This window comes from Pecten maximus, chromosome 16 (assembly GCF_902652985.1).
Source record: "Pecten maximus chromosome 16, xPecMax1.1, whole genome shotgun sequence".
Classification (NCBI taxonomy): domain Eukaryota; kingdom Metazoa; phylum Mollusca; class Bivalvia; order Pectinida; family Pectinidae; genus Pecten; species Pecten maximus.
In genome coordinates this window covers 5,885,786-5,949,834 of record NC_047030.1, presented here as the reverse complement: position 1 = coordinate 5,949,834, position 64,049 = coordinate 5,885,786, and the positions used below count along the sequence as shown (strand labels likewise).

At 33.8% G+C, this 64,049-nt stretch overlaps 3 protein-coding genes across 5 annotated transcripts; 1 reads left to right on the top strand and 2 right to left on the bottom strand.

Moving 5' to 3' along the window:
* Nucleotides 1-4,634: 4,634 nt before the first annotated feature.
* LOC117344540 (acanthoscurrin-2-like) lies at nucleotides 4,635-8,185 on the bottom strand. The gene is made up of 2 exons (XM_033907313.1): nucleotides 6,753-8,185; nucleotides 4,635-5,306 (listed from the first exon to the last, which is right to left on the bottom strand). The coding sequence occupies exons 1-2, from the start codon at nucleotides 6,823-6,825 to the stop codon at nucleotides 4,699-4,701; spliced, it is 681 nt and encodes a 226-aa protein (XP_033763204.1). The 5' UTR covers nucleotides 6,826-8,185; the 3' UTR covers nucleotides 4,635-4,698.
* A 641-nt stretch (nucleotides 8,186-8,826) lies between these two features.
* On the bottom strand, nucleotides 8,827-23,512 carry LOC117344539. Of its 3 annotated transcripts, none has more exons than XM_033907311.1 (6): nucleotides 23,386-23,512; nucleotides 13,597-13,867; nucleotides 12,109-12,178; nucleotides 11,324-11,511; nucleotides 10,393-10,506; nucleotides 8,827-10,001 (listed from the first exon to the last, which is right to left on the bottom strand). In XM_033907311.1, the coding sequence occupies exons 3-6, from the start codon at nucleotides 12,170-12,172 to the stop codon at nucleotides 9,444-9,446; spliced, it is 924 nt and encodes a 307-aa protein (XP_033763202.1). In that variant the 5' UTR covers nucleotides 12,173-12,178; nucleotides 13,597-13,867; nucleotides 23,386-23,512; the 3' UTR covers nucleotides 8,827-9,443. The 3 variants fall into 3 exon arrangements, with proteins under 3 accessions (XP_033763202.1, XP_033763201.1, XP_033763203.1); XM_033907310.1 differs by having other exon boundaries at nucleotides 13,597-13,634; nucleotides 23,386-23,501; XM_033907312.1 differs by lacking the exons at nucleotides 12,109-12,178; nucleotides 13,597-13,867; nucleotides 23,386-23,512 and adding an exon at nucleotides 12,026-12,100.
* Nucleotides 23,513-51,325: 27,813 nt separating this feature from the next.
* On the top strand, nucleotides 51,326-63,367 carry LOC117344538 (polyenoic fatty acid isomerase-like). The gene is made up of 5 exons (XM_033907309.1): nucleotides 51,326-51,449; nucleotides 51,617-51,668; nucleotides 55,430-55,557; nucleotides 56,515-56,728; nucleotides 60,695-63,367. Exons 1-5 carry the CDS (start codon nucleotides 51,384-51,386, stop codon nucleotides 61,843-61,845), a joined length of 1,611 nt encoding a protein of 536 aa, XP_033763200.1. The 5' UTR covers nucleotides 51,326-51,383; the 3' UTR covers nucleotides 61,846-63,367.
* Nucleotides 63,368-64,049: the final 682 nt, after the last annotated feature.

The following is a 64,049-nucleotide window of genomic DNA, read 5'->3' as shown; positions in this document are numbered from 1 at the left end:
GTATAATGTTACCTGTCAGAAGGTATATAACTACAAACAAAAATATGTGATTATGCATAAAAGACATAACGAGTAATGATTATCATGGCCACTTTTATAAAAGGCTTCATGATGTTGTTAATTACATGTCGGCTATTATAACGTCAGTAGCTATCACGTGAACGCCGCTTCCTAGAAATAATATGTTACATAATGACACGAGCCTCTCTGAGGTGATAATAACAGGCTAATCGACCTAAATGTATGGAATAAATTTGCATATATTAACTGTACTCTTATTTTCTGTTTTCTACTCCGTATTACTTTATTTATATATAAAATGTAAATGTAATGTTAATGTACATGACACCAATACACCGTCAGTTCTTCAATCACCGGTATCAAACAAGTTGTCTTTGCCTCATTCTAACGGTATAGTCTTTATCATTTAAACAGAAAGTTTAACCTTGCTCTCCCTACAAACAATCACAAAATATCCGTATAAAGACGGATTTGAATCCTAAAACGGGAAATATCTTGACAAAAACACAATTACAGAAATACAATTTCATAAGTTCAGGGAAAATATGACCAGACATTCTGATTCGCAAAAAACCGCTGTCATGTTGTAAGGTAATAATGGACATAATCAACAGATACACCATAATTGCAACTCTAAATCGGTAACACAAGGGCGAAATACGAATAAGACAGTACAGAAGGAACAATGAAAAACTACAACGACAATGGCGGCGACGTCGAAACAATAAGTATGTTAAAAATTAACAACAACAACGACGACGGCGAAACAATGAGTAATTTACAACAAAAGTGTACATTCTGTACATTAGCTGAACTTAACATTTATCTTCGATGTCAGACATGCATGCTACCTTTCAGTAATAGGTCTAATAAAGTGTATTCAGTACACAGGTGAACTGGACTATACATTTCCCCTGTTTCCTGGTTGTAAGCAAACACTTATAATTAGATATATAGTGATGTCATGTTGGCTTATTCTGCCTAAAAAGCCAAACAAGGTCAGACGGGACTAGCTGCCCACAGCGATCGTGATGCTAGCAGTCCGCCTTTCACCCTAATACATATAAAACAACTCGGTTAGAACTTATACAAAACTATTACCAGCTGTTTTATTGTAAACAAAATAAAACTTCCTTAGTCCCTAGAATGACAAAACAGGTGCGCGATAAAGTTTAATCCACTTTTGACTCTATTGTATATGACTCTCATTTGGTGACGAAAGGCGAGGAAAGACACTGAAAATACTCATTACATAGGCTATTCACAGTTACGAGCATATGCTATACTATAAGCTAGACATATTTATGTGTGCTGGAAAAGTTTGTAGTTTTCCGGAACATTTTAACCAAAGTTTCGAATCGATTTCGTCAGTCTAATCGGTCCGATTTGAAACTTTGGTTAGAATGTCAGAAAACTACTACTGTTCCAGCACACATGAGATATAGGTATGTTTATATTAAGGTATAGAATATTAGACTATGGTCGCAACTATGAAAAGCTTATGTGATGAGTATTTTCAGTTTCTTTCACTTGGAGTGGTCAACAGCACCAAATCTGTTATAGGAAGGAGTAATGACATGCCCGTAAAAGGCTTCAAACTAGACTGAGCTTGTAAGGTGTACTGTACTCTCCTCTTTTACAATTACAACACACGAAAGTATTCCTTCCAGTTTATAACTACTCGTTCCCTGTCATCGTACCGACAAAAGGTATTCTTTACCTACGGAGGTTTTAACGCTATTCTGTCTTAAAATATGACTTTCTTTGTACTAATACACATCCGGACGCAAGCTAAGCGGTATAGTTACCTTGACACACTAACGTTACATCAGTACATTATATATATATATATATCATACCACCTGATATACCACCTTAAATATTTCATATTTTTATACGTTGAAATTGTTTCAACAAAATAATTAGCTTTTTCATCCCTGGGTGATGGCGAGGTTTTCAGATTGGATTTTACTCCGACAGTTGAACTATGAACAATATCAGCGTATCATTGTTTCCTTTACTTCTCAAATCTAGTTCCCAAGAATTCGGTATACATCAAATATATATACACATGTGCATATACAAATTGATAACCCGAAAGCAAAAATGTATCTTATTGTATCTTCTATAAAGATAAAAAAAATAAATAAATAAATAAACACAGTATTTTTGTAACAGTAAAAAGAACGATTTATATACATTTGTAAACTATAAGTAGTTAAACAATCACGGGAATTATGTTCAATACTTATTTGCTTTCGTGTAATGATATCAGTTGACGACAGTGTGTTGTTGGCTTCCGACTTCCATTATATTTCTATCAATATAAGTTCTAGGTACTTTGCAAAAAGACTCTGAATTGTAAAGTACTTTATGTACTTGGTGTATACGTACTAGTTATATAACATATCGTACAGCTGTTTCCTCCTTCTGGGACACATGATTGATGTTTATAATTGACAGATAAACACAAACCTGTTTATGTCTGTAATGACGGTGTCGTCGATGAGGGAAAAGACGCTTACACTTTGAGAGCACCTGGTCTTATTACCCTTACAATTTTACATGGAAATCTATATCTTTATATTTACCTTCGATTTATCGACCTTGAGATGGAATTACGGTTCTGTCACTAAGTCAGTATTGTCTGTTTTGTTTTGTATATCAAAACCGAAATGGAAAGCCCTAGTGAACTTGACCTTTGTGTTTTTTATGTTTTATTGCAGTGAGAGAAGACACATCTTTATACGTTAACGTTACACGGTGTTGAATGGTGTTGTTTGTGGCGAAGTCGGTAATATATATCGCTGAATTGTAATGCTCTAACAAGACACAGACAAATTAGCATGTGATAATTACGTGCCAACGGATTAAATTTACAGGACAATTATGCCTTCAAACATTTTAATTATTCTCCTTATCCCTAAATTGTTTGAAGCATAGTAAGCTTATGCTAAGAATTTGGGCACTTTTACATTGATGACGATTGAACACAATTGGAATTATATTCGAAAATGGTTTTGATGGATTAAAAGAGACACCATCAAATAACAATACAATTATATAATGATGGATGCTTAAATAGTGAAGACCAACTAGCATTAGCCGTTATTCATTTCACCTCAAACTGTTTAAGAGGAAGACAACTTTACACATTTATACATTTATACACAGAACTAACATATCTTCAGTAAATCGGACAAGGCATTATGCATAAACGTCAGCTGCATACAGGAATGATGTAACTAAAGCATTACAATGTTCGATATATGAAAAGACCTATTTACTAATTGATGATGAATTGATTAATGCTGAAGAAAACATGATAATTTTAACAACTATTTGCGGTTAATTATGTCTGGTAGTTTGCATGGCCTGATTACATTTTATATCTATAACTGTTCCTACTGAATATAAATCCTAGTACATATATATGTTGATTATGTACTAGAAACCCAAGGAGTCTATTGATAATAATGTCGTTTATCGTTAGTAAATCTTACCATTAAATTATAGTGGGAAACTGTGATTCCCATTTAGCGGACGCAAAAAACATAGATTTGACTTATATTTATTGATGTGACTGGTGTCGTCGATAACGCTTCCCTACGGACAATTTGGCCCCATTCGTTTTGTAATTTTCTAATCCAGCTAAGTTAATAATATGTGTATATTTTGCAATTATTTTGATTTAATTACAAGAAAACATACTATTTCGCTTTTCTTTTAGTGCTCTCATCTCTATTTCTTTAAAAAGAAAACTTAAATAATACTAATGCAGGAAATTTAAAATACAAAAAGTGCAAATTCAGATATTCATGAAATACAGCTGAATATTTCATATTGTTACTTTTGAATCTAACGTCTAGAATGGTTTTGTTACCTATTGACCTATCAGTGCCAAAAGTTTAACGGCGTTTAACGTTAAGATTTACTATAGCGTCACAACATCATAAAATAAACTATGATACACTTCCAAATATCCGGGAATCTTACGCTCTTAAAAGGACACTCCTAATTCTTGTTGCAAATATTTGTACATGATACGCTCATTATCTAATTATAACATGTTACGTATTATAGCCTGTAAAGAGGAACAATGACCCTTTGTATTTGCTATTCCATTGTATCATATTGTATAATCTATAATAAAACGATATTCTATAAGTATTATGATTATATTTAGACATATAATGTACTTTTGTTGCCTTGTTGTAGATAAATCGTGTACCATAGATAACATATGCGTCATCACAAACCGAGTCAGGTCACTTAATCAATGAACAACACACTAATCAAACCGATGTATCAATTCAAAATGAGGTACCAATGGAACTATTTAACATTTAGCTATTGATCCTTTTTATTCTCAGTCAGTTTATTCAGCTTGATAAGTATATCGTATCGGTCAATTATGATGCCATTAAGCGCACTGTTTTCACTTTAATGTGCATGTTTAAAGTATAACGACCTGCGCTATTATGCCTCAGATTGTTTTATTTTTTTTTATCTTTATTGATCATTTGTCATGTTTAGGATCAGCATTTAAGAATCAAAACATACGAAGCATGTCTTGCTTGAACTCAATTGCAATAAATAATTACAATATGAAGCAGTATTCCATTAGAATTTATTGAAATGACTTTTATGACAAATTAGGTCACCGAAGAAAATATTCTAAAATTCAAATCCGACGCATGCGTAATGCACCGTTTCCGGACAGCACATGGTAGGCAAAAAGGAATTTTCCTTAAAATCTTCACAATTTCCGTAACTCACATGCCCTTGAGGACACAGGAAGTTACATTTACAGTACTTCAGCCAGAAAGGGGACATGCATTTTTTAGTGACTGGTGCTCTTTGTCCCTGGCCGAATTGACCAAACATGTTGTTCATCCCACCACCTCCCATAGCAGTGGCCATTTCACCTCCAAGTAAACCATGCACTCCGGTAGCAGCACCCATTTCTGTTCCCATAATTCCTCCAAAAAGAGATTCCATTGCACCGATACCATTGCCTGTTCCTCCCACTCCGCCTCCCATTAATCCTGCCATTCCCCCAGTCGTGCCTGCGGCTCCTCCCGTTGCAACTCCATAAAAACTTTCCGTTCCACCCATAGCACCTCCTGTTGTTCCCATTCCGCCTCCGAATACACCATCCATTCCACCCATAGCAATTCCAGTTCCCGTCCCGTCCATTCCTCCACCCATTAAACCTTCCATTCCACCCATGGCACTTATCCCAACCATCGCAGCCATGCTGCCACCGCCAAACATGTCACCGTCTGTAATTTACAAACATGATGAGTAATAATCCAAAAAAGTTACTGTTCAAGCACTAAACGTTATATATTGTTGATCTAAATTCATTTTATGGTTCTTATATAAATTATCATGATATCTACCTACCCTGGTGATATACATCTGTGGCAATTGGTCTTGTAAAGGATGATAAATCAATCTTCTATTTTTTTTTAGAAATTCTCCAACATATGCATCCATCGAATGATGAATGCAATATATGTGAAGTTAATAATAAGCGTAATAAAATTTAATAAAATAATAAAAATGACATGACTTTTTATACTATATAAATGATCTTAAACTCATTGCTATGGGATTTATTAATAATGCAATAATTCGAAATGTCATGGGTCTATACCGAGTGGCATATATACATAGTTAACGTGTATTTGTGACTTCAGAATAGTGTTAGATAACACGGGATCTTACGATGTACATGGCCGTATGATATAGTAGAACAGGCTTGATATGTGATAATGATAATATCGTATTCATTACAGCTTAAATAAATGTATTCTTTATTGTTAAATGTCTCAGTTCGTTGCTCATTTAACCGGGTTATCCCCCTTTGAACCCATTTTCTACAGGCCTTCTTACTAGCATGTGCCATGCTTACTGCAATGAGATAAATTGTGTGCGTTGCTGTGACATATGTTTCAGATCAAATTCATGTTTAGGTGGGCTATCCCGATAAGCTGACACAATTGATTAATAATCAATTAATTTTCGTAGTGGGATGATGGCGGAAGGGATACTATCGCTAATAGACACAATTAGTTAACATGCGGGATGGGGAAATGAGGGAAGGCACACTATTGCTATGTGAGAAAAATAAATTTGTATGAAACGAAAACGTTGAATAAATAGCCAAAGGTTGTTTCTAACGCTAGTTCACGCATATCTAGAGAAGAATAAAAAATGATGATGTCTGATATTTTTCGCGAAGGCAACCTAAACCGAAAAATTGATATAACGGATAATCATGGATGACATGTTATTGATATACAAACCGAGGCATATAATTTGTAATGTTATATGTATTACAGTATTCTTTCCACATTCTAGAGACACAGGGCTCTAGGATTACACAGATCATCGCCCGAAGACACAAGAACAAGATTTTAACGTCACGATTTGAAATATTCAAACCTATTTTGACGTTACAATTTGTATATATTAGTTTTCCTATGAAACTGTGGTTTTAAGTGAACATAACAAAATGTTTCAATAAAAACTGATTACAAAAACTAGCATTTTGAATTACCTGCTTAAACAAAATCTTAAACATTTATATAACAGGAGACTATGATCAAATGTACCGTTATAAATCATTCAAGATATATGATGTTATATATATATAAAGATTTAGCTCTAATTAGGAATATTAGTTTATGCGTGATAGAAACATGTCGATAAATTTTACGTACCAAATATGAATCCTAAGGTTGTATGGAGGACACCAAAGCCCACAATGTAGAATCCAAACCCGGAATGCTTCATCCTGATGATAGTCAGTAATCTGTCTGCAGAAATTATGCTTCCAGTGTAGCATTTATGAGCAGAAAACTCGTATTTGAGGCGCCCACAGGTAGTCAGATGTAGTAAGATGTGTAAATCAGCATCGTACACGGTTTATTTGTTTTCATTTCGTATATTTTTACCATTTTCTTACAATGTTTTAAACAAACAACAAATAAAATATTTGCTAAAATACAATAATTTTACGATTGAAACGATAACTTTCCCCTTTTTATATTCCCTCTACGTGTTAGTTAATATGGGACCTTTTTTAGAACAACATTCAACAATCACAAATGAAGACAGTCGTTTATGGCATAAGGTAAACATGAAACTAATAATAATGATAAATAATTAGCAACTTGGGGTGTTATGAGACTACTGTCGAGTCGGTGTGACACGGTATAAGATTGTGTGAGGTAACTCAAGCGCACTAACATTGACCTGTCGTGTCGCGAATGTCTGTAGGTGACAGCTTTAATTTGAGGCGGTGAGCAAAAAGTTCCTCTGATATATGCATATTTACAGGAGAAAACAGGGTATAAGTATGACTATTACATGGTGATTTGTGTACGTAATCTTTCTTCTAAACATGATGTTACTGTTTTAATCAAAATTAAGCTTTTTTTTGTTGCCACCATGGGAGATGCATCTCAAAAAACACAAAATATCTCAAAATCACAACTCTGAAAATGTACATTGGTATTTCTGTCAACAATTTTAAAATGAACTTTATTCTTTTAAAATATATAAAAATGACATTGTCAAATTCAACAGGCCAATACTATTGTTATATACATGTGACAAAATGCCCAAACCATGTTGACAGTAAACTTATAAACTATAATTACCGTTCCTAAACGTTCAACTTATAATTATGCCAATCGAAAATCTCTTATCTGTGTTGGCCAACAACGTGTATTGTTTTAAACTAGACCACTAGACCACCCACGGGACTAATTTTTGGCGAACACCTGACATTTATGTATGGGATTGTGTATTAAAACATTTACAACATAAAAAGCAAGAACTTTTAGTCCTTTCATACCGCACTGACGGTCGCTTCAAGGAGACCAAAGGATTTGAAAACAATGCAACATTCGTTTTGTGTGAAAATGATTTAAGTTTAGGTTTAATACATTTCATCTGATAACAATTGGTTTACTCGACGTCTTAACAGCCATTGACATTGAGAAACGTAAATTAATAATTATCAGATCTTCATGCTATTTACCATATAATTTAAATTTACGACTAGATAAGTAAATGTTACCTAAATATGTGTGTGAGGGGGTGTGTACGAGTGTGTGTGGGTGAGAGAGAGAGAGAGAGAGAGAGAGAGAGAGAGAGAGAGAGAGAGAGAGAGAGTTAACAAAACTTAGAAAGTGATTAAGATTACATAAAAATGATGCAACTGAATAAAAACGTATGTTTCGACAGATAAAGATCCACGATGGGAAAGTTTAGTGATCTTATTGATCTCTCATTTATTTATTTTAAACGTATTCGGTGCTCGTTGATACGACTAATCTTTCTGTTGTCACCACCCCAATTATTACTTTAAGCATGCATGCTATATAACCCATATTTAATCATGTGAGGTGTCATCAATAAACCTAAAGACGCTTACCCCTACGAAACGCTTGGTCTTATTTTACTATATGTACTATTTCATGTTATACCTCGTTTTATCGATTCTAAGTTAGAATCACGATCTCGGTTTCACCTCAGCATTCAACGTATGTGTAGTCAGACTTCCTAGGCAGTGGTTTCGTTGTAAATTTTGTCCTTTTTATTCAGCAAACTGTTTCTATCGGATAGGGCATTTTATTAACATGCATTTACTGAAATAAACCCTGACGGCCTGCGATATAAACCATATTTAACTTTCTGTGTCGTTTTTGTTAACATGTGTATAAACCCTTACAACACCATGTATGTTTCTGTAAATATGTTTATTTAGATAATAAACAACACGGTGTATATATGTATAAGTTTATGTAGATTATAACGAAGCAATGTCATACAATTGTATCTCACCCGTGATATGTTAGAAAAGTGACAAGGGCGCAGCAAGACAATATTATCATAAAAGAAATTATCGAGATATTCGGTAAATATGATTTATTTTAGTATATTCCAATGGAACAAACTCAATCATTATCAGGATTAACATAAAAAAAGATCACATAGTATTTTGGAGTTACATTAAATGATCGATATGCTAAATGTTAAATACATATCATGTATCTATTAAATTGATATGTGTGTTTCTTTTTTGGTGTATGATGCATTTGATGATGTATTTATCAATATGATGGGTATTTCATGAAATGTTCTAAAGAAATTGTGAAAGTTGATAACATATTTACAGACTCAAGATACATAAAATGTGTGAAGATAGATTGTTTTCTACAAACAATTTATATTTTGTTTTATAATTACATATATACATATATATTAAAACTTCTTAACTAAAAACTAAAAAAATCACAGAATACTTATATACATACAAATATATATAAAATATGTTCATTTCGGCGCAGTAAGTAACTGTTATATTCCGACGACAGCCTTCAGTTTATGTACTCTGACAATTGTCATAGTTTGGACTCCTCTCTCTCGATAGTAGCCGTGGTTATCTTATGTTGATTTCCATTCTTCAAAATGCCTTTAACATCACCTTTACCCGATTTGTATTCAGTCTGAGCAGATTTTTTATCCTCCTTTGACTTTTTGTTCAACTGAAATGAATCCACTTTGTCTTTATCATCAATAGCTTTAATATCATGCGTGAATTCGGATTTCTCCTTCCTTACCTCATCCCCATAGTCAAAAACTGTATTTTGATACCAATTTGGTTCACGAGATTCCAATCGTGGCAGGCCAGTCACCTCTTCCTCTTTTAGATTTGTCATGGATGGATGACTTCCGAGTTTAAAGGGATGTTTTCCTTCCTGTATACGCCGTTTAGCACGAATGACCAATGGGATGAATAACGCCATGAAGACAATAAATAGAACTAGTACTCCAGCAAAGATGGCGGCGCCAGGTGAATATTCCTCCTCGTTCTTGTCTTCCACACGCTTGTCCCTATGAACGGCTAAAGGAAGGGCATTGGATAGAATTCTTCGGCCGTCTTCCTTAACCAACACGATCTGAAAATTCAGAAGTAGAAGACGCTTACCCTCTGAAATGCATGATCCTGTTCTGGTATTTTAAAAGGTAAGGTGTCTATGCCCATCTATATTTTTGTTCATACTTTGACATTGTTTTATTGATATCATGGTTTCTTAATTATGCTGGTATCCCTGTTCATTGTGAAGCCAAAATTATCGTATGGTATTACATTCTTAAAATTATCTTCGTTATTTGATTTTTTTTTTGAAAACTTGTACTTTCATCTACTGTATGTGAGCGGCTTTATAAATCTAAAAGAGAAATAAGAGGGAATTGTTCGGCTAAAATACGGAAAATAACAAAACTGCGATGCAAGACATTCTTGAAATTAGTAAAATGTTAATAAACGTACTTGTACATCAAACTTACATTAAAGATAACTTCCGTTGAAACCGCTAAATCCTCAGAATTATTCACCACCAGGAAATTGTCCTCATCAAGCATGAATGCATCAGTACCGATAACGTGAAAACTCGTATTAACCTTTAAGATAGTAAGATAACAAAATTAAACATAGAACACAAAACAATCGCTAACATATACATTTTAGTTTAGGAATTGTCAATCCGCGGAGCTTGACCAATCGAAAAGAAGTAGTCATTTTTTACATGTTTAATGGAGGAGAACAAATCCTCAGTATCTCTCATTTTCTCATTTTAACCTAAATGAAACAAATTAATATAACAAGGATTATACTGTATAGGTGATGGCATAATTTCAAAATAGATAACAATGGCCGAGAAGCTGCTTCTTTAATGCTTTATATTTTAATTTTTAGTTTTCAGCATGCAGAAAGGCAGTCATACCACATTGTTGGTATAGTGCACCACATATAATTAGACCCATTCTACAAATGTAGTCTTCAACAATGTAAAGAGATAAGCCCAAACACTGCTGCATTGCCTTGACAAAACAGAAAGAAAAAAAAGTTTTATTTTTGGATAGAGTTCCTGAATTGTTTGGGGGAACACATGTATATACAATGTTCGTATGGTCCAGGAATCAATGCTAATTGTCTTTGCGTCTTTGGACCGCCGGCGTGGCGATATCAGAAGAATTAACAACATCTTAATTGATCCCATTGAGTTGATTATCCTTTATATACCAAAAACGGAACTAACATGGTGATACTCATATTCATGGTAAGGCTAGAACATTTCCATAAAAGTCAAACGAACTTATATCATTTTTTTTAAACGTTGAGTGCTAAGTACAGTATACTCAAGACTGATCAATAGTTACTTATCATTACCTAACATCTGTACTTATGATTAAAAAGATTAAAAACGTATGTACATACCCCAACGGTATCCCCTCTGGTGACAGTTAACCGGATGTACTCTTTAACTTCACCTTTCCAGATGTCGTCCTCGATAGAGTGTAGTCGAACAATGGACCCGTACACGGAATCCGGAAGTACATAGCCCTCTTTAATGCCTGGCGGTTTCGTATCAATCTCATACTCATAATTGGTATAGGGAATCTCTCCTGTAGAAAAAAAATGAAAGCATATTTCCTGCAGCTGATATTAATGATATTCCGTTAACATATAATCAAGTACATTGACAAATATCAGACACTTTGGTTAAATTAATTACCTATTGACATCCCAGTGATCGGCATGTTTACACCAATTGTATAATTCATGTCACTGAATTACACACTGAAAATGATTGACGGTAAGGTCCCTTTATTTCAATTAGGGTGCCATGGCCACTTAACTTTATGACTTCACGATTTTTGCAAAACAGTCGTTGTTATAAAGTAGAAAGAATGATACATTTTGATAATCTTTTATTTATGAAGCTGTCACGAATTTTTCATTTCCATTCGCAATAAAGTCGATAATCAGAAACTATTGTTTCACAAATGTCATAAAGATATTTTAATATTATTGGTACATAACTTATTTCAACACAAACATATGGAGCTCATTCGAAATGATGGAGTCACGACCTTTTACTTAAAGGACAATACTAACGAGACAAGAGTTGCTACTCACCCGACACAAACAGGCCTAAACACAAAATTACGACCGCCAGGTACATACACTCTGATACTAACGAGACAAGAGCTGCTACTCACCCGACACAAACAGGCCTAAACACAAAATTACGACCGCCAGGTACATACACGCTGAGGATGTCATTTTCAACTGAAAAAAATAGAACCGGTCTGAGCGCTGATCTACCTGTATTTATGTTGTTTTTATTTTTGTTTTTGCTTTTATTTGTAATAATTAAATTTTGCAGACATAGTCTTTAATCTCTTGCAATCGATTTGTATTGTTGGTTTTTGGTATGGTGAATTGCTTTATTGAATACTTCGATTTGCTTCAGGGAAATACACAAACTAATTCAAGAAATTTCTACTTTGGATAACAGAAACTTTATATTTGTCCATACACGTGTATATACTTAAATCACTTAATTTTCGCGAATACTTTATTCAAACCTACCTCTTTAGGTATATTTGCGAATACATGATTTCGCGAACACAGATCTAGAAATGACTTTAACTTCGTGTATGTCTAGCTATTAGATACACGGACACTGCATGACTCCTATATCGGTAAACCATAGCTTCATATTAGTAGATTGGCAGCCATTTAGTTAGGAGAGTCATGTGACTACACCTGCAGAATCACATGATTCAGTCATGTGATACATGATTTGTCCATACTGCATTGTGTTTACCTTGTACATGCTAGCTCACACATAAAGTACCAAGACAAAACCTATGAATGTGGTTTTACGTTTGGAGAGTGCTTGGGGGTGTAAATAAGAGTTGATGCTCTTTTATGTGTAATTAGTCTTGGTCATTTCATGAACACGACGACATCGCAAATACATAATTTCTTCAAAACGATTTCCAAAGTCTTCCGACCTGTATCTGTACATATGAATGACGCCATTTTGTGAAGATCGTCTTTCAAATGAGATGTAAATTAAAATACTACCATCCGACCCCGTGGGTTTTCGCCGGTTTATCCGGTTTCTCCCTACACTAAGAGCCTTCATGTGCTTCCATTCGTTGCAAAAAGCGTTATTAAGCTAGTATAGCCTGGTTCAAAATTGTTATAAAATAAATAAAGTTTACATTTTTTCAAAATTGTTTGAATTTAAAAGCAATATGTGTCTAGTAGATTTGCTTGTGGTTGTATGATATAGCATATATCAAGTCAATGGAAACTCTATAAAACAAGTTGTGATAACGACGGAATCGAGATATATTATATCGTAACAAATAATCACGAGATATCTGAATTCACCGTTGCCTCTCCTCGCCTTTTGAACGTGAAAACAAGTCCCAAGCGAAAAACACACACACCAAATAATTTTCAGCAGTGTGACAGATGACTTGGCGTTAGAAAAAGTCAAGTTCCTAGGAAGTCTTTTGCCTGAACGTATTGGTGATTTTTCGACTCAATAACAACAAAAGAAGCTATCAAGTTATGTTGATCGTGAATTTAAATAAAATATTGGTGTTTTCATTTGAAAAAGTGAAATGAGAGGATTTGTGTTATATATGAATTAATACAATTCAACTATAGCATCAAAAATGTGTACTTACGCCAGAGTAGTATCCGTGAGGTCGCTACCAGACGATCCCTGTCAAATATGGATAACACATATACCTAAGTGTAGAAATCACAGCAGTATTCCGGGAATCTAACGCTATTGGTCAGATGTGTAACGTATTGCGCGCCCCACTAACAGTTTTATCATCAATTAATGTGCATCTGTATTATATAGTCTGGGGATCACGTGTTTAGTTACAACTGTCAGGCTGTCTATACAGGGTACATGGGTGGCGGAAATCCTGGTTTAAAGGATCATTCGTTCTGAAACAAATTTACATAAGTTACAACATATACCTTAAGAACAACAATATCCTAAACTTGAGTACTGCTGGGGGTTTGCATTTAATCATTTAACTGCCTTGCTATGGTATTTATGGTATTATGACAGTATCTCCTCTATTCACCTCTACGTCAGCATGTTTTAACCAATGACAATTTAGGAAAATATTTCCATAAAAATCTTATAAGGATATGAAATATAACTAATTCTTAAATGTGAAAGAACATTTAATATTCGTGTTATATTTCCATGTTATCATAATGAAATCAGTGGATCAAGAATCTACCATAATTACACAGGTATTTATCACGAGAACTTTATATCTATCCTAGTCAGATGAATAAACAATTATTTTATATTTAAGTTTATTCTGTAAATGTTAACTTCATAATCGTGATAGTTGTTGTATATAACTGGTACAAATACGAACAAGCAATATAACTGTCTTATCTAATATTTTTAGGTATTTAATTATTGTATTTAAGGAATTTGTAGCTGAATAGACCATTCTTCACCGTTTACATTAGGAGCAGGGAAGGCAATTCTACCTTGCTATGCGACCTATTTGTTTGTCTATTTATTGACATTAAGACTGAATCCTATCTTATCTGGTAATTGAATTCTTTAAGACCCTTAACCATCATGTAAGGCAGAGTCAGGGGGCTGAGGAGACAAGATACGATTGTACTATCGTAAACATTAGGTCGTAGCTGAACTTCTAACGTACTGGTGATGTGTTGTATCTGCGATTTCGCTTTTGAACAGCACGAATAAAGGACAGATTTTTTTTCTACCGCAGCTCGACTTCAACTCACCTTAAATACAATACGAGTTGAAAGTTGTGTTTCGGGTTGTTTTGTGTGCTCAGCACAATAGTTACCCTCACTATAATAACCCTCACAATATAATAACTCTCACAGTTTCCCTTACAATAGAGTAACCCTCACAACACAGTTACCCTCACAACAGAGTTACCCTCACAATACGGTTACCCTCACAGTGGAGTTACCATCACAGTGGAGTTACCCTCACAACACAGTTACCCTCACAATAGGGTTACCCCCACAATAGAGTTACCCTCACAACAGAGTTACCCTCACAACAGAGTTACCCTCACAATAGGGTTACCCTCACAATAGGGTTACCCCCACAATAGAGTTACCCTCACAGTGGAGTTACCCTCACAACAGAGTTACCATCACAGTGGAGTTACCCTCACATTAGGGTTACCCTCACAATAGAGTTACCCTCACAATAGTTTTACCCCCACAATAGAGTTACCCTCACAGTGGAGTTAACTTCACAATAGAGTTATCCTCAGAATAGGGTTACCCTCACAATAGAGTTACCCTCACAATAGAGTTACCCCCAAAATAGGGTTAACCCCACAATAGAGTTACCCTCACAATAGTTTTACCCCCACAATAGAGTTACCCTCACAGTGGAGTTAACTTCACAATAGAGTTATCCTCAGAATAGGGTTACCCTCACAATAGAGTTACCCTCACAATAGAGTTACCCCCACAATAGGGTTAACCCCACAATAGAGTTACCCTCACAATAGGGTTACCCTCACACTAAGGTTACACCTTCACAGTGGAGTTACCCTCACAATAGAGTTATCCTCACAACAGAGTTACCCTCACAGTGGAGTTACCCTCACAGTGGAGTTACCCTCACAATAGGGTTACCCCCACAATAGAGTTACCCTCAAAATAGAGTTACCCTCACAATAAGGTTACCCCCACAATAGGGTTACCCTCACAATAGGGTTAATCCCACAATAGGATTACCCTCACAATAGGGTTACCCTCACAATAGAGTTACCCTCACAGTGGAGTTACCCTCACAACAGAGTTACCATCACAGTGGAGTTACCCTCACAATAGGGTTACCCTCACAATAGAGTTACCCTCACAATAGGGTTACCCTCACAATAGGGTTACCCTCACAGTGGAGTTACCCTCACAATAAAGTTATCCTCACAATAGGGTTACCCTCACAATGAGGTTACACCTTCACAATAAAGTTAACCTCATAAATATGCTAGCATACATGGTAACCTCGTAATCTCTTCCTATGTCATTTGATTTTACAAAACCACATCATATCCTGAAATAACCCAAGGTCTACTAAATTTTCCATTAAATCCTAACCGCAGAATTATGTACCGCAAAGCCATGTGCAGTCTCTAATCACACAAAGGTATTTGTCGAAAAGAATGACGGCGTCTCCTACCACAAACTTTTACCGCAAATCCCCGGACCGTTGATTGCAAACTCCCAACACGAAATCTTCCACAAGTTAATTAATTATAATAATACCAGTATACTGATATATCACGATATCTTAAAGTATAATGACGGATCAAAAGTATATAAAATACCCTGGCGCACCCACAACACTTGTAGAAAACTACATACAAATCAATGTTGACCTAACTGTTGTATCATATGACAAACAGATCACTAGTCGACAGTTTATATTTTGATTACAGTTGCTATTGTTGCATGTTATATCTACTTAATACTGCTGGGTTACCTTTAATGGCTGGGTAGAAGGAAGATACCTGCTTTTAACCGGTATATGTATTCAAATGTCAAATGTATGGATATTTCATTCACTATTGTGTTTAAGTTATTCTGTGCTAAGGAAATGAATTACGAATGTATGACTGTTACGGGAACAGTTTTGTGTTGATGCTTTTATAAAAGGAATAATTGCATAATGTGTTGTATCAATATTACGTTTATATTTTCACTATATCGTCTGGTTTTTATTTATTTGTCCCGTCCTTGACCCTTGTCGGTATACCACTTCACCTGTGCTATTACTGACCGGCAATTGGCTACCTAGCTTTCTGTTGTGTGACCTGATATATCCACACTAGTCAGCGACACAGGAAAGTCACGCCATTTACAAATAAACATACTTCTAATCGATACCCTAACATTTAAATCAACAATAATTAAATTCATCCGCTCACCATTTTTGACGTCAAAGCAAAATAATGTGTTGGAACAATATGTCGTTGGTTTAAGAAATTTCGTCATAGTTTCTTATATTTATTCTGCATTTGCAATATTATAATATCCCAGATAACTCTCCTCATATATGATGAAAAAATATAATCAATATTTTCATTTCGTTGTATGAATCCCAGAATTGCTTATAAACCGCGATTGGGCAAGTTCAGCTGACATTGCAAAGTGCATCAGTACGAATTAATGTATTTTTTATCCATAAAAAGTCTCTGTTATTTTTTTACTGACTAGCGGCCATTCTTTTAACACTAGCCCCTAAGGAACTGCTGCTGCAATACAATAATATTTTACTTTTAGGTTGTGTATACAGAAATGAATATTTCAGGTGCATGTGGTGACGGACTTCTAGTGATTTTACTCCATTCTCCAAATATGGGAATAATGATCTACCATATCCCCACCCATATTCGTTTCGACATACCTAGCTTTGTGTTGTCTCCATGTTCTTCTCTTACAACCAATTTTCTCTAAGTTATACGTAAATGCTATGATTTCCTCTCTGACAAACTGCTTTCTCTGAAGTTGTTACTAATCTGAGATAAAGTATCATTAAGATTTGTTAATTGTATTACTTCTGGCGTGATCATGGATGTTCGTCGACATATTTATACTGTATATATATGACAAGATCTTTTCACTAAGACTGTTGATATAGCGGTCGTGTGATAAAAACAAAATACTGCTTCATATGTCAGCGTTACATTATAGACACGTGTTTCTAACTGACACCAATATAGCTCATGTTTGTCGTTTGTTTTTGTAAACTAGAATCCCATGGCCTGTTATCTGTTTAAACAGTTGTCCCTTTTGTAGCAGCGTGGCTTTAATACTGCTGTTGACTTCTCTTTACATTCAGATTAAACGTTACATTTAAGTATTACTCTAACACTTGACGTCCCCATGGAATATTCTTGTAGTTAAGATGGCGTCCGGTTCATTATACAATAAACCTTCTACATGATCATTACTCAGCAATAGCTAACCCCTTTTTATAGCCAGCATATCAATATTTTAATATTTCTGAGTCATGACATTCAGTTGCGTAATAAATGACTTTGTTTTATTAAAACATTTCGTAACATGATTTCAAAATATTGGTTAAAGGTTCAACCAAATCTACAATATGGTGTTTAAACGTTTAGCGTTAAACGTATGTCATGGTAAATTTTACTGTTTCACTGACGACATCCGTCATGGTAAGCTCTTTATTTCACTGACGACATCCGTCATGGTAAGCTTTACTGTTTCACTGACGACATCCGTCGTGGTAAGCTTTACTGTTTCACTGACGACATCCGTCATGGTAAGCTTTACTGTTTCACTGACGACATCCGTCATGGTAATTTTTACTGTTACACTGACGACATCCGTCATGGTAAGTATTACTGTTTCACTGACGACATCCGTCATGGTAAGCTCTCTGTTTCACTGACGACATCCGTCATGGTAAGCTCTCTGTTTCACTGACGACATCCGTCATGGTAAGCTCTCTATTTCACTGACGACATCCGTCATGGTAAGCTGTACTGTTTCATTGACGACATCCGTCACGGTAAGCTCTTTATTTCACTGACGACATCCGTCATGGTAAGTTTTACTGTTTCACTGACGACATCCGTCATGGTAAGCTCTTTATTTCACTGATGACACCCGTCGTGGTAAGTTTCTATGTTTCATTGACGACAACCGTCGTGGTAAGCTCCACTGCTTCATCGGCGACTGTCAATCTACGTTCAGTCTTGGTTATTTCACGTCATCAAAATGAGACAGACTGGTGTCAAGGGCGACTGCACTCAATGAACAAATATACCTAATCCTCAACACAATTACCCCAACCATCTGGAATAAAACATACCTCGGTATCTGTCTCATTGAATTCAATTCCTCGAAGTCAACATTATAGCAACAAAATTTGTAACTTAACGTCATCAAAAAAGGACAAATCACACAACAGTATCACCACTAGCATAATAAAGTATACATAAGTGTCACAAAGGGAAAATCATTCCTCGTCAAACGAGGAGAGAGGGTCAAATCTTCATGGCCGATTTAGAACAGAAATATAGATATGAAATAAAATAAATGGTTATCGGACGAATTTTCAGACGGGACGTTTGATCTACGGGGTAGAGAGTCCACTTCAGTTCAGCAGTTTGACCTATGGTCAGTATGAAAACATGCGGGTCAGTGGTTGGACACATAACTGTGTTGTGCAGGATTACTTCTACACATTTAGACAATCAGTGTATTTACGGTGTGATTTGTGTCGTATAATGTATATTCTGTTTTCAAATATTTATTAGAGTATAAGTAAAACTTTCACTGCACTGACAATAAAAACCCAACCACACAATATTGACAGTCCATCGGACTATTTGTCCAATATAGAAGCCCATTGATTATTGGAGTCAATCGAGAGTTAGACACAGAAGAACAGAATATGAATTTAAGTTCATCAAAAAGAGACAGGCTTATTAAATTCTGTCAAAACAGGGGCTTATCGATTTCACCTTACCTTAGCATTGTTCAGTCAATATTTATGTATTGTAAGTGTAATATGCTATAACCACATGCATTACATTAAAATAGCATACATTACTTTACAGTACAATAGCATACATTACTTAACATTACAATAGCATACATTACTTAACATTACAATAGCATACATTACTTAACATTACAATAGCATACATTACTTTACAATAGCATACATTACCTTACAGTACAATAGCATACATTACCTTACATTACAATAGCATACATTACTTAACATTACAATAGCATACATTACTTTACAATAGCATACATTACCTTACATTACAATAGCATACATTACCTTACAGTACAATAGCATACATTACTTTACAATACAATAGCATACATTACATTACAATACAATAGCATGCATTACTTTACAATAGCATACATTACCTTACAGTACAATAGCATACATTACATTACTTTACAATAGCATACATTACCTTACATTACAATAGCATACATTACATTACTTTACAATATCATACATTACCTTACATTACAATAGCATACATTACTTTACAATACAATACCATACATTACCTTACAGTACAATAGCATACATTACCTTACAGTACAATAGCATACATTACATTACATTATAATAGCATACATTACTTAACATTACAATAGCATACATTACTTAACATTACAATAGCATACATTACCTTACATTACAATAGCATACATTACCTTACAGTACAATAGCATACATTACCTTACTTTACAATAGCATACATTACCTTACAGTACAATAGCATACATTACCTTACAGTACAATAGCATACATTACATTACATTACAATAACATGCATTACAATACAATACAATACCATGCATTACTTTCCATACTGGGTAACATTGTCTATAGGCCGACCTGTTCTCATGCGACATTTATTACATTAAAATGCTTATAATATAACAGGAGAACACAAACCTTGATAAGTCTTTCAATATTTCCTAGATCTATAGACGATATATTATCTTTAAATAACAAAAACGTCATCGACCATATCGGACGCATATACCATGTAGAATTTGAGATCAATGACCTCTCTGACACTTGAATATCAACTGCTTTCCTCGCTCTCCACTTACAACGTAATTAGAAGGGCAGCTTATAGCTAAGCTGTATGATAAGCGTGGTGATTTCAATTTCCTAATTATTAACATTCCATTTCTAGATAGGAACGCCCGTGTTTCTCATATCTACGGTGTTTACATGTCGCAGTCGTTTCGATATCCAATTAATTCGCGTTTTGGGACAGATATTGACTACTAAAAAAAATGAACAAAAAACGACCAAAAAACGGAGAAGTTTAATAGTCAACATCATAGTCTCATTCGGAAATATTCATTTCTTTGTACGGTATGACGTCAGACGTCTACGATTCCTGTTGATATGACGTCAGACGTCTACGATTCCTGTTGATATGACGTCAGACGTCTACGAATCCTGTTGATATGAAGTCAGACGTCTACGATTCCTGTTGATATGAAGTCAGACGTCTACGATTCCTGTTGACATGATGTCAGACGTCTACGATTCCTGTTGACATGACGTCAGACGTCTACGATTCCTGTTGATATGACGTCAGACGTCTACGATTCCTGTTGATATGACGTCAGACGTCTACGATTCCTGTTGATATGAAGTCAGACGTCTACGATTCCTGTTGATATGACGTCAGACGTCTACGATTCCTGTTGATACGACGTCAGACGTCTACGATTCCTGTTGATACGACGTCAGACGTCTACGACTCCTGTTGATACGACGTCAGACGTCTACGATTCCTGTTGATATGACGTCAGACGTCTACGATTCCTGTTGATATGACGTCAGACGTCTACGATTCCTGTTGATATGAAGTCAGACGTCTACGATTCCTGTTGATATGAAGTCAGACGTCTACGATTCCTGTTGATATGACGTCAGACGTCTACGATTTCTGTTGATATGACGTCAGACGTCTACGATTCCTGTTGATATGACGTCAGACGTCTACGATTCCTGTTGATATGAAGTCAGACGTCTATAATTCCTGTTGATATGAAGTCAGACGTCTACGATGCTTGATGATATGTCTAATGGTTCCGTTGTCACCTTTCCAGTTCTTATTTTGAGGATGTGGCGAAACCCGGAGTTAACCCAGATTTTAATGAAGTGTGTGGTCGATGAAGCGGAGGACGCTTACCTTCCCGGAACACATGGTCTTATTACTTGGGTGTCAGTTTTATAATCAATGGTGTTTTTTATGGCAAATATACTTTTTATACTGGACTTATATATGTAACGTGTGAGCGATCGACGTGTGCAAATGTGCAAGCATTACAGTTTGTTGGATCTGCAGTCTTTAGACGAACGTTCAAAGCTATGTCCCCGACCAAAGCAAGGACTTACTATTCGGGAATTCAATGTTATAGATATTACTACTGATGTACAAATACTCAAAACGTAAAATTCGAAAAAAAGATTCCGATACATTCGAAAAAGCTTCTAATTACATCATCTCATTTGGAGATTTATTGTGTAAAAACATTTAAATCGTTATAAACTATAACTGTAAAACACGCATTTACCTATAATACTAGTACATGGAATATAACTGCTCTACTTTATTGAGAATTCCAGAAATACTGTCTGCCTCGAGTAGAGTATGACGTAGCGCAATATTTCTTTATGGTTGTTTGATTTCGCGTTTAAATTTCTCAGTGGTTGTCCCAGTTAGAGTTAGATCATGGGTATATGATTTAATTTTGCTTGTAACAAGCATTTTCATTGGCTCAAAAAATTATGTTATCATCTCATAACATAAATAATGACTGTGACGTCAGCGGAGTAATCGTTGTTCACGGGATTTTGTATTTATCGATGTGTTTTTAAATATCTGGAGCAAAATAAACATGTTAAACTTAATGAAAATGTTTCTTATCGTTGTTAATTAAATTATAAGGGTTAACTGTAATAATTTTTTACGTTATTGAGCAATAACACAAAAAACTGGGGTGTACTCTGAATAAACCGCGAAGCGGTTTATGAAAAGAGTACACCCCAGTTTTTTGTGTTATTGCTCAATAACGTAAAAAATTATTACAGTTAACCCTTAATAAATTCCATTAAATACCGACCGGTCAACTTCGTAAACAGAAGACTTCTATACATGTATGTGTTTAAGATATATATTTAGAAAGATTCGCGGAATGCTAATTTTCGCGCTTTATTCAATTTTCTTAAATGTTTAAAATAAATCCTCCGCGAATTTAACCAACTACACAGTATGTGATATTGATTACTTTTGTTTCTTATCTCATCTAACCTTCTAGTTTGGTAGCAATCCAAAATTGTGCGCAATTGCATAATATCAGATATTTTTATCAACCGATTGCGAAAGACGCAGTTTAAATTTTATTGCATAATATTCACGAGACCATGATGTATTGTAAATACAAAAAAAAACATTTTTCTTCGTGCAAATAAAAAAACATGTGCGATACCTATATGCACCAACTAAATTCGTGGTATTATCTTATTGCAATTGTTTACATGCTGGTAACGGAGGTTTAATGTAAACAAACTTTGATTACAGTATTTACACTTAATTTATATATTTTTTTACTTATCTTATGTTAATAAAAGGAGACTGGTGAAACAAAATCCTGTTTCTAGACTTGATAAAAAAATTGTGTGACTTTATTATTGTTTGAATATTCCATATGCAATGATAATGTCTGAAAACTATATACAAAGACACTGTACACTAAACGCATAAGGGTCACTTAACAAACCAGGATCACTTACAAATGCATTTTTTTTTAGAGCTAAAGCATAATCATGTTAATTCATCATTTTCATTCAAAATTGCTGCAAAACAAGGAAATAGCTTCTGTAAAATATCCTTATAAATACTTACGGTCAGAAGTTCTGTTCTCGTTACTCTGTCCGGGATATTGCGGACTTGGGTTGACGCGGCGTTGCTTTAAATATTAGATAAACTCTCACTTGCATGCTTACGTCTCCACGCTGTTGTGTTTACCCGGGACTGGACGCATACATTGCTATCTTTGCCTGCCATCGAGATAAATACTTATATAAGTATATATTACACAGGGGAGTACAGCGATGTGGCCATGTGAAGTATTTAGTATATATACCACAGATGTGAAAACGAATTCATTGTTAAATGAAAGGTCAGACAGATACAATATTGTCATAGATCCGTTGCCATAATACACAAATCTACGATGTTTACATCATTCATATTTATGATTAAATTTTAATTTCGAGTTTTATCTATCGCTATACTTATCACGTCAAAAAAAAAAACAAAAAAAAAACAGTCTAAAACGGATTACACATTATTATCCGTGGTTATTGGACCTTTAGCGACCAGTCAATGTCTTTCTCAACTACCTGAGGTGCATATACCGCCGGAGCTGCCATTTCGGCGCTGACAGCTTACACACGACATTTCTTGCAATACCCTACCACGTATTCATTTAAAGCTGAGTCTACAGGAACACGACGAGTAAGGTGTTTTTATCTATAAGAGTATATTTTCCTTTTTCTTCTTCTCCCCCCCCACCCATAAATTTCTTTCTTCAGGAAATAAAAATGTAAAAGTATTTATGACAAAGAATAAAATAATAAATATATCGATTATGATATGTGGACGTAATAATAGAGGATATCTAACAGTGTCTTCAGTAATACCAAATATATTTCACGAGTTGGCTAATATTTTGATATTTTTCACGAGTGCGCAGCACGAGTGAAAAATATCAAAATATTAGCAACACGAGTGAAATATATTTGGTATTACTGAAGACACTGTTAGATATTCAGTTTATTACATTTTTTATCAACGAAAACCCTACCCCGTTTGCTAACTAGGCCTAATGTAAACAAAAAAGTAGTTTCCCCTGTCCAGGTGCTGACATATATGTCGGGCTTTCTGATTGGTCAATTATTTTGCTATTTTCTAATCATTGATTTGATTGGTCAAATCAGCAAAAGTGATATTTTTCACTAGTGAAAACTATCACTTTTATAGAATGAATAATTTTTGATATTTCACTGGTAAAAATATAATAAAACCTGATATGTGAAGTTAAACAAACATGAACCATATCGTACGTGAGGTGGAGACGCCAGCTGGTAGCGGTAGTGTAGGTCATATTGTGTATGAGGTGTCGGCCTCGTGTACCCGTTAACCGTGCTTGTTATCTGTGATATATTGTTTTCCTAGAGACTACCTAGATACATCACTTTCCATCGAACATAATGATAATACATTGTATAGATATAAAACGTAAACGGCATGTTTTACGAAATTTCCTTACAGCAAAATTTGAAAAACAAAAAAAAAAACAAAAAAACAAAAAACCTATGGATGGATGGAACTATTACTTAGTTCTCCAAAATCTTATCTGTTCATCTACGTTCATCACACGACGAATTATGGATGACATCCGATCTCAGAAAATCATTAATGAGATGAACGAGCTAGTCATGTACAATATAGAGTTACGAGATAGGATACCTGAACCAGTTAATTATGTACAATATAGGGTTACGAGATAGGATACCTGAACCAGTTAATTATGTACAATATAGGGTTACGAGATGGTATACCTGAACCTGTTAATTATGTACAATATAGGGTTACGAGATAGGATACCTGAACCAGTTAATTATGTACAATATAGGGTTACGAGATGGGATACCTGAACCAGTTAATTATGTACAATATAGTGTTACGAGATAGGAAACATGAACCAGTTAATTATGTACAATATAGAATTACGAGATGGGATACCTGAACCAGTTAATCTTATACAATATAGGGTTACGAGATGGGATACCTGAACCAGTTAATTATGTACAATATAGGGTTACGAGATGGGATACCTGAACCTGTTAATTATGTACAATATAGGGTTACGAGATAGGATACCTGAACCAGTTAATTATGTACAATATAGGGTTACGAGATGAGATACAAATGTACCTGAACCTGTTCATTATGTACAATATAGGGTTACGAGATGGGATACCTGAACCAGTTAATTATGTACAATATAGGGTTACGAGATATGATACCTGAACCAGTTAATTGTGTATAATATAGGGTTACGAGATAGGAAACATGAACCAGTTAATTATGTACAATAAAGGGTTACGAGATGGGATACCTGAACCAGTTAATTATGTACAATATAGGGTTACTAGATGGGATACCTGAACCTGTTAATTATGTACAATATAGGGTTACGAGATAGGATACCTGAACCTGTTAATTATGTACAATATAGAATTACGAGATGGGATACCTGAACCAGTTAATCTTATACAATATAGGGTTACGAGATGGGATACCTGAACAAGTTAATTATGTACAATATAGGGTTACGAGATGGGATACCTGAACCTGTTGATTATGTACAATATAGGGTTACGAGATAGGATACCTGAACCTGTTAATTATGTACAATATAGGGTTACGAGATATGATACCTGAACCAGTTAATTATGTACAATATAGGGTTACGAGATGGGATACCTGAACCTGTTAATTAGGTTCAATATAGGATTACGAGATGGGATACCTGAACCAGTTAATTATGTACAATATAGTGTTACGAGATAGGAAACATGAACCAGTTAATTATGTACAATATAGGGTTACGAGATATGATACCTGAACCAGTTAATTATGTACAATATAGGGTTACGAGATGGGATACCTGAACCAGTTAATTATGTACAATATAGGGTTACGAGATAGGATACCTGAACCTGTTAATTATGTACAATATAGGGTTACGAGATGGGATACCTGAACCTGTTAATTATGTACAATATAGGGTTACGAGATGGGATACATGAACCTGTTAATTATGTACAATATAGGGTTACGAGATAGGATACCTGAACCTGTTAATTATGTACAATATAGGGTTACGAGATAGGATACCTGAACCTGTTAATTATGTACAATATAGGGTTACGAGATAGGATACCTGAACCTGTTAATTATGTACAATATAGGGTTACGAGATAGGATACCTGAACCTGTTAATTATGTACAATATAGGGTTACGAGATGGGGTACCTGAACCTGTTAATTATGTACAATATAGGGTTACGAGATGGGATACCTGAACCTATTAATTATGTACAATATAGGGTTACGAGATGGGATACCTGAACCTGTTAATTATGTACAATATAGGGTTACGAGATGGGATACCTGAACCTGTTAATTATGTACAATATAGGGTTACGAGATAGGATACCTGAACCAGTTAATTATGTACAATATATTGTTACGAGATAGCATACCTGAACCAGTTAATTATGTACAATATAGGGTTACGAGAAGGGATACCTGAACCTGTTAATTATGTACAATATAGAATTACGAGATGGGATATCTGAACCAGTTAATCTTATACAATATAGGGTTACGAGATGGGATACCTGAACCAGTTAATTATGTACAATATAGGGTTACGAGATGGGATACCTGAACCTGTTAATTATGTACAATATAGGGTTACGAGATAGGATACCTGAACCTGTTAATTATGTACAATATAGGGTTACGAGATATGATACCTGAACCAGTTAATTATGTACAATATAGGGTTACGAGATGGGATACCTGAACCTGTTAATTATGTACAATATAGGGTTACGAGATAGGATACCTGAACCTGTTAATTATGTACAATATAGGGTTACGAGATAGGTTACCTGAACCAGTTAATTATGTACAATATAGGGTTACGAGATAGGATACCTGAACCAGTTAATTATGTACAATATAGGGTTACGAGATAGGATACCTGAACCAGTTAATTATGGACAATATAGGGTTACGAGATAGGATACCTGAACCAGTTAATTATGTACAATATAGGGTTACGATATGGTCTACCTGAACCAGTTAATTATGTACAATATAGTGTTACGAGATAGGAAACATGAACCAGTTAATTATGTACAATATAAAATTACGAGATGGGATACCTGAACCAGTTAATCTTATACAATATAGGGTTACGAGATGGGATACCTGAACCAGTTAATTATGTACAATATAGGGTTACGAGATATGATACCTGAACCAGTTAACTGTGTACAATATAGGGTTACGAGATATGATACCTGAACCAGTTAATTATGTACAATATAGGGTTACGATATGGTCTACCTGAACCAGTTAATTATGTACAATATAGGGTTACGAGATATGATACCTGAACCAGTTAATTATGTACAATATAGGATTACGAAATTTTGTTTGAGATAATAACTCGAAATTTCGAAATAGAAAAAACTGAAGTGGCAGCAAAAGTTAACTAACTCTAAAAGCTTGAGCTTTAATTAAATGATCAATTGCATCATTAAGAAATTTTTTAACAATCAATATTTGGGCCGATATTCATAAAGATTCTAAATTCATAGTTAAGTGTAAGAAAATACTGAAGTCGCAATTTTGTTTTTCTTAAAGATGCTACACCTCCGACAGAGTGTAATAAATTGTTATTATTTTGACAATAAATGAAATTCAGTCCATGTATATATGCCTATTTAAGACCTTCATTTGTACAAATAAAAACAATAATTTTATACCGTCAAAAATTGTCGTAATGAAGCCAAGAAGCTACGAACTTTTGAACATTATAATCTACTTTGCATATACTTGACCTTGATCGCAGTGCATTCTGGGAGATATTTACATACCGTAGAAAACGCACATAGTGGACTTATTTTTATTCAGCTGGGATAACAATATATTGCCTGTTGCCTATCATAACTACAAATTTTAATTGCGAGCTTTTAATGCAAGCAGAAAATAAAAACTAAACAAACATTTCAATAGTATCCGTTACGAAAAATCACGATCATGTGCCTGTTGTCGCCCACGAACCGAAACGCTTTCTTAGCGTTATCCCCTTCGGACCCATTTCGCTGGATTGATACAAGTGTGATTTATCAACAGGTTTAAGCTGATGAACTATAAATAGTGAATCTGCAATCACTACATATCACAAAAGAAATCTGAACCATTGATTCAATCGCATCATATGCTTACAGTTTTCAGTAAAGATGACAACAGACCAAACGTTACACTACGTACGTGTGTACGTTACACACTTGCCACTCCAATAAAAACTCAACTGTGTTATTTCCACATGAGATCCGATTTTCATAATTTTCATAATCTAATGTATGCTTCCTTCTTTCTGGAGATGTTAGGCTAGCACATGTTACCTTCCTCGCTTCGCCATGTGGTTCCTACTCGTTTGTGTTTCTGTTTTCGGCGCATGCGCAATCAGTATTTCATTCAATATGGAGGCGGAGCGAAATGGAATTTCTTCGGGACGCAAATAATATATATATATTTTTTTAAATTTTAAAGATAAATAAGAAGATGAAACTTTCCGAGGGTGGTAATATTGTTAAGTGTGTAACTTTTATTGCTGAAGAAAAATACATGCGAGTCTATTCGTGTTTTAATTGATAAAAAAATACGGTCTGTCGAAGGTGTAGCACCTATATGTCGTGATATAATTCTTAGCTCTAAATAAAATTCTTAAGTATGGTTCATAATATACTTAAAGTTAAGAGTCCTAATGTGGACTTCTAAAAAAAAGAAAAAAAGAGAAAAAATGGCGGTCCCACAAGGATCTTTAAGGAAAGATAGTTTGGGCGGGTTATCTGATTGTGATTTTTTAAGACGTTTCGAACTTGACTCTGGTGGGGTTAACTTTATCGATAGTTGATTGGACAGGAAGATCGGGTTTGGTCTAACAGAAACCACGACTCAACATCCATTGAAAAAAATATGTATAACTCTGCGGTTCCTGGCAACGGGGGAAATGCAGCCCTGCCATGGAGACGACATGAGGATTTCGTAGTCGTTGGTATCACGGGCAATAACATGTACCCTCCTGTAGTGAAATGTGAGCGGATATTAGCCAGGCAACGAACAATGAACACGCCTTTCCTGTTACAGATCTTTCTGTATTCTTCCAATCAAAATATTTTATCACCAGGGATTTACAAAAGGGGGGATAACTCCGATACATACTGGAGTTTTAATCTCCTCCCACCAATATAACTATATACATAACACTCCAGAGTCTTTCTTCCGAGAGGTTTATAAAGAACAAGAAATATCTTTAAAAAAGATAAGCGGCATAGTTTTAAAGTTGGTGGTTATAATGTAAAACTGCAGGTAAAATAAATGAACAAACTAATGTGTTTCAGCACAGATAACAACATTATATCAGTTTGAATCATTTTTGGTGATACTAAGACTGCATTTTTATCAGGAATATAATTTTATTAATGTGTCATTTTAAAAGACACATCCACTTATTCAGCTTGCAATCAATCTTAACTTTGTTTCCATTTTAACTGCATATCTGTATTTTGCATTTACCGCTACATTGACCAGTCACATACTTCATCTTGACAAGTAACGCATCCTGTTGCGTCATATCCGGGGCCAAAAGAATATTATACGGCTATGCTGAAAAAGTCAAGAACAATTCTACCGAATTGCTGGATTCCCTGGCGTCGTTGGAACAACAGACGGAACCCACGTGAAAATTACAGTTCCGACCATCTATGTAAATGAATTTGTTAACAGGCACCCCTATCATAGTATAAATATCCAAGATGTACATGTATTTGATGCCCAGTACAAACTACTTGACATTGTTGCCTGGGATTTTTTTTCATGGTCATTTTTTTTCAAACTCAGTGGAAAACAGTTGATTTTTTCTGCCAAAAATGAAAGGCAAACTTTTTTTTTGTCAAAACATTTCAGCAACAATCAGGGTTTTTTCATATCCGTTATATCAAAGTTAAATAACTCTTATATTTTTACTTCCATTTGAACTTTTCAAAGTCTTTATTTTTATTTTTCCAATGGCATTGTGAATATTTCATTCTTTGAAAATAAAGTGTTAATATTTGTGATTTCATCATCCGTTGCTATCTATATCAGTTTATAAAATTTGATCATTCATCCTGTACAGCAGTCCATCTTTTAATTGAGAAAAAGGATACAGATATAATGTATGTCAAATTTTGATTGCCCACTTAGTAAAGGGAGATAATTTAGCATTTTTGGTGTGATCAATAAGTTTAATAAAAGATATTATTATCAACCCCCTCCCCCTCCCCCCTCCCCCTCCCCCTCCTTCTCCCCCTCCCCTCCCCCCTGACCACTTAGTAAAGGGAGATAATTTAGTGTCTTTGGTGTGATCAATAAGTTTAATAAGATATTATTATCAACCACCCCCCCTCTCCCCCTCCCAATAAGTTTAATAAAATATATTGTTATCACCCCCCCCTCCCCCCCCCCCCCCCCCCCCCCCCCCCCTCCCAGTTAAATGACCCAACACTTTTGACCTGGTAAGTTATCGACCTGGACGCTGTTATTGTTCCGTGTATTAGTGTTAATTAGATATACATTTATTTCAATACAATGAGCGCCATTTCATGATTTTTTTAGAAAAGCAGTGTATACCCTATCGGCGGTGTAGTAAGTTATCTACTTGGATGTGTTAGGGTGACACATTTCAGTACCAATTCATCAAGTTCCCCTATTGTATTATACTATAAACCAATAGAGTACACAGTGTATGATTAGCAAAATACCGCATATAGATAAATCTAAACTTCATACACACTGACAATAGGTTACCCACCCCGGGATATGTTCAGGTTAAGCGCTCAGTAAATCAAGTTAAAAAAAACTACATATATATGTAATTTGACCTAGATGAGGGGAAGTAACTCCAACGTTACTGTCCTGAAATCATCGATGTATGTGTATATCAGGATACAACTCGGTTTCACTTCTATTTCGATGAAACAAAACATTGCGATATTATAATGAAGAGACGTCATCACGAGAATAAATCTAGGGACTGCGATAACAACTCTATTAATTAATGAATGTATCATAAATATCGCCTTCTGCATTGCTATGGCCTCGTAGGATAAAAATATGTAAAGTTATTATCTGGTCGCTTTCGATAAGGTGCTATTTTTATACAACCCAATCAGAAAAATGGAATTTGAAACTAATGAAGTTGACTTCTGAAATGGAACCAAAATAAAAAAATAATTAAAAAACAAATCTTTGGACTATAATTTAGAATGTTTCGTCTAAAAGGAACCATACCTAGCCACACAACGTCCATTAACATTGACATTGACATTAACATTAACTTTAACATTAACATTAACATTGACATTAACTTTAACATTAACATTAACATTGACATTAACTTTAACATTAACTTAAACTTTAACTTTAACATTGACTTTAACATTAACATTGACTTTAACATTAACATTAACATTAACATTAACATTAACATTAACATTGACATTAACATTAACATTAACATTAACATTAACATTGACATTAACATTAACATTGACATTAACATTAACTTTAACTTTAACATTAACATTAACATTAACATTAACATTGACTTTAACATTAACATTGACATTAACATTAACTTTAACATTAACATTGACATTAACATTAACATTAACTTTAACATTAACATTAACTTTAACATTAACATTAACTTTAACATTAACATTAACATTAACTTTAACATTAACATTAACATTAACATTAACATTAACATTAACATTAACATTGACATTAACATTAACATTAACTTAAACTTTAACTTTAACATTGACTTTAACATTAACATTGACTTTAACATTAACATTAACATTAACATTGACATTAACATTAACATTAACTTAAACTTTAACATTAACATTGACTTTAACATTAACATTAACTTTAACATTAACATTAACATTAACATTGACATTAACATTAACTTTAACATTAACATTAACATTAACATTAACATTAACATTGACATTAACATTAACTTTAACATTAACATTAACTTGAACATTAACTTTAACATTAACTTTAACATTAACTTTAACATTAACATTGACTTTAACATTAACATTAACATTAACATTAACATTAACTTTAACATTGACATTAACATTAACTTTAACATTAACATTAACATTGACATTAACTTTAACATTAACTTTAACATTGACATTAACATTAACATTAACTTTAACATTAACTTTAACATTAACTTTAACATTGACATTAACATTGACATTAACTTTAACATTAACATTAACTTTAACATTGACTTTAACATTGACATTAACATTAACTTTAACATTAACTTTAACTTTAACATTGACATTAACTTTAACATTGACATTGACATTAACATTAACATTAACTTTAACATTGACATTAACATTAACATTAACTTTAACATTAACATTAACTTTAACATTGACTTTAACATTAACTTTAACATTGACATTAACATTAACATTAACTTTAACATTAACTTTAACATTAACTTTAACATTGACATTAACATTGACATTAACTTTAACATTAACATTAACTTTAACATTGACTTTAACATTGACATTAACATTAACTTTAACATTAACTTTAACTTTAACATTGACATTAACTTTAACATTGACATTGACATTAACATTAACATTAACTTTAACATTGACATTAACATTAACATTAACTTTAACATTAACATTAACTTTAACATTGACTTTAACATTAACATTGACATTAACATTAACTTTAACATTAACATTGACATTAACTTTAACATTAACTTTAACATTGACATTAACTTTAACATTAACATTAACTTTAACATTGACTTTAACATTAACATTGACATTAACATTAACTTTAACATTAACATTGACATTAACTTTAACATTAACTTTAACATTGACATTAACTTTAACATTAACATTAACTTTAACATTAACATTAACTTTAACATTAACTTTAACATTAACATTAACATTAACTTCTAACTTAATAAACATTAACATTGACATTAACTTAACTTAACTTAACAATTAACATTAACATTACATTAACTTAACATTAACATTAACATTAACATTAACTTACATTAACATTAACTTAACTTAAATAACTTAACATTAACATTACATTAACATTAACATTACATTATAACTTTAACATTACCATTAACATTACATAACATTAACATAAACTTAACTATTTAACATTAACATTAGACATTAACTTAACATTAACATTGAACATTAACTTTAACATTAACCATTAACATTAACATTAACATTAACATTTACATTAACTTAACATTACATAACTTCTAAACATTAACATTAACATTACTTAACATTAACTTAACATTAACTTTAACATTAACTTAACATTAACATTAACTTTAACATTAACTTAACATTAACTTTAATCATACTTTAATTAACATTGAACTTAAACATTAACATTAACATTAAACATTAACTTAACATTAACATTGAACTTAACATTAACTTAACTTTAACATTAACTTATTATAACATTAACATTAACTTTAACATTAACTTTAACATTAACTTAACTACTTAACATTAACTTTAACAAACTTAACATTAACATTAACTTAATTAACTTACTTAACATTACTTTACATTAACTTTACTTGAACATTAACATTAACTACTTAACTTTAACATTAACATTTAACATTAACATTAACTTAACATTAACATTAACATTAACATAACATTGACTTAACATTAACATTAAATAATTAACATTACTTTAACATTAACATTAACATTAACATACTTAACATTAACTTAACTTACTAACTTTAATTACTAACATAACATTAACATTAACATTAACTTTAACATTAACTATTACTTAACATCTAACATTAACTTAACATTAACTTTAAAACTAACATAACATTAACATAACTAATTAACTTTAACTTACTTAACTTTAACATTGAACATTAACAACATTGACTTACTAACTTACTTAACATTACAACATTAACTTTAACATTACATCAACTTAACAACTTTAACATTAACTTTAACTTTAACATTAACATTAACATTAACATTAACTTTAACATTAACTTTAACATTAACTTTAACTTTAACATTAACATTAACATTAACATAAACTTTAACATTAACTTTAACTTTAACTTTAACATTAACATTAACATTGACATTAACATTAACTTAAACTTTAACATTAACATTAACTTATTAACATTAACTTAACTTACATTAACTTAACATTAACTTCAACTTTAAACATTAACATAACTTTAACATAACTTAACATATACACTTAACATTAACATTAACTTTAACATTGAACATTACATTAACATTAACTTAACATTAACTTAACATACTTAACATTACTAACATAATTAACTTAACTACATTAACATTAACATAACATTAATACATTAATTGAAAATTACATAAACTTTAACATTAACATTAACTTTGACATTATCATTGACATTGACATTGTCATTAACTTTAACATTAACTTTAACATTAACATTGACAATCATAGATAAACCAGCTACACAGACAAGTATTAGCCAACAGTAATGTTTATTTTTAGGATTAGCAGAGGCTATATCACCGACATTGTGCATTCTACAACATATATCTGTGGTATTGCGAAAGTAGTGGAGATCGATAGATCATCTACATTACAGCTGCTGTAATTATCGTCATGACCTATAATTAATGGTAACAATTAGGCGAATTATTCTCACTTCCCTGAGGATACACGTGTAACATGTGAACATGATTCCCTTGTCGTATCGATTATATATGCCAAAATATACACCATAAGCTGTCCGGTTGACAAGTTAGAGTCAATTTATTATGCTTAGTTTCTGCTTTTGAGCCATTTTATCATTAAAATATCATATCATTAATAAACGTTTTCTATTAATACATATATTAATGTCAAATTGTTACTGTACGATGATTTTCTAAAGAAAAAAAAAACAGGTGTAATTTCATCTCCCGATAGGTTTAACGTACGGCCATCTTACGTGTACATGGACCTCGACCAACACCTGTTCCCTATGTTTGAGTTCATACTTTATATCTTAATGGAAAACATTGGCAGATCTTCTGACAATTTACAGTAGTTCATTTACATGTATGATCATCAAGCCCATACTGAATCATTTGGATCATCTTGGACTTTACATGTGAGCATGAAATCAGACGTTAAATAAAAATAGCTTTTAAGGTCAACGGGAAGCAATTATCAAGAAAACTACAAATATTGCACGTCGTTAGGAAGTGTGTGTTACATATATCAGTTATGCTACTGAGTCAGCGTTGACTTTAATTGTGAATCATCCAGCGCGCCTACTACTGATATGAAAGGAAGTCCCCTTAATTACTTACTAATTTAGTAATACTTACTACTTAAGTATTTACTACTTTAGTAATTACTAATTATTAATTTCAGCTTTAGTAATAACTACTTCAATATTAACTAATTTAGAATTAACTGTTTTAGTATTTACTACTTTATAAATAACTTCATTAGTATTAACTACTTTAGTAATTACTACTTCAGTATTACATACTTTAGTAATTACTACTGTAGTAAGTAATAATTCAGTAATTACTTCTTAGGTACTTACTACTTCAGCATTTACTATTCTAGTAGAAACTACTTAAGTATTTACTACTTTAGTAATTACTAATTATTAATTTCAGCTTTAGTAATAACTACTTTAATATTAACTAATTTAGAATTAACTATTTTAGTATTTACTACTTTATAAATAACTTCTTTAGTATTTACTACTTTAGTAATTACTACTTTAGTATTTAATACTTTAGTAATTACTACTGTAGCAATTACTTCTTTAGTATTAAATACTTTAGTACTTGCTGCTGTAGTAAGTAATACTTTAGTAAATACTTCTTTAGTACTTACTACTTAAGCATTTACTATTTTAGTAATTACAACTTTAGTATTAACTTTAGCAATTTCTTCTTTAGTATTTATTACTTAAGTACTTAGTACTTTAGTATTTACTACTTAAGTAATAACTACTTTAGTAATTACTTCTTCAGTATTTTAAACTAATTGAATATTAACTACTTTAGCATTTACTACTTGAGTATTTACTACTTTACGATTTACTACTTTAGTAATTTTTTCTTTAGTAATTTAGTATTTAGTACCTAAGTACGTTTTTCCACAGAATGAAGTAATTATAGAATAAATTAAACATACAAACTGTACCATGTAGAACTGCATTGTCATCAAAAGATATTAACGCATTATTTTACTATTGAATCACGCCATATAGTGATGAGGAAAAGCATAAATATTTAATTAAATAAAATGATCAACATTATAACGGTGATTTGCATAATTGATACGAAAATTTCTTAATAACACACCTTCCTCACGTCTTTTGGCGTCAGTTGAATGTTTTGTTTTGTTTTGTTTCGTTTTTCTTCATCAAGTACTGCAGCTTAACCTCAAGTAGTTACCCTTGACTCCACAATGACCTTAGATAATAGCGGTATATATCACTAGTGATGAGAACCAACAATTTCATAATCACGTTTAAGGAATGAAAGTAAGAGTGGGTGATTTCATTCATATTTTAAGTGATTTAAATGAATGAGACTACATTGTCACAAGCTTCACATGGTGCTCGTCTGATTGCTAAGGGAACATTAATAGGCTCGTCTGATTGCTAAGGAAACATCAATAGGCTCGTCTGATTGCTAAGGAAACATCAATAGGCTCGTCTGATTGCTAAGGAAACATCAATAGGCTCGTCTGATTGCTAAGGAAACATCAATAGGCTCGTCTGATTGCTTAGGAAACATCAATAGGCTCGTCTGATTGCTAAGGAAACATCAATAGGCTCGTCTGATTGCTAAGGAAACATCAATAGGCTCGTCTGATTGCTAAGGAAACATCAATAGGCTCGTTTGATTGCTAAGGAAACATCAATAGGCTCGTCTGATTGCTAAGGAAAAATCAATAGGCTCGTCTGATTGCTAAGGAAACATCAATAGGCTCGTCTGATTGCTTAGGAAACATCAATAGGCTCGTCTGATTGCTAAGGAAACATCAATAGGCTCGTCTCATTGCTAAGGAAACATCAATAGGCTCGTCTCATTGCTAAGGAAACATCAATAGGCTCGTCTCATTGCTAAGGAAACATCAATAGGCTCGTCTCATTGCTAAGGAAACATCAATAGGCTCGTCTCATTGCTAAGGAAACATTAATAGAATATTACATATGTACATGGGTCTGTTCCCCGGACAGGGATTTCTCACATAATTCACAGGATCATCCTGTGGTTGCTAAGGAAAAGTCAGACAGCTGGTACGCGCTATATGATGCTGCTCACAATAACGTAACGTCATCATTTTACGTAACCATGTTGCAAAGGATGACGTCATGATTTGTACGCACATCCCATGGATGGAGCATTGTAGACTTCGCGATGAAAAACTTACAAGTATTTGAAAAAGAAGAGTTTTGCTTGCAAGCACTCGGCAAGGCTAGTGTTGTGAAACATTTCATCCCAATATATTCAATGTCCGTCAAAATTGATGACGTTATCAGTTTGCGACGTGGTTGTGCTACATAAAATGATGATGTCACTCTTTTGCAAGTGGCGTCATAACGCGTGTGAACTATCTTTTCCCTACCGAAAATAGGAAACTCATCTTGGGAGTATGTGAGAAAAATCGTTCTCTCACCACAATGAAAATATAAACAAATTTACAGGTGTGAGATTTTCTTTTCCCACATACTTCACAGGATTATCCCGCGGTTGCTAAGAAAAAAATATTAATCAATATCCCACAGTGTGGTGAAGACAGCTGGCACGCGCTGCTCACAACAACGTAACGTCATTATTTTACGTTGAGTAACCATGTCGTACAATGATGATGTTATCAGTCTTTAAGCACATTCCGACGAGCAATTGTGGAATGATATCTTTCATAAAAACTTACATTCATGTGAGAAAAATTATCAAACATGGGTCTGTTACGCGAACAAGGATAGCTCAACCCTGGTGTAATAGTCTGACTGGCCAGCACTCGGCAAGCCTCATCCTGTCTGGCCAAATTTTCACACTCAAATTGAGATGTCCCTGTCCACGGAACAAGCCCCGCGAAATATTCAATTAATCTCACACAGAGTAGCGAAAGACAGCTGACAGGCGCTATGGCGCTACTCACAATTGCGTTAGTATAAACGCTCACGAAAATCGATAACGTCATCCTTCGACACGCAGGTCACGGGACATTGACGGCCCAGTGAAAAATGAACTAAAATTCTTACTATTGGTTACTTAATGAGAAAAATAATCAAACATGGATCTGTGGACAGGGATATCACAACCCTCGTGTAAGAGTTTGTGGGTGAGACAGGGATTTCTCACACCATGGACAGGGATATCCGCAGTTTTACCGGGGTGAGATTTTCTTATCTCACCATATGGAAAAGGCAAGCTACACGTGCTCTTTGAACGTGCTCTTGTTCTCGATAGGGTGACGTCACTATGACCTGGCCCGGAACGTTTGAATGCTAAATATCAATATTATTCACAAAAGAAATTAAAATAAGTATTAATCATCAGAGTTAACTGAGTGTTTGGTGTTCTTTTTTGACACGCTAATCGGAACTATATTTTGTATGAAATCAACATCGTAAGGTGTAAAGCGTCTGCTGCAGCCTTATCACAACTGTCATCTGTCGTCCACGTGTTGTTGTTTACATACGTTTGGATTTGGTTCACACTTCGATTGGAAAACAGGGTAAGAGAAAAATAATCATTCACCCTTTTTGGAGGTAGATTGTTAAGTTCCCAAACACTCGGCAAGCCTCGTGTTTGACTCGGCAAGCCTCGTGTTTGGGAATATAACAATCTGCCCCCTCGAGTTGAGATCCCCCTATCTCACCCCAAAAGGGGTGAAAGATTCTATTATACTCGCACCTCGTGTAAGAGTTTGTCTGGATAGCACTCGGCAAGTCAATCAAATTTTTACATTCGAAATGAGTTTAATAGAATCTAACATCGGTCTGTTCCGTGGACAGGAATATCTCAACCCCCGTGTAAGGGTTTGTCTGGATAGCACTCGGCAAGTTTGTGCTTGTCAACTAAATTTTTACATTCGAAAGAAAAAATGAGATTAATAGAATCTTTCATCCCCTTTGTGGATGAGACAGGGGAATCTCAATCTCAACCCGAGGGGGGGGGGGGGGGGGGGGGGGGGGGGGGGTTTAAGTTGAAAAACACGAGGCTTGCCGGTAAAATTGTGGCAATCCCTGTCCAGGGTAAACGAATGATATGTTCTCCCAAACTTGCAAGCATCTTCAATGCTCCTTAGAATGTGCATCAACATATCAACATTAATGACATCATCATTTACGATATGGTTACTCAACGTAAAATGATGACGTAAGGTTATTGTGAGCAGCTTCATATTACGCGTGCCAGCTGTCTTTACCCCCTATGTGATCTCGATTTATCTTTTCTCTAGCAACCGCGGGATAACTCTGTGAAGTATGTGAGAAATCCCTGTCCAAGGAACAGGTCTATAGCATATTCTATCAAGGCCATGTACTGCAACTTTTATCTATTTCGCTTCTAGGGAAAGCGAACAGCAAAAATATTGTATAATTCGCGATTTTAAATAATGTCTGTAAAGTATTTGTTGTAACATTTAAAGTTGTTGATACAAGAAGAGTTAATAGTCGCTGACTAACAAAACACATACACGTTTACTTTTCACCAATGAGGGTTAGTCATAGTTAGGTTGCGAAAATCGACACCAAAGTGCATAAGCTTCGGTAAAACCTTTCTCATTGATATTTAAACTTTGACGCAAATCCATTTAATGACAATACAAATTGTTCCTATAATCTAAATTTTCACATGTTCCTCTCATAATGAGGAATGCTGTAAAAACCGTTGGCTCTATTCCAGTTAATGTCTTCTTAAAATAACCTACGTAGGATGAGGGGAAGTTAACAGGACCTAACTCTCATTTCATTTATTTGTATGTCCTCCACAATTGTCAATCATCATATGGCACTTTGGACCACCTCCAACAATTGTTTTTCAGCAAGTGATAACTTTGGCCTTCTCCCACGTTTACTGGGCATGTTAACCCCCCTCCCATCATCGTATTAATCATAGGACCTGAGTAGGATGTGACCTTGAGATGTGCCATGGAAATTACATGGTCCAATACGGTCTACCTTTCACAGTTTACCCCTTAAGAACAAGTCCACTAAGCAGTGAAAATATAACGATTAATTTAACAGTAGTTACACCCAGGACAATTTCCTTTATGTGACACAACCATACAATTGCGGAAAATGAATATTGATGATAAATATCAAAGCAAAATAAAAATAAGTTCGTATGATATAGCTATGTTGATGTTAAGCTGATCATTAATGAGTTACATTTCCAGGATTTACAATCTTAAAAGTTCGAATATAATTAGTATAACATTAAAATATCATGAGACATCAAATGAAGTATACTGTAATTAAGATATTTGCTTCAAATAGTATAAGCAATTTTCACATGACCACATGATTATCAGGGACATGTAATACGATAATCACATTTCGAATTGGATGACAGAAATCAGTTGCCGTGCAATTGTAGTTAAAGACCTTGTCTGCTGTTAATTATATGTGTGATTTACATAATTTTCTATCTACTGATGACGAGATCTGTATACATGTCGATGAGCATACACTTTAAAAGCAGTGCGTCATTGAGAGACCTCCTACACTAAAGCCCACGCTGTAATTATAGTGGGTTATATTTGACAGCCGCCGAATTTCTTATATTGTGATGACAAATCATACCATTAATTCAAGAGCCACATGACAATCAAACACCAGTTATCAAAGTGATGACTACCTCTTTTCAGATGTGCTTTAAAACAATGGCTTATTCATTTGAAGATTTTAATCATGAAACATGTCATTACGTTAAAAAAAATCCATTTTGTTAAAAAATATCTACTAACAGCATGGAGACTTAAAAATGTTTCACCGATACAAAATTTCACATTAGACACCAAGCAAGTACGAAAGCTATGCAATCTCCACGAGAAACTGGTAATTGAAGCGGCTAAAAATGTAAAACTCAGCGTCATCAGATATGACAATAAGAACATTTTAAAACTACATTAACATAATTATATAATAAGATAAAAAAAATAAAATAAAAAATGACAAAATTAAAAGTGATTGTAATCATGTTTGCTAATTACTTAATAGTAAAAGCGTGAGGTGTGTCCAAATTTGTCATAGATTACCGCTCGTGAGCTGAGCTCTGCGCATGCGTGTGTTGAGTAAAGGACACACGACGGATATGAACATAAGAACGTTCGGACGAAAGTTATTCTTGACGGAAGCAATTCACACGTGTCATTGCTAACACTCACGTACATATAGTGTAATCCACCTCGATTTTAGCGGATTTGTCACGTTGTTCAATAGTTTTTCTTCACAACAATCTAAATATGGTGTTTTGTATCAATAGAAGCCGAGTTACACGATGTTGAAAGAAAAAACGAAATATACCTATTGCTATATGATTAGCCTGTTTTAATAAGCGATTGAAATCAAAAGCAACACCCCGCTTTAACAATTTGTTGATACAGCCAAAAGGCAAAGTATACTGTTTTTCCTTCATGAATGCGCATCTTTAAATCATTGCCCTCGAAATATCTTTAAAAGTGCCAAAGAGGCAATCATGGCATCGATTGATTGAATCAATTTTGGTATCATTTTTTCCCTGTTCGAGTTCAAGTCACAACGATGATCCTTTTAGCTGAGAATTGGTGATTTGTTTCTCGGCAACAGCTGTCGACATATTAAGCCTATATTCAATATAATTTATAGCTATGATATAAGGCACTGATTTATTCTGATGATATTAACTTGGCGACAGACATATACATAATGATCAAGCAACAAATAGAAAAAAAAGAGCAAAACATGACGTCCCACGGCTTTCTGATCAATGAATGAAGTTAAAACAGTGCTAATTAAAATATACTTGTTTTACGAGCTTGTATCTATAGACACACCCCACCTACAATATAACAAGCCTTTATCTTTGCATAAAGGCTCTTAATATAGTAGCGATGGTTGAGTTCACCGTAAAAGGATGCATTTGTTATTTGTTTGTTGTAACACCTTTGTAGTTTTGTCGTTTGAAATGGTGCGATTGAATAAACTTTCCCTTTCATTGCTTCGTGTATGCCAAGGGATGTATAGACATTTTCTTTTCCATTTTCCGAATGATTCCCCTAGTTAGTTTTAATGTTAACCTGGAGGCGCAATCGATTGCTATGACCGCATCTGTGCACATGACACCATCTTGTGTATGCTGTAAAACTCCCTTGGGGGATTTAAAAAATGTAACGAAAACAAACCTACAATTCTCACTGGAAATAGATAACAAGGGGAAAATATACCCTTCTATATCCAAAATAATATTTAGAAACTAATGAAAGTTCAGTGTTTTCATAAGGGGTTAAATAAACTCATAGTTGTCTAATCATATCGCTTGTTACATAATTTAGTGTGAACCTTTGATTGTCTAATCATATGGCTTGTTACATAATTTAGTGTGAACATTTGATTGTCTAATCATATGGCTTGTTACATAATTTAGTGTGAACCTTTTATTGTCTAATCATATGGCTTGTTACATAATGTACATGTAGTGTGGACCTTTTAATACGCGACGACACTTATTGAAATGCAAACTTAAACGCATAAAAAATATCTCCGGATATTTGAGATTGCAAAAGTTTAATAATGACATATATATACTTTTATAAGTCAGCTAAAATGTTTACACAAACACGTTTAAAAACTACCGGATGTAATATTCATCATACCTTTAAGATGCACGTGCTTAAAATTAATATCATAGTTCAAAATATTGGTATTGTTACAGTGGTTTTGTCGACTTCAAAAATATTTTAAAATATAAGGTGTGTAGTTAGAGATGCTAATCTAAACACATGCTTATATGTATGAACACGCATCAACAATGTTTCCTTGATTGTTGTAGCTAACAATTTGTCTCCAGAGGATGTAACGTTTCTCTGATAAGATGGAAGTGTGGAAATGAATTAGCTCCTCACTTTGAAAACCAATTACATTTCAGAAAAAAAGATAATTACATAAAGTTGATTAAACATATAAGTATCTTTCTAAAGGAATTTAGAGTCAGATACAATGTAGACGGAATAAATTAAACTGCGTCAATACAACTGTTTTGTCCTTATAAGACTCATCAGTGATGTTAAAAGTGTGAAGTTTTGATCAAACGTGGGGGCCAAGAAATCTTGAAATAGTCGAAAAAAATTCAATCAATTTTATAATTGATAATGACATGATAATATATTGTTTGGGCATATACAATTTTAATATGATTAGCTATCAGGAAAGGACTGTAAACTATAACTAAATATAGATATATACCATTTTCTTTATATCGATTTACTTGGAGCAATGCTAGATCTTTGTTTTTAATATCTCAGGTTAACCCGGTTTTGTTTTCAAATATGTGTTGTATTTGTCTTACTCTACACCTATTGGGTGTTTCATTGCTCACGAATACAATATTTTAAAACGATCTCTAGTGAACAGTATAGATTAAATATCAATATAAATCTAGAAGGATGTAATAGAGCTGTTTGATAGATAAAGGTTTCGTCAGGGATTATTTGGGAAAAGTGCGGAAATCTAGAAGGATGTATCTTTGGGTAAAGGTGTGGAAATCTGGAAGGATGTATCATACAGCTGTTTGATAGATATAGGATTCGTCAGTGATTATTGGGGGAAAATATTGTGGAAATCTAGAAGGATGTATCATACAGCTGTTTTAACTGTATATGATTGGTCAGTGATTGTTGAGGGGAAAAGTGCGGAAATCAAGAAGGACCGTGCAAATATTGAAATAAGGTACATCAATCATATTAATTTATCAATTAAAACTTCATGATTTTTTGGTGATTTTTTTTCTTTTTTTCTTTTTTTTCACACATTCATTTTTGATATTATTTCAGTACATCTTAAATAACTATAACATCATATTCAGTTGAATCAACAATGAACAAGTTCACATATACTGTAAAATCACACATGTTTACGGAGACATTTTAAAAGAAATTCTTTTTTCTCGATCAACAGTTTCAATGGAATCCAATATAATTATGTTTATGTATTTTTTTTTTTACATTTTAAGATTTCATGGATGTATAATTTTGGTTTCTAACATCACTCAAGAAATCAAAGGAAATGAATATCCCACAAAAATGCTGATTTTTACAGTAATACGATTTATCTGACTGGGAAAACAAGATCGCTGTCAGCTGTTACACCCAAGACTTTATAGATTTATATTTAAGTCTCATATTAAAACATTCTATTACTTATCATATCATTCTTAACCGTTGTATAATATATTCTGTGTTGGTTGATTTGCTATAGTAAAACTAAGTGAGCACGAGGTAAATTTTCATGGTGCAGTGAGCAGGCACATTAAAAGTAGAAGCGACATAACTTAAGACTGCTATCTGTATCGTTGGCGAATTGAATGTTTTTTATATGTGTTTGTTGGCGTGGAACACCGGGTCTTTTAATACTTCACCATTGGACGATTTCTACTTGAAATATAGTCTCTCTCAAGGTCTACCCTTCCTTGGGTGGCTGACAACCATATGTCGTCCCTACCTGTTAATTGTTCATAACAGTCTTGTGTACCTGTGGTCTATCTACAGGTTTATAACGTAAAATGTGGCTTCACTTATGAATAGGTCTTTTATGAATCATCGCATTCACAACAGGGATGAGAGTAATACATATGTACACTGTATATATCTATATATGATATAAAGGTTATAAATTTGAACAAACACTATCACGATATGTTTGTAGATATTCTTTAAATCCAAATTATACAGAAATATTTTTTTTTATGGGGGGGGGGGGGGGAGGGGTGTAAGATCGACATAGAAATAGTAACGGTAACGGTATATACAGTTGTGGAAATAATCAAACGTGCATGCATTAAAGAGAGCTTGTATCGTTTTTGACCAGACAATGGTCTGTTATCAAAAATGAATGTAATTAAGGCAAGGTGTCGATTGTTGTCAGAATTCGTGAACAACTGTCAAACATTAATTCAGGGCGATGACTTACAAAATCCAAACCCATCACTCGCAGTTAAATAATATAACAAAACCCAAACCCAGACCCAACCTTGTATAACAAAATGACAAAGAAATCGTGACATATCTTTAAATTAGCAAAACGATTTATAACTAATGAGATTTCCTTTTAAGAGTTGAACCGGATCAAAACAAAATGTACAAAGCTTTGTCATGTATCCGGTAAGGGGGAAAAAATCCAAGACACGATGTAATATATTACACTGACGCAATCATGAACAAAAAATCCTGAGAGTTTTTGTCTCCCAAACATAAGGACATTTTAACAAACTGTACCCCTGTCCTGGCCGACTATTTTAAGTTAGACTTACATGTACTATAGTTTATATGAGAACAGGTAACAAAAGTCTTGCCAAGTCTTTTAACCTCACCGTTAGTTACAATCAATGATGTGTTGTCTTTGAATGACTGGACATTTCCCTACTGCTGGTAAAATCAAAGACAAAACACATTATTCTACACCCCTCTCTAACTCGATCATACAACGTAATCAGCATTTCTACCAGTTATAGTGCTTTTCGGAACCAACAGACATTTTGAGTCCCGGACTCTTGCTTTTTTGTGAGTCTCTAAAACCTGGGACTTATCAATATTTTGAAAACAATATTTGGACAGGCCGTAAAAAAACCCTACTTGAATTATTACACTTAGCCATTTCGCAAGGGTTACTTCCATGTTTCCCAACCAAACGATGCTAAGATGTCGCAAATGATAATGTTTTCGAGGGCTAGTTTCCATCACCACCAGTACCGTTTGAAGATAAAGTCGAACGATGAAAAAGAAACATAGCACGGAGTTCCGAGATACACGGACTAGCGAACAATGTTTTGTTAACTGTGCTTTGTTAACCCTCATTTGCTACTCTTCGTGGTTGACCCTTATTTTCTGTTCTTTCTTTCGTAACGAACTTATTAATTCGATACTCGTTAGTATGTTTGGTGACTTCGTTCTCACTTCCCCGGTTCTTATTTTAATTGGATGGGACACCAATTTCATGTTTTGTATCCTGTATGAAACGTTCATCCTTTTTACAAATTTGATCATCGTCCCTCTTTTGATTTAAGAGTTGCTATTAAAATAATTTTGTCATCCACAAATTTTCGTTTTTCTTTATTTTGAACGAATTTTATTGAATCCGTTACTGTTTTGATAACATCATCATATTATTTAAGTGATATAAATTATGTGTGACCTTGGTGAAATAAACCACGATAGAGTTTTCGTTAGAACAAGCGAGACCTTGGTGTAATGAACCATGATAGACTTTTCCTTAGAACATGCGTGAACTTGGTGTAATGAACCATGATAGACTTTTCCTTAGAACTTGTGTGATCTTGGTGTAATATACCACAATAGAGTTTACCTTAAAAGATGTGTGACCTCTTTGGAATAGACCATGATAGAGTTTTCCTTGAACATGTGTGACCTTGGTGTAATGAACCATACTAGAGTTTTCCTTAGAACATGCGTGACCTTGGTGTAATGAAACATAATAGAGTTTTCCTTGAACATGTGTGACCTTGGTGTAATGAACCATACTAGAGTTTTCCTTAGACATGTAGGAACTTGGTGTAATATACCACGATAGAGTTTACCTTAAAAGATGTGTGACCTTGGTGTAATATACCACGATAGAGTTTACCTTATAACATGTATGACCTTGGTGTAATATACCACGATAGAGTTTTCCTTATAACATATGTGACCTTGGTGTAATGAACCATGATAGAGTTTTCCTTAGAACTTGTGTGATCTTGGTGTAATATACCACAATAGAGTTTACCTTAAAAGATGTGTGACCTCTTTGGAATAGACCATGATAGAGTTTTCCTTGAACATGTGTGACCTTGGTGTAATGAACCATACTAGAGTTTTCCCTAGAACATGTATGACCTTGGTGTAATATACCACGATAGAGTTTACCTTATAACATGTGTGACCTTGGTGTAATATACCACAATAGAGTTTACCTTAAAAGATGTGTGACCTCTTTGGAATAAACCATGATAGAGTTTTCCTTGAACATGTGTGACCTTGGTGTAATGAACCATACTAGAGTTTTCCCTAGAACATGTATGACCTTGGTGTAATATACCACGATAGAGTTTACCCTAAAGATGTGTGACCTCTTTGGAATAGACCATGATAGAGTTTTCCTTGAACATGTGTGACCTTGGTGTAATGAACCATACTAGAGTTTTCCTTAGACATGTATGACCTTGGCGTAATGAACCGTAATAGAGTTTTCCTTGAACATGTGTGACCTTGGTGTAATGAACCATACTAGAGTTTTCCTTAGAACATGTATGACCTTGGTGTAATATACCACGATAGAGTTTACCTTAAAAGATGTGTGACCTTGGTGTAATATACCACGATAGAGTTTACCTTATAACATGTATGACCTTGGTGTAATATACCACGATAGAGTTTACCTTAAAAGATGTGTGACTTTGGTGGAATAGACCATGATAGAGTTTTCCTTGAACATGTGTGACCTTGGTGTAATGAACCATGCTAGAGTTTTCCTTAGACATGTATGACTTTGGTGTAATGAACCGTAATAGAGTTTTCCTTAGACATGTATGACCTTGGTGTAATGAAACATAATAGAGTTTTCCTTAGACATGTATGACCTTGGTGTAATGAACCATAATATAGTTTTCCTTAGACATGTATGACATTGGTGTAATGAACCATTATATAGTTTTCCTTAGACATGTATGACCTTGGTGTAATGAACCATAATATAGTTTTCCTTAGACATGTATGACCTTGGTGTAATGAAACATAATAGGGTTTTCCTTAGACATATATGACCTTAGTGTAATATACCACGATAGAGTTTACCTTAAAAGATGTGTGACCTTGGTGGAATAGACCATGATAGAGTTTTCCTTAGAACATGTGTGACCTTGGTGGAATAGACCATGATAGAGTTTTCCTTGAACATGTGTGACCTTGGTGTAATATACCATAATAGAGTTTTCCTTATAACATGCGTGACCTTGGTGTAACAAACCAGAAGAGTGTTTTCCTTAGAACATGTATGACCTTGGTGTAATGAACCATGATAGAGATTTCCTTAGAAAATGTGTGACCTTGGTGTTATTAACCGTGACAGAGTTTTCCTTAGAACACGTGTGACCTTGGTTATTATACCATAATAGAGCTTTCCTTAGAACATATGTGACCTTTGTGTAATGAACCATGATAGAGGTTTCTGTAGAAAATGTGTGACCTTGGATTGATAAACCATAATAGAGTTTTCCTTATAACATGTGTGACCTTGGTGTAATATACCCTGATATAGTTTCCTTATAACATGTGTGACCTTGGTGTAATAAATCATGACAGAGTTGTTCTTGGAACATGTGTGACCTTGGTGTAACAAACTCGAAGAGTGTTTCCTTACAAAATGTGTGACCTTGGTGTAATGAACCATAATAGAGTTTTCCTTATAAAATGTGTGACCTTGGTGTAATGAACCATGATAGAGTTTTCCTTAGAACATATGTAGTGTATGCCAGAGTACTTAGTCGATCTATCTATAGCATGTCTCGGACGAATCAAACCCCGTTTGTCATATTGATATATATTATGTTATGACTGACCAAGAAGGTATGATAGCAACATTCCATTCTTAATAGACTCGTCATCAAGTTTTTTTGTGAGGAATTGCTCCGTTGAATTGTAATATTGTATTATCTCTGATATTTCAGATATATCCTGGAAACAAAAATTATTATTTTAATTTTAATATTCTAGTGGCATTCTTAAATACTTATGTTCCTTATATCATTATTCATTTAGGCCTATATCATAAGCGAGAGTTAGCGATAAAAATGGTTGTTATATACTACTTGTCTTTTTAAAGAAATGATTTTTTTTGTGGAATTAATAAACAATACAATCTTAACACTTTTCAACAATCAGCTTTTTTTACAGATTTGAATATTCAACACATTCGAGTATTTGGGTGTTGCGGCACATGATACTGCTCCCGTGAGGTCATACTAGTGTTTATTTCCGCTGAGCCATGTCGTCAAGATGTGCATTAGCTCATCTTCACTAGGGATAACAAGATAAAACGGGAAATAGGAACTCTCCCTACTTTGACGGTACGGTGAAGTATAATCCCTTTAAACCAAAAAGCTTATTGAGTTTCAACGGACGCAAGACAATAAAGATACTTATGTTCAGTAAGTAAACTAATAGCGATTATATAGTAATTCATATATCCATCGTCTGTACATTCTTGACGTACATCAAATTCTTCAAAGATTAGCCGTTATAAGTACCATAAACAACACTTTTGTTGCTCTTTCTATAATTCATTGTTTTCATTAGCAAAGTAAGTACGCTCTCACGGTTTTATGTTGATTAATCATCCAAGGTGTGGATATATCCCTTTCAAATAAGGAAATAAGATGTCCTCTGGGATTAAAATCAGCCTAGGACCCAACTTGCGACACTTATTTTTTCCCCTCTACTTAGACATTCATCATGCATTAACAAACAATCTAAAAGGAGGGGCGCACATAACATACTTATGACCAACCGTATTGCACTGTACGGTATTTAGTATTAGACTTTTCTGTATCATATTTACGGAAACCAATATTGGTATATTGACCAGGTATCATAGATGGCCTTGAATGTCCTTCTTAACCATTAATTTAATAGTTAGCATCATTTCGTTCATTTGTCGATAAAAACAAAACACAATTTTAACTCCATCTCTGTAAACCTAGGACGGAGGGAGACACAGCTGTATAATACACTGTTGTATTCACGAGTCGACATTGACTTTATCTATGTTACTTGGTTTATCTCTTAATGAACTGTGTAATTGTTTGTATAATCATTTGAGCTCCCGTTATTATTAACAGAGGGAAATACAACGACAGGTGACATCTGCCGAGGCTACCATCACGGATACAATTCCTAAAGAGGCTGATCAATTCAAGAAATGAAAAAAAAACATGCGAAAATATTACACGATGATACTGCAGAGAGGTTATATTTCATGTACATTTAATTTAATTGTATTTTCCTTAAGGTGTTTCAATAAAAGAAATATTAACTATCTGTGAGTCACGTCGTTAGACAGTTGGGCGCTAGCAGTAGCAAAATGCTCCTGCAAAATCAATTCGATTGTTCTGATTTAGAATACTCCGGTTTAAAAATCTGATTGACTTTGATTGAATCATGTAAATATGATATAAAATCCACTTTCATGAAATGCATGTATTTGATTAATATCATTTTCGAAATATCCACGAAGACTCTTTTCCTATGGTTATAAGGAGAGCAATCGGGCTAGACTGGTTTCACACAGGTTTATACAAGTATGGAAAAACTCAACCTAACAGATATATTACAAAACATAAATACTAAAAATATCACGTTAAACCAAACGCTTTACACTCTTCTCAATGGACGAGATAAGAATCATACCACTTGGTGTTTTAAAAACGCTAACTTGTTAGACGCTAGCGAGTATAATCCATGCGTTTAAATGAAGTATACCTACGCAAGCGAATTTATCGATAGCTAGCAACAACTAAACATTGGGGTGGGCGTGGTCTCTGAGGTGCGTGTGTGTGTATATATATACGCCTGAACCAGCTATCCAGGACCACTTTAGGTAGAGTAAAGGTATGCGTGCAGTAATGGCGACCCTATCAACAGCTGTTATATGTGTTTTAACCGTGTGCTGTATACATGTAAGTAAGATAAAGCACTGATTTAGTCTACATACACAAATATGTTTACTGCAGTGAAATATGACATCTATACAACATTAAAACACCTGTATCGTAATGGGAATCAATCTAAACAAGACTTGTATTGTTATTGATGTTCCTGTCACTGATACTTTTTATTTTTCCAGACCGGTATGGTGATTGGATTTTCTTCTGTTGATGAAACCAGATCGTTATTAGGTAAGTGCACTAGGGAATGAACTCGACCTAGCAGAATTATATTTATATATGCATAGCTTTAGGAAAATGTGGAACATTCAACAAGGAATGTGTTAACACATATCTTCAGTCAGGAAAAATGATATCTACAAGATATTTTAAAGACACTCCGCAAGGGAAGAAATAGTCATACACTTGTAAGATACGGTGTTATTTCTAAGGGTCCTTAACACGGAAAGCTATGGGGTCGTTATTCGAAGATATATTATTTATAGCAAGATCTAAATAGGATAAAAAGCCATGAATAGATATCGAAAAATATAATGGCAAGTCACTGTTGCGTGACTTCGACCCAATGATATTGCAGTGTATACCGGGTTACCAGTGTAGAGAACGCGGCGAGTAGTGTCTCCGTTTACATACGCCTTATGCCTCTCAGGTGGAATAGAAATGTTGACATACCTGGTTGCCCATATCCCTTTACTTGTTGTCATAGATCGCTGTCCTTTACGACAGTTTTCAGTGCGTATTACGATCATTTGAATACGAAAGTGGTTTGTTATTAAAATCACTTTGTTTTCGTTATGGTTTTATCCCTGTTATAATAATTATTAAATCATTATTTGAAGTAAACAATGCTGAAATTTAGAAATAATATATATATGAATATATAGATATGAACATGCAAACATCTCGTAACTATAGTCAAATGATGTTCGCCGTTTTGCCTTGCATGTTTCCATTTCACTACCATTTTTACCAAAACTTCCTTTTAATAGCAATTCATCGACATGTAATTCATAATGACGTTTTATATACAAGTTTATTTATGAATAAATATCCCATTCATACTATAATATAATATTACATTTGTTAAATATTATGGCAGAATAGGATTTGTTTTACTATACTGAGATTTTACACACACACATGGCAGACCACATGTTTGCATCTACATTTTATGTAAGTTGTTTATAAAGCATGGCTTCCTATAATACGCAACATGACTGTAGTCCATATAGATAAAGATGTTCATTTTTATATATACAATGTATGAATCAGTCTGAGGACAAAGGTAGATTAAAATGACTTAGTCAGCAGAAAGCTACATACAGTTTATCATGAGCATCACAGCCTCATGATAAGTGTAACATTATCAAATTAAGTGGTACACATGTTAGTAAAAATATACCATTAGTACATAGCTTAAGTGATGGCTACCACTCATTCATCTGATCGCGAGATAATCGGGATATAATTGTTCTAAATTATCTTGCACAGAAGTCCATGAAATGGTAATAAAGGTAAATTGATATGAATCAAAGCATCTAATGATCATGTAATTGGACACGATGTAATGGGAGTGTACATTACCTACACAATCCACGGACATGGCTCTAAGCAAATTTGCAGGGCTAACTGGAGACCTAAACATTCATGCAAGTATTCATGATTTAAAGGATCAAACGACAGGATTCCAAGCAACTGCCACAACTCTGTTTGTGACTCACACTCAATATATGGCCCCTTCTACGGATATCTCTCTCAAAAAAAAAAAACAAACGTATATTAATAATAGTTTGGTTATATAATAAATCATACAAAAACAATATATTAAAACTAAATATATTGATGTCATTTGTCAATTAAATACGTTTCGTGACTATAAAATATCAATAGCAGTTTAATCATATCTAAACATATTTAATGCCTGCAGATAAATATTGTCAACAACACTTAATATTATTAATGATCTGTCACAAACAAACTGTCTCGTCAGTGATAAAAACGTGAAATATCTCATCATCGGCATTATTATATAATTGCTCAATGGTTTATACGTTTTTGTTTGCCGTACATACTCATCCTGTTACAACATGTCACAGCCGTAATTCATCACGCGATAATCTTGTCTGCAATAACATCCCTCAAATATCTCTATCGTTAGTGTAATATCTCTATCGTTTGTGTACTATCTCTATCGTTAGTGTACTATCTCTATCGTTTGTGTACTATCTCTATCGTTTGTGTAATATCTCTATCGTTTGTGTACTATCTCTATCGTTAGTGTACTATCTCTATCGTTAGCGTAATATCTCTATCGTTAGTGTAACATCTCTATCGTTTGTGCAATATCTCTATCGTTAGTGTAATATCTCTATCTTCAGTGTAATATCTCTATCGTTAGTGTACTATCTCTATCGTTAGCGTAATATCTCTATCTTCAGTGTAATATCTCTATCGTTTGTGTAACATCTCTATCGTTTGTGTAATATCTCTATCGTTTGTGTAATATCTCTGTCGTTAGTGTAATATCTCTATCGTTAGTGTAATATCTCTATCGTTAGTGTAATATCTCTATCTTCAGTGTAATATCTCTATCGTTAGTGTAATATCTCTATCGTTAGTGTAACATCTCTATCGTTTGTGTAATATCTCTATCGTTAGTGTAATATCTCTATCGTTAGTGTAATATCTCTATCGTTAGTGTACTATCTCTATCGTTAGTGTACTATCTCTATCGTTAGTGTAATATCTCTATCGTTTGTGTAATATCTCTATCGTTTGTGTAATATCTCTATCGTTAGTGTAATATCTCTATCGTTAGTGTAATATCTCTATCGTTTGTGTAATATCTCTATCGTTAGTGTCATATCTCTATCGTTAGTGTAATATCTCTATCGTTTGTGTAATATCTCTATCGTTAGTGTACTATCTCTATCGTTAGTGTAATATCTCTATCGTTTGTGTAACATCTCTATCGTTAGTGTAATATCTCTATCGTTAGTGTAATATCTCTGTCGTTAGTGTAATATCTCTATCGTTAGTGTAATATCTCTATCGTTAGTGTAATATCTCTATCGTTTGTGTAATATCTCTATCGTTAGTGTAATATCTCTATCGTTTGTGTAATATCTCTATCGTTTGTGTAATATCTCTATCGTTAGTGTAATATCTCTATCGTTTGTGTAATATCTCTATCGTTAGTGTAATATCTCTATCGTTCGTGTTATATCTCTATCGTTAGTGTAATATCTCTATCGTTAGTGTAATATCTCTATCGTTAGTGTAATATCTCTATCGTTTGTGTAACATCTCTATCGTTTGTGTAATATCTCTATCCTTAGTGTACTATCTCTATCGTTTGTGTAATATCTCTATCGTTAGTGTAATATCTCTATCGTTAGTGTAATATCTCTATCGTTTGTGTAATATCTCTATCGTTCGTGTAATATCTCTATCGTTTGTGTAATATCTCTATCGTTAGTGAAATATCTCTATCGTTTGTGTAATATCTCTATCGTTCGTGTAATATCTCTATCGTTCGTGTAATATCTTTATCGTTTGTGTAATATTTCTGACCTTACTCATAACATTACTACCCTGTTGTCAGTAGTATAACAACCATTACATTACTACTCTGTTGTCAGTGGTATAACAACCATAACACTACTACCCTGTTGTCAGTAGTATCACAACCATAACATTACTACCCTGTTGCCAGTAGTATAACAACCACAACATTTCTACCCTAATACCAGTAATAAAGCGCATTACTTAACTATCATGGTTGGAGGAAAAGTAGCCTTCTGTTTGTCTATACGTAAAGTATAATGAGGAAGGAATGGAAGGAGACGGACTTGCAGCAGACAATGAGACACATACGGAGGTATTACAGAGAAGGACAATCACTGGTCATAATAATGCTTACGTGAATATCTATCAATTATTGTAGGTGTAATGAATACTTTAAAGTTAGTTTCTCCTTTGTATCTATCCAGAACAATACAATGCTCATGAAGGGTCCCATTCATCATTCCCGAAGATTAAAGGGCCAAAATCTAAACACGACAAAATAGCAATCATTGGAGCGGGACCAGCAGGGATCCATATGGCATATAAACTCAAGGTAGGTTTAAATCCATGTCTCGATTTATAAACCGTAAGTTACACATTTGCTGTTTATCGGACTTAGATATTTACATAATATGTTTCATTCCGACCATGGTTGGCTATGGAAACTTTAAATCCATGTAGTTTGTATGATAATATTTGCTTAACGAGAGTACTGGTATAAATAATTGGATATATAAAAGCCTTCGAAGTCGGGCCGTTATTTAATGCAATCAATTGGAATATGTTGTGAGCAATTATAACTCATCAACATTTGTTAAGTTTTACAAATAATTATGAGCAACGCATTATGACTCCACATTGCACAAAACCTAAATCTAGAATATGTTACATATTTTCAATTGGTTTAATATTCCTTTCTAATATTTACACAAGTAATTTTTGAGGGACTATTTTCTCATATGCCTTGCACTTGAGCAGACGATTCAACGTTTAAACAATTTTCAGACAAAAATTACAGTACTTCCTCGAAATAATCACTGTCGTTGGCTTTTGACATCAACCAATATGGATATATCGGTTCCTCTAAGGTTGTGGTACGCGTACTATATACACAGGACGCATTAATTCCATAGACAGTTACTACAAGGGTACGAGAAACTGGCCTTATAACCTCAAATTAAACTGTTTCCGGGTCATGAAACACAGTGAACAGATGTACCAGATTCCTTTGCACACATTGCAAATAGGTCAAATGTTTGCTTCAAAACGTCTGGGGAAACCAGCGTTCCTATAGGAGAGCAAACGAAATCGGTTTAACTCATATGACCCTTCACGTCTAATATTGGAACCCTGTTGACGTTAGGAAAATTGAATATTCTATCAACTACCCTATCGCCTTCCCATCCACATATTTGCGTGCTAGTTTCCAAGACGTTTTTATTTCATGTATATACGTATGTACTTAAAATAAGAATGACTTTTTCAACAGCAGTTTTGATTATGTTGCCAGGCAGCAGGCTACACAAATGTGACAATTTTTGAAATGAAGAGCTTCATTGGAGGGAAGTCCGTCACTCGATATCATCGTCGCGTGCCCCATGAAATGGGTACCGTTTATGCCCAACCCGACTATACAGAGATATATAGATTGGTAAAAGAGTTCGATGCTGGACGTATCCTGCCAATGCCAAGCCCCACCGTGTGGATCAACAAAGAACACCCAAGTAGGTTATGCAATTTAGAATTTGTAAACTTTATATGTTCAAATTAAGGCGTCAAATTGATATGCATGTATACTATTGGGGTTTGAATCAACAGCATTAAAAAAGTAACATGAGAGGCACCCCTGAAGCAAAAGCTTTCGTAGGATATTGCTTTTTGGCTTCGCCAGCCGTCCATCACGTGTAAACGTCATAGGAAATGATAACTCAAGGCTTACACATTATTTACATTTGATAATATGATCGCATAGTAAACTCAACAGAGGCGAATTTACTATGGCTGTAACTCATGTGAGTTCAGTTGTGTTAAAAGTTCATGTAAAATGTTAAAATCTGAATAAAAATGTCAAAAGTGAAAACAAAAAGTATTAAAACGGTTAAAAAGCATACCGATTAAAACTAACAATGAATATGCACCTGTTGCTCTGCGTGGCATGCATAGTGACCTTGGCTAACTGAAAGTTAAATGATTTTGATTACAGTCATGAATCATTTGACCTTAGACCTTCGGTGACCTATCTGTCTGATCCTCATAGCATTGTTTAGCCCTTGCCTGAAGCTCTCTGGAGAGTGGTTAGGTATATATGTTTTGTGTAAATACGTTATGGGGTTGTATACCATCACAAGTCATTTAATGAATTAAACTAAACGTTAAAAGGCGCAAACTAAATCATGTAAGACTCATGATGTTGTCTTGAGCTACCACGCGTGTACTTCCCTAGCTCCTACTGTCACATTACCACCTTAGGTCTAGTGACAGTCAGTGACTTAAGATCCCCCACTCGGCTGAAGACCGGCAAGTGATTCGGTCGAAATATACATGTACTGAGGTATATATAAAGTTTCTATTCTAGTCTGAAATATATAAATATACCTATGTCATCAGAACAGGAGATCAACATATTTAGTTCTAATATATACATAAGTCCACACTTCGTCATGTTTGATATGCATCTATTTAAACTTGCCAGAATCAAAATGTAGTAAACTGTTCAACACTTAGGTTATAGTTTGTTCTGAAATGATCATAAATATTAAGTCTAGTATAAATAGTCGCTACCCTATCATGCCATACATTGTTCAAACAACGAGCCCATTACGACATACCAAGATCGCGTGGTGTGTCAAACGTTTTAACAGGTACGTCACGCTATGTATTAATGTGTCCCAATACAGCCTTAACTACAGCGTACACACTAAATAATATCATCATTACAAGGCCGAGGAAAACTTTCTTACAGACAGGTACATGCGACTCATAACTAATTCAAACAAATACAAGGCGTCTATATTGCCTTCGCTGCCCTTGAGTAAATGTATTGTGTTATACAGACATTTATGAAAGCGGATATCATAATGATACCCAAGCAGCTTTATCAATATCATCAATCTATAGAAAATTTGTCTGCTTTTGAAATAAGCCTTAAATTAAAGCGGTTACAACTTTAAAATAATTCTTGGAAAATGTTTTCAGGCAAAATATCTTATAAACTTCATCAATCGTAGTTTGCAAATACCTTAACCAGTGTATAATTCGACAGGTCCTACAAGAAAGCATGCGTTATTGCTCGTAATCAGAACGCTGCACGGACTCGTCACATGCATTCCACGTGACTCAATCGACTTTGTTCGTGTAGCATTTAAAAAAAAGAAACATCAGCCGAGGTAAATTCATCGCGTGTTGTTTACAGTGTAGGCTCGGGTATCGCTATTTCTTAAACTCGTCTGATTTGATCATTAAATCTTAAGGTATAGTCGCTTCAAATATAATGTCCTCTCAATAATATGTCCGAAATAAAAACCGTGTCAAAATCGTTACATTAACCAAATAGTTGGAGACATAGTATTTAACGCCGTCTACATTGTTTAATCAATATATACTGTCATCACTGTCATAACAGTCTGTCAAACAAAATAGCAGATATCTTGATCAAGCTAACAATGCTGCCCACAACCACTGTGTTTGTTAATTGGCCATGTTAATGAAATGTCTTCCCACGATTACAAGTATGCATGATTTATTAGCATAAAATATATATATATTGTAATGTTTTCAACCAAACGTAGACCTGATATATCCCGATATTGGGATTATTCACGCCGTAGGAGGTGTCTGGAATACGTTCGGGCAATGTCAGGTAAAAAAATGTGTTTTTATTATAAAAACATTTTCTTTTAAAGGTAGCACACGAGGAAAAATATAATTTAGTTTTGTGAAAGATTAAAATGATGTCACAAAGTATTTAAATATAACAGAATGTACCGTCTTTTGTAGGGCGGGACTAGTTTATTTAAATATGTCAATACTAATTACTAGACATCCGAACAATTGGGGCTTTTATTTGGCTATTGTTGTTGAAAGACAATGACCTTTGTTTCAAGTGTCTTGCTGTACATGTTCTGTTACTGTATGAATATTGATTACGGATATCAAGAACTGCAGATACTTCCTCAAGGATGTCTATTGTTGTCTGACTTGTCTATTATTGAAAAAAATACGTTGAATGTAAATATTGGATTGCTTTTACAATTCAATCACTTACATGATGTCATAAATTATTTATAGTTGATAGCAGAAATGAAATTTAACATTATATTAGTTGGTTAATTCCTTAAACAAAACCAATCTTTCAATGACAGCGATATTTTCATCGTATTAATTGTTTTTCGCGATCATTTAAAATATCCCCTACTGAACCCCTTTGTCCCTCTGTATCCCTATAATTATAAGAGGTTTAAGATTGTTTTTACAGTCTACACTTTAACGCCCTGTATATATTCTTATAATTTGCTCTCGTAAACTAATGACTTTTTATTAACAAAATGTGAATCATGTTCCTGATATGTAATCATATTTTTGTGTGCATTTTTGAGAGTGAAATGAGCAGTGAAAATATAAAGTTTTGCAGTGAAAATATAAGTTTTTCGTTTTTGACCAATCAGGGCGAAACTTTGTTTTCACCTCATTGAAACGTTTTCCAATCGAAACGATGATAGATACGTAAATGGTTATTTTGCTGTATTTCTGAAATATTCAGACTAGTTTTTGACAAAATACATATTTGACGTTAGCTATTCATGCACAGATTATCCGATAACAACAGAAAACTTATCAATTGCGTTGGTCAGTCCTATCAAAATGGCGCCGTCTAGTTGAAGCCATTCAATATCTTCTATTTATGAATGCCCCATTGTGTAACATTTGAACGATTAGCTCACCTGTAATATAAAGCACAATAGAGTGTGTTTTTTTTATTTCCATTTAAACTAAATAGTGTTCTATATAAATGATCTCATTTTGGTGTTACTGAAATTGACAAGTATCCTATATAAATGTTTTATAGTAATACATGTAGTATTATATATCAATTAAATATTTTATGTTTTCTAATTGAAAATTGTTTTGTATATATAATGTAAGTATTATCAACAAATACTTACGTTTTTTTAATTGAAAATTGCTATATTTAAATGTTGTAAAGCATTCGTAATATATATATAGTCATATTTTTGTGTTTGTTATTGGAAATTGTTCTATCTAAATGTTGTAAAACATAAGTATAATATATATAACCAATTTTGTGTTCAATTGTTCTATATAAATGCTGTTTATTATTATAATAATATTATTATCATCACCAATACATTTACTATATGTAGATGTCATATATATTTATTATCAATATACTTTGTTATCATTGTTTTATTGTTATTTACTATCAATATACTTATATTTGTTTTATTGTTATTTACTATCAATATACCTATATTTGTTTTATTGTTATTTACTATCAATATACTTATATTTGTTTTATTGTTATTTACTATCAATATACTTATATTTGTTTTATTGTTATTTACTATCAATATACCTATATTTGTTTTATTGTTATTTACTATCAATATACCTATATTTGTTTTATTGTTATTTACTATCAATATACCTATATTTGTTTTATTGTTTTACAGCACCTTTATCAAATCTACAAAGCAATCTTCAAATATTGGCGTCACTTCGTCCAGATATCACCAACGTAACAGTGGCTGCGGTCTACATCCAACAGGCAATCGGTAAATACGTAGGACTTCACAGTCAAATGTTTGGGTCGTACGAAGGGGAGCTGATGCCAAGACCATCTAGTGTTGTACTATCACAACTCAACATGACTTTTCTCGAATTCCTCAAATTTCATGATATAGAAGTACTGAAAGGATTGATTGTCAGTGCAATGACAGCCCAAGGGTATGGACATATAGACGAAATATCAGCTCTGTATGGAATGATGTGGGTGACACCGAGATTCCTGACGGCAGTAGCGACACCGCCATCACCGGAAGTTAAAAGTGTTGTAAAAATCTTAAGCAAAGGATTTCAATTTTTGTGGTCGGAAATTGCAAGGCAATTCAATCTCAATGTCAAATTATCGAGTCCAGTAAGACAAGTTATGAGATTAAAACACAGTGACGGATTCTACGTTAAATATTGGAAATGTGGCAGATTGCATGGAGCAATGTTCGATTTTATCATAACCAGTCCAACGATGAAATTTATGTCAAACGTAATCAACTTTGATCCTAAAGCACAAGAACTGTTCAGCAGGACATTCAATTATTACTACACAACGACCTTGGCGGATACTGATTATGGTGCTAATCGTGGTTTGTCTCCTCAGGATTATTTTACTTTCAACATCAACAGCAAGGAAGAGAGTTCAGTCTGGGTTCATAGAGATTCATATTCATCTTTGAAGTACATAACAGATGCAAATTACACTAGCGGTATGTATCCGGACGGTCCAGATGGACTCTACACACAGTCATCCGTGTATTATCAGTTTTCAAAAGAAAGGCCATCCAGGCAAACGCTCACTCGTAAGTTGAAGGATCATATTTTGAACGTAGAAAAAGCTACCAACTTGAAAATAAAAGACAGAATGATTTGGAATTACTTTCCAAGATATTCCGTGTCGGATATGGCAATGGGAATACTATGGGATATATTTGACATCCAAGGAGAACACGGAATATGGTATATTGGGTCGTCGGTGAGTTTTGAATCTGTGAAGAGTGTGGTCGATTATAACAATTTACTACTACGACAGTTTGTATGTAATAACTAAACTTAAAAGATCCGCTATCATTCAAGATAAAAATACCATCCAGTCAGAGCAGTTGATCAGTCTGGTTAAATAAATATATGACCTTATTTATAGCAATTCCCATATTAAATAGTACTGATTGTAACTGAAACAGTTACATATGTCCCCAACATGACACCTGCAGTGGTAAGTAAAGTTATTGATATCATAATAGTGTTTATAGTATCATACTACACATATTGATCAAATTTTATCAAAATCGAACAGGATCTAATTTGACCAATCAGAGGCCTCTGTCCGGCTGACCGGTCGGGTGACCGATCGAAAAACAAAAATACTCACACCGCCGGGCATGCAAAGTTTCTTTGAATTCCATCCTATTGTTTCTGAGAAACATGTCGGCGGAAGAAAGTGGAAGAAATATTTATAATAATAGGAAAAAGAAACTTTATTTTGGGGACTAAATAAGAAAAGGAGCAAAAACAATATGTCTCTAAAATTTAACATAATAACGGTTGCTTAATGTTTGCGTATTTTAAAACAGAAACAACAGGTGTCGGGATATATGTCTATCTGGCATCTGAATCTGCATCAAATGACGCAAAAACTGAAGAAAATATCTTGACAGGGAAGGTAATCCAGGAAAACGTGTTCTTCTTGTTTAAATAATGGAAAATATAAGTACCCTGTTTGTTATAGAAATACTGCAATTTCTGTTTTTAATATGCATATGACACGTACATGTAAGTTCTATATGTTTAACTTTGTCGGAGCTGTAATTATATCATACCAATACAACATAAAAGCTTATACATTACCAGCACATTATTTTCATATTTTAATTTCCTTCACTATTATCACAAACACTTAGGTTGTTTTTTATATATACATTTACGTGAATATATTAAGAACCCGCTCATACGTGGTGCTCAAGGGTAAACCATCGATGTAAAACGCTTTAATTTGAGCTAACATTTTACGTTCACAATGCGCTGATTATAGGACCGCTTTGTATTTTATTTGATATTAGTTCAAAGGATTTTTTTTTTTCGTTTTGTTATATATTCTGATTATATTAATTAGATGATTGTTTTGTTAGCAAAATGGAGACATAGAGATTCCAGAAAAAAATGTAAATATTTTCTATTTTTTATGTTAGGAATTTATTAAGGTATTAGATTTTATATGACTGATGTAAATTATTCTTATATAAATTATTAAACTTTTTAGATGTTATTAAATGTCAGTGCCTACAAAGAAAAGAATTCCAATATATTTATATGTTTACATACAACATTATAATGTTTAACATTAGGAAAGGTGATGATAACATGGTGTTTTATATGAATATGCATTAGAATAATAAAATAATATTTTATCAAATTATAGTCACATGTCATTTGTTTTCTTTATGTTTTGAAGCATGGTATAGCTAATATATTTTGAAAATAGTGTTTTACTAGATAATAGTTGACTGTCTAAACCGGGCTCTGTCCAGTCCGGATCTTTGTCTAAACCGGACGAATAAATTGGTTCCGAATATTTTTTGTATTTGTCTAGTAGTTTAACTCTGACTAATCCGGACTCTGTCTATTCTGTAATCCGGCCCTATTTCAAGGCCCCGTCTCTTCGTAGTAAATATACCCTTTGTGAAATGGCGTCGGCTTTGTTGTTGTCTAGTGTCCAGCAGTGGCTTTGTGTGTTACCGGCGGTTGATAATACCGACTTAATACAAAGCTCTTCATGGAAATTAATATTTGACCATGCATGTTGGACAGGTCAGCAAAACACCTAAATCCCCATAATAGATGATGCTGTCTTGTTGCTTAAAACACTACGTTATTGTGTTTGTTATAATAACAAACTGATTTCTGTGAGCGAGATTTCCTCTCGAGGGCCCCACGAAGGGAAATACCCCGAAGGAATGTCATAACCGAGTTCATTTAATATTTTACAAATTTGTACATAATGTAGAAAACAATAGAGAATAACGACTTAAAAATCAAGATCCATCGAAACAAGGTTACGAATTAAAACTAAAGATATACACAAAGACACTGAGATAAGTAAAAGGAGAACAAGACCAGGTGATCCGGTAGAGCAAGCGTCTTCAGTTCCATCGATGACTCCCTCCATAGATATCTAGGTTTAAAACGAGAACCGTGGTGGTCATACTGGACAACTAGGTGTATCAAAAAATCAAGTCAGACTTTATCCCAAACATC

Excerpts from the sequence above, each read along its gene's own strand:
- LOC117344539 (XM_033907311.1), bottom strand. The coding sequence starts at position 12,172 with ATGACATCCTCAGCGTGTATGTACCTGGCGGTCGTAATTTTGTGTTTA. Across the intron at positions 11,512-12,108 it reads TTTAGGCCTGTTTGTGTCGG|GAGAGATTCCCTATACCAAT; the intron begins GTGAGTAGCAGC and ends TTTTTTCTACAG. Across the intron at positions 10,507-11,323 it reads CCAGAGGGGATACCGTTGGG|GTTAATACGAGTTTTCACGT; the intron begins GTATGTACATAC and ends ACTATCTTAAAG.
- LOC117344538 (XM_033907309.1), top strand. The coding sequence starts at position 51,384 with ATGCGTGCAGTAATGGCGACCCTATCAACAGCTGTTATATGTGTTTTA. Across the intron at positions 51,450-51,616 it reads TAACCGTGTGCTGTATACAT|ACCGGTATGGTGATTGGATT; the intron begins GTAAGTAAGATA and ends TTATTTTTCCAG. Across the intron at positions 51,669-55,429 it reads TGAAACCAGATCGTTATTAG|AACAATACAATGCTCATGAA; the intron begins GTAAGTGCACTA and ends GTATCTATCCAG.
- LOC117344540 (XM_033907313.1), bottom strand. The coding sequence starts at position 6,825 with ATGAAGCATTCCGGGTTTGGATTCTACATTGTGGGCTTTGGTGTCCTC. Across the intron at positions 5,307-6,752 it reads AACCTTAGGATTCATATTTG|ACGGTGACATGTTTGGCGGT; the intron begins GTACGTAAAATT and ends TGTAAATTACAG.